The sequence below is a fragment of the Zonotrichia leucophrys genome, chromosome 4A, assembly GCF_028769735.1.
Source record: "Zonotrichia leucophrys gambelii isolate GWCS_2022_RI chromosome 4A, RI_Zleu_2.0, whole genome shotgun sequence".
In the NCBI taxonomy this organism is placed as follows: domain Eukaryota; kingdom Metazoa; phylum Chordata; class Aves; order Passeriformes; family Passerellidae; genus Zonotrichia; species Zonotrichia leucophrys.
The window spans coordinates 11,936,060-12,007,948 of NC_088174.1; the positions used below are offsets into that span (position 1 = coordinate 11,936,060).

At 44.4% G+C, this 71,889-nt stretch overlaps 1 protein-coding gene and 1 long non-coding RNA gene across 3 annotated transcripts; both read right to left on the minus strand.

Annotated features, from left to right (window-relative positions):
• Positions 1–6,620: 6,620 nt before the first annotated feature.
• LOC135447752 (uncharacterized) lies at positions 6,621–54,023 on the minus strand. Its single transcript, XR_010440291.1, has 3 exons — positions 53,927–54,023; positions 9,196–9,482; positions 6,621–7,473 (listed from the first exon to the last, which is right to left on the minus strand). It is a non-coding gene; the product is annotated as an uncharacterized LOC135447752 (long non-coding RNA).
• A 2,261-nt stretch (positions 54,024–56,284) lies between these two features.
• Positions 56,285–60,588, minus strand: LOC135447743 (protein FAM162B-like). Of its 2 annotated transcripts, none has more exons than XM_064712822.1 (4): positions 60,341–60,588; positions 58,411–58,516; positions 57,074–57,182; positions 56,285–56,421 (listed from the first exon to the last, which is right to left on the minus strand). In XM_064712822.1, exons 1-4 carry the CDS (start codon positions 60,459–60,461, stop codon positions 56,314–56,316), a joined length of 444 nt encoding a protein of 147 aa, XP_064568892.1. In that variant the 5' UTR covers positions 60,462–60,588; the 3' UTR covers positions 56,285–56,313. The 2 variants fall into 2 exon arrangements, with proteins under 2 accessions (XP_064568892.1, XP_064568893.1); XM_064712823.1 differs by having other exon boundaries at positions 56,292–56,421; positions 57,146–57,182; positions 60,341–60,572.
• Positions 60,589–71,889: the final 11,301 nt, after the last annotated feature.

The following is a 71,889-nucleotide window of genomic DNA, read 5'->3' on the forward strand; positions in this document are numbered from 1 at the left end:
AAAATTTAGCTCTTGCTTGGAGAGAATGGATTCTTCTAAGCACTAGCATGATTCCCACTGTATTAAAGCAAACAAGTTCAATAAAGCATAATGGAGAAAAAGCTGGGGAAAAGTGATTTTTGGCCACAAAAATGCTGGGGAATAAATGTTGCTGCCAAGCAGCATTTCTCTAGTAAAAAAGATGCAAATGGAGATGCAGACTCAATTTGTTACCTCTGAATTTTCTCCCCTTGGGTCATAAAGTTAAATTAATTGGAGGAGAAAAGGGTTAGAGAAGAGTTCTGAGGAAGAAGACATGATTCAGGTTTTCTGTGGCGGGTTATCTCAGCAGCTGTCACAGAGAACAGGGAGGAAGTTGTGGGTCCCCTCCATCCCCAGCACACAGGCATCACCATGTGTGTGCAAAAAATACGTGTATTTACTTCATTATTGTTCAGGGGGGGTGTGTGGATGAAAGAATCCACAAAGGTTTATCAAAAAAGAGCATAAAATCAAATTATATTTAGGGAGCTGTTAGAACTCGTTTGTGTGATTTAATCTGCTTCAAACTCTATCTGCAGCAGTGACTCATGAAACAGCATGTCAAACTATAGTAAATTCAAGGAATAGATACTGCATTAAAAGACTGAAGGAAAGCTAAAATTAATGTGAAAGTGGGCAGTCAAAAGGAAAAAGAACAAACAGGGAGGCTGGTGGGAGGATGGAGGGGGAACAAAGGGAATCTGAGGCAAAGAGGTGAACTGGGAACATGAGATTATGATGGACTCCACAGAAATATTCCTATATGTCATTATATATTCTCTACTTCCTTATTTAGAGGCATTGTTTCTTGAAAGAAATTTGAAAAGGTGATTGAAAAGAGGAATGAGAGCCTTCGGTGAGTGAAGGGAGAAATCTGTTTGGACTCAGTTTGGACTATAAGCCAAGGAGAATAATACTTGGGAAGTGTGGTCCTATGAAGTTTGCCACATGATTAAATATCCAGTTCCTGTGAAATAGAGAAACACAATATCTCACATCAGATTCCAGGCACTGGTGGCACATTTTCCAGAGGAGAGGTGGCCCATGGCCCTGCAGATGGCCTCTGGCGGCCCTGGGAGCACCTGGGTGTCTGTGCAGCCTCTGCCCTGGTGCTTCCCTGGGATGAACCCACATGAGCTGGAAAAGGGAGCTGAGCAGCCATAACTGCCTCAAAGGAGGAGATGATGACTGAGAACTAAAAGGAAATCCCTGGAAATCCCCAGGACTCAGGCTGGGCTGCTGCTGAGGAAGGAGAGGCTCTGGATCCCTGCAGCTCTCAGTTCTGCTCCCATTGGGCTCAGCAGGCTCTGTTCTCCTCCCACACACCCAGAGCTGCTCACACCCAGCCTGTGTGTGCTGGGGACATTTCTGTCTGATTTCTCAAGGAAATGAGGCATTCACACCCAGCCTAACTTCTCCCCATGCCTGTCCATGGCCATCCTCTAATGCAGAGTGGCAGCAGGGATTTCCATCAGCTGAATTCCATGGAGCTCTGGGACTGCCTGGCCCCCAAGGCACAGCTGGCTTGCTCAGGATAACAAACCAGCTCAGCTCTGCAGATATTTCTGGAGATCCCTCACATGAAGATGCTCCAGCTGTCACTCTGCAGTCACAGATCTTTGTTGCTATTCCTCATATCCTGGCAACCTGTGTGTCATCAGCAGAGTAAGAGAGATTTCTGAGTTGCTCAGGGTGATGAGAGTGGCTTCTCCTGGTTTTAAACATAAGCCAGACCTGCACAGAACCAGCACTGATTTCTCTGCCCTCATCCCCCAGTATGCTCTGCTCCAGGCCAATGGTAATGGCTCTTCCCACAGCTGAGTCCAATTTATAGCACCAAAAAGGAGAAACACATAAAAACACAGTTTCAGTGCTACAGACCTGCTCAGCTCTGTGCCCTTCTAGCAGCTTGTGGATACTGAAGAACTGTGTGTATGTACTTATGATTCCAGCACATGATAAGTTAGGTGTCTGTATTTATAAGATATAGGGCTCTTTTTATTGCACAACATACTAAAATGTTTACTGTATATGTCTCTCTCTTGATCTAGAATGACTGTATTTCCTTTCTTGGGAGTTTAAATCTCTCATTCGGTTGAGGCAAAAATAATACATTTTTCCTGTGCAAAAGGGCATTAAAATGGCAGTAAATTTGTGTGCTAGAGACTCCAGGAATGGTCTGTATGTGCCTGGAGCCAGCACTCCCAACCCTGCTAAAGAAGCAGTGACAGTATTTAGCTGTGTAGTATTTCTGAAATGAGGGTGAGCTCCAGCCTCTCACATGAAGTGCCATCTGTCAGTTTGAGACTCATTAGCCACTAGAGAAAACTTACCATCCTGGACAGAAAATTTTGGCAGAAGAGTTGGTTAAGTATCACTCCATGCACAAGCTGAATGCTGGACTCTGACATGCTGGGAATCTCCCTTCCAGGAAAACCGTCGGATTCAACCAAGAGAGGTGACAGATGTCTTTTGGTTTAAGGAGGATATGAGGGAGATGCAAATTGGAGAACCCTTTCAGATGAGCATCACATAGATGATGGTGCTCTTCAAGTCCTGCCTTGCATCCTAAATGTAGCTTAAAGGTTAACAGAATCCACAGACAGGCACACTGGGAGTGCTGAATCGTTACATTTTACACAGTCCTTCACACTGAGAAACCTGGATGGGTCCCAAGAGCAAGCAATCTGGAAATAAAAATGTGTCTGATCAATAAAATTAAATGGCTTGAAGAAATTTGAGTTTAGTGCTCTGTAAGCCCTAATTGGCTTTGTGTGTACCAGAGGTGGCCTTGCCCTTCACAGCTCTTACAGTGTGTGCAGGGTTATTGCAAGGTAACAGCAGTGCAGTGGTAAGCTCAGGGCTCTTGACAGCCCAAAAAACACCAACCACAACCTGTATGTGTGCATCCTTGTCCACTTAAAAATTCTAATAATACAAATCTGAAATGAGTTTTGCATATTTAAACACAGGAAAAATCAGCAGTGGGAAGGGCAGCAAGAATGGAAAAGTGCCCCAGCGGCACCTGAGATCTTTATGCCCTGCTTGGGCTAGCAGGCTGTAACATCAACTCTCTCTACATCAGACATAGATTAATTCCTATTTGCATCCCTACATGCCCCTTTCTTATTTTATGTCAAAGATACAAAATATAGATGTACCACTAACATGGGTGGGATAATAAAAAAGACAAGTATAAGTATTCAAACAGCATGAGCTATTTAAATAGGGAAGTTAAACAAAATCCATCCCAACTGGCTTTCAAGTTTCAGCCTCATGATGTAAAAATCATTCTATTTTACTTACAGAATGCTAAAATCTCCAGAGGAATTGCTCCTCTCTTCTCAGCAACATATGCAGGCAGAATCAGCTTCAGAGGCTTTACAAGGGTGAGCCAAGGGAGACAGCTGAGCAGAGCCTGGGCACCTCCACGAGTGCTCCATCCCCTCTGGCACACACCTGCCCTTTCATCAGCAGCATAAGAAAATCAGGGAAATTTACAGCGCAAAACATATTGAAAGGTCTCACAGGGGGAACTGGAAATTCAGTAGGTTTTAACACATTGCTTGGCTTCAAAGGGTCAGGTCTGAATGGGATTTCCAGCAATGCCCAGAGGTATCCCCAAAGATGTGTTTTAAACCTCTCTGCCACAGGATGAGCCAAAGCTCCCAGAGGTTTCCTTTCCCTTGCCACATGTATTTGAGCTGACAAAGAGATTTGCTTCTCTGAGAACATGCAGCACTGCCAGGCTTCCTTTCACTGCCCTTTTTAAAAGTCTGCATATTTCATCACCTATGTTTTGTAACCTGGCATTGACAACACTCTTTGAGCTAAAATGTGACATTTCTCCCTTGTAATGAGAATATTGCATCCTTGTCCACTTAAAAATTCTAATAATACAAATCTGAAATGAGTTTTGCAAATTTAAACACTTTTAAATAAAACACTTGATGTCAGTGAGGAGCAGATGATGACTCATCAGAGGGGAGCAGGAGAGAACAGTTCTGTTCCTGCTTCCACTGCTGCAGGAAAAGTGTTTGGGATGTTGAGTGCTGATGACCCATTCCATGGCCACACACAGCCCTATAACCTGGGGGACACAAAAAATTGATATTATTTTTCCACCTATATGTATTTTATGTTTGAGCTATGGCTCTTATTTGCCACAAAAGACATTGCATGGTCGGGTATCTGCCAAAATCCACCCCAACACAGACACTGGGCTGTGCCATGGGCTGATCCTGGGGTTTCCAGAGCTGGAAGTGCAAACCAGAGTCCAGATGGATCCATTAAAATGTTGCACCTGGGGGGGAGCTAGCAGGATTTCTCAAAAGGCATGGAAATATGGAGTTTTATTACCACAGGCAGGCTCCCCAGAGCCACTGCAAAGCACAACCAACCTCAAGGCCAGGTCTTATTCCCACTGAGAGAGCTGTGGAACCAGAGCTTTCAATCAAGCAGTTTTCACAGGGACTCCACAACTTCTGCAGGAAGGCAATCCGTGCCAGCCTGGAGGCTTTTATCCAATTTGACAACACAGTGGTCATAGCTATGAGATTTGCTAAGCCTTGGGAACATGGAATTGTCAACAAAGGGATGGAGATATCTTTTATTTGAAACCTTCTCTTCCACCTCCTCCAAAAAGTATTCTATAACTCTAGCAACATTTCTACAACTCCAGCAACATTTTTAATAACTCTGGCAATAAATTCTTAACCCTCCAAGGGCAAAAATGGAAACTAGTGACAAGCCATGGTGCCTGGGGTGATGATCTGCTACTGAGTAATCTCACCATGTCATGGTAAATAACTACTGTCATTTTCTTGTAATGTTCTTATTGCTTTATCAGAATAAACATTAGAGAATACATCACATTCCTTTGTGTTCCTCAATTCCTATTAAACTCCTGGCTGCTTCAATGTGGCCTCTGTATGCAGCTTGGCTGCAGACTGGTGAGCTGTGACTTTCTGCGGCACAATATTATCATTTCTCAACTCCTGTTCAACTCCAACTGCAACTTTTCATGGGCAAAGATGGATGCCATGAGCAAAATCCAGGCTCAGGCAAAATTTATCTCAATTTATCCTGGACAGAAAAAGTAACTGAGGGTACCTTACTGGAAGCAAAATATACTGCTTGAATGAATTTACAGTAAATAATAAAATACACCAGGGACAGAGTATTTACTGTAGGGGAAGAATGTAATATATGATATTGGTAATTCCCCTTAAAACTATGCTATTAAGCAAGTATAAAGGTGATAATCACTTTTTTAAGGCATTAATATCATATTTCTAAGCCAGTCGGTGTGTGACATCTACCAATATAAAACAGCCATTTTTAATTTCTTCCAGAAATAGCTGCACATGTTTTATGCCCCTTCCAGGACTCTCACAGCAATGTGAAGGGTGAATTTGGGCCTGAGGCTCTCATCAAGGCAAGGTGCACAATCCTGAGGGCCAGGGTGATGCCTTGGGGGTCACCTGGAACAGAGGCCAGACAGTGTTAGAGGAATGAAGGGGGGATTTATTGAAAGGTCTTTAAAGGATAAACCTTGGGCAGTGCAAGAGCCTGGCCATGGCTCTACCCAAGGTGGGCCCAAGATGAACCCCAGGTGACAAGTTTTCACACTTTTATAGGTTTTGGTCCATTTACATATTGGTGTTAATTGTCCAATTACAGCTCCAGGTTATGAAGTTCCACTCTCCCAGATTGCTCTCCTCAATTCTCTGTTTACACTTCTTGGGCCTGAAACTGCAATGCTGCCCTTAGTTCTCAGGCTGAAAAAGGAGGGTTTATGTCTAACTAAACTATGAAGAGAACTTGCTAACACTTTATATTAAGCTCAGAGTTATAGACTAATGCAGGACAAAATCTGGAAAATGTGAAAGCTAAGACTTAAGGGTATAAACACTGGAAAGATAAATGTCTGACTTAATCTATGGAGGAACTGCTGAGGTCAGACCAGGAATAAAATCAGCCAACACACAGACCCATCTTAGTCCCAGCCCTGCAGAAACCCAACAAGAGCCCATCACAGATATTGAAGCCAGCCCTGGCCAGCCAGCAGAATCTTATTGCAGAACCAGGCTGTGTTTCCACAGATTAAGAGCATAATTTCACTCAATGAGGCATCTGTACATGTTTCACACATTGATTATTTGCAATTTAAAGCTGGTTTTAGAGCCTTGGATCAACTTTTGGCTCCAATACCCAAAAAATCACAGCCCAGTTCCTTCTTCACTCCATTTAAAGTGAAGTCCTTCCTACTCCTGGAGATCACCTGGATCCTTGCTCCCCACATTTCTGTCATGGATTTATGGCTTCTTTTTTTGAATACAGGCACTGGGAATTACACAGAATATTCTTGCACAGCACCAGTAGCATTTCCCTGTCACACAGGGAACACTTTGCCTGCTGCAGAGGGATAAGCCAGCTCTGAACCTCTGTGGTTTTAAAGCTCTGCTGATACCTGGATACCTCATTTATGGAGCTGCAGATCCCAGAGGCAGGTGATTACAGAGAGAATCTCAGCATCTCCTTTGCTTCTCCAAAAGGCTCAGAATAAAGCCTAAGCGCGTGCACTTTGAACACTTAAATCCTAAAAGGAAAAAAAATAAAACCCAAAACCCAAACAAACCACTGGTTATATTACTTTCTACACAGCTCATGATTTGTAAGTCAGTATCATGATACCATCACTGCATTTTGGCTTGGCAAGCAGACTTAGAGCAGAATTATCCCCTACAAACCTTGGGCAGGGAGCTTTTCCAGCACAGGTTTGATGCTTCTGTCTCTGCACAAGCAAATGCTGATGTGTTTCAGAGACCTGGTGGCTTTAATGCATTTAAAGCAGTAGCTCCTTTGCCCATCTAGAAGTTGGGCTTTAACTGCACAGGGCAGAGAGAACCTTCAGTCTCCAGGCAAGGCATTCCTGTTGATCCCAGTTCCTGTGAGCACATTATAAATCTTGCTTTTACAGTTAAACTCTCCTCATCAAAGCAGAAGCATCCTTATTAGATTATTTAGAAAAGCCCATAATTACCAAGGTCTAATTTATTAATGAGATGGGCAATTTAAACACCATCTTTGGAGATAATGAAACTGTGCTAACTCTGAGGCTGAGGGAACACCAACACCATGGAAACTGTCACCAACAAAAGCCATGATACTGCAGAGACGTGGTTTGCCCGCCTGCTGGAAACACCCAACACACTCAATCTCTTAAAATGGAAACAGCACAAATATTACTCAGGCTGCATGTGATGCTGGCAGAGAACAAAAGTGCAGTTTGTGGGTTTCCACAGCAGTTTCCCTTGGCAGCTGTACATGGCATTGACATCCCAGAGTGTCCCAGAGGTGCAGCAGAGTGGATTCACTGGAAGCTCCACACCTGTTGAAGAAACTGCTCTCTCCAGGCACTTTCCAGAAGTATGTTCATTCTTCAGAGGCCTGTTAGAAAAATGGTGAAAAAGGAAAAAACAATGTTAGAAAAATGGGGAAAAAGGAAAAAACACTCCTGTGTTCTTGAGCTGGTACTGAGCTGGTCTGTTTTGCCTGTCCTGCTGGTATAAGGCCGTTCACTGGTAATGGCGCACACTTAGCAAGATTTGATGTTGGGCTGTTTTTGTAGAGCCCCAGGAACAGCAAGCAACCCATCTCTGCTCCCCATAAAGAGTTTCTTTTCCAACAAGAGACAAACCTCAGAGGCTGCCTGCAAGGGCAGGGGTCAGTGTGCAGGAACTGTCTGCAGTGCCCCTGTTCTGCAGCACCTCAGCTGCCAGCTGCCATCTGCACAGACTCTTCCCTGGACAAAAAAGGTGCTGCTAGTGTAAGCAGAGCATTAAAGAAAGTGTATTTAACTCTAGGGCCCTCACAGCAAGATTTCAAGGGATGCTGCAAGACAAGCAGAGGTTTCAGAGGATGCAGGAGCATCCCAGCACTGCTGTAAGGGCAGCCTCTCCTTGCAGGGCCCAGGGAGATGTGCTGCCCCATAAAACATCCCAACACTTGGAAAAGGCAGCAGGAGACATGAGGAAAGCCTTATTTTCTGGTGACAGAAATACTTCTGCCTGTTAGCTAAGCAAAACACTGGCCTGTAATTATTCCTGATGCAGAGCACCAGGCAGCAGCTCATGCAAACCAGGCTTCTCCATCAGATGCCTTAATGAGGAGGTCAGTGCATCTTGCATTGAGGGATTTGGGATTTGAACACTAACTGGAGTGGCATGTGTTAGAAGGACATGTGAATTAATGACACTATTTATAACCCATCTCATTATCACACACAGCTTGATGCCTCAGCCAGCCACTAATTCTCTTAACAAATTTCTTTAGCTGGAAATAAAACTGCTTTGCTTCAGCTGTGATCAGTTAGAAGAATGCTGCTGTTGTTATTGTTTGGTTTTTTAAATGTAAACAGCCCTTTTCAAATGAAGGCTCCATGACTGCATGGTGTAACTCAGCCCCAAGTCTAGGTCTCAGATACAAAAATATTCATGTTGAAGCTGATAAATGGACAATGAACAAATTACATGCTTGAATCCCCTCCTTTGTTGTATTTTTGATCTCTAATATTGGAATGCTATAATTGTTTTGAAGTTCCTTGTGTGCACATTACCAAAGCATATGTTAATACAGAAATATAAAATTCAACATCTTGTCCTTTACATTTTAAAAGAAATGTGCCTTTCCTTTTATTTGTGTCTATTCTTTGAAACAAAGGAGAAAAGAAAACATCATCTGATAAATATTAAACACTTGCATATGATTCCAGCCTTTTTCCCTCTGAGGCTGTGGCATGGCACTGGCTTTTTGACTCTTTCAGCTGAAAGAGGACACTGAATCCTAATCCTGTTTTTATAGAAAACAAGTTGAAAGGCACTTTTTTGTTATTATTCTAGATATCTATTCTTTTTTAAGTGTTTTTAAAGTCCAGACACATAAGGGAGAGATATAAGGAAATCAAACCCTCTTCTTAAACACAGACATCCAAGAGTAAAATCCATTCTTCCTTCTTTTTCCTGCTAAAATAAATCACTATTTGCAAGGTTGGTTGCCTGGGGGCAACCTCTCTGACCTGTCTTCAGTTTCCTCCTGCATTTGGAAATGATGACTTTTGAAGCAAGGGACAGAAAGTGACAGTGCATCTGCTATGGGCTAATTAATGCTTACCCACAAACCAGGGTGGATTTCTGCTCCTCCTGTGTTCTTTGAGCTGGTACTGACAGCCCTTGGAGGACCCTGGTGTCAGAACAGAAAGAATGTCACCTCCCCATGTCTCTTCTTGCAGCCCCTCAGGGGTGTGCAGAGGACAGGGTTTCATCACTCTTGAGATGGATGTCTTCATCTGCCCCTGAGTGATGAGGAAAAGAGAGGAGAGACCACATCCAGGTGGAGCAAGAGCAGGGCTGAGGGTGGAGGCAGCTGCTGCTCAGCAATGAGTGATGCTCTTTCTGTGCCTGAGAAAATAAACACAGGGAATCAATTAGCTCTAAATGTAAGTGGCGATAATGTGACTGATCAGGCACCAGAATTGTTTTAGTGATGGGGGTGAGAAGGAATCCATTATAGCTGACAATAGTGTTAATAAAGATCCATTTCCAGAGGTCTGGAGAAGTGGACAGGGCTGCAATCACAGCAGTGCTCTCCACCCTCCTCTTTTGCACTGGGATGAAGGCAGAGCTCCTCACTTGCTGTAGCTGTTAAGACAGAGCAGAAAAAGACACCAGGAGGATGAATCCCAGCACTGCCCCATGCAAGGAGGGTGTGAAGTCACCAGTGCTGGGGCCTCTGCTCCCTCAGTCCCTCTGTGCTCACCTCTGCTCAGAGCCAGCCTCAGTCTAAAGGGAAGTACAGAAGATGATTCCTGCCTCATTGGTGCAAAAACCTTTGCTGGAGGGTATTTTCAGAAGTCTTTCCCAGCAGCCTCTACATGCAGGTGCTGTGCTTAATCACAGCTTCCATCAGGTGCTAAATCTACTGCAGATAATTCTCCATGGCTGCTGCACCACTGGGAATCATCTCTGAGCACAGCCCTGCCCTGAAACCAGCACAGCCACATCTCAGAAGTGTCCTTTCCTTCACAAACAGCATTTCCAGACTACTCAGGGCTTAGCAAGAAGAGGGATAAGCATGTGATGCATTGCAGGGAAGGTAGGAGTTGATTTGCATCTCTTCTGTCACCATGAGACTTCCAGGATGGAGCATGGAGGAGGAGGATTTAACAATGGATGATGTCTTTAGGTTAAAATGTCACAGACAAAGAGGACCCCATAAAAGCCAGCCAAAGATGGCCTTTGGCAGGACTTTCAAAGAACTTTGCTCCCAGTGAGCTGTTCCAGACATCTTCCCCCACAATGAGCCATAGCTGTGAGCTAATCTGTCATATTAACTCAATGCAGCAGAATGTGAATAGACTGCAATCCATTCTTGAAAAAAAAATCCCAACTGTTTGCTGGTGACTATTTGCATGGAGGGAAGTCTTTTAGGCACATTTACAGCCCTCCTTCTCTCCATGCAGACTGGCCAGGCAGTGTTCTTGCAGATGGCTCAGTGTGCAGCAGGACTGTGGCTGTGACCAAGTGTGTGATGATTCTGTGGTTTTGCTGCCTCTGGCTTCAGAAGAGCTGTTGGTGCTTTTCCTGGGCCTGGTAAGGCACAGCCTGACACCTTTCACAGGGTGATTTATCTCACTCAGCTGGGGCAAGCCAGGGTCCTGCTGTTTCTCCTTGGTGGAGGAGCTCCCTCTCCATCCTGCCATTCTGGGAGCATCACCTCACTGATTTACCTGACAATGGGTTTGCAGAGCAAAGTAATGTTCTCTCCATCCCTCCCTACCAGGAGTGGCACAGTGTGTGTGCCACCATCCTCTGCTAACTCCTCTAAGGGCATGGAGCAGCCTGAGAACCATTTGAAAATCCATTTTCCCATTTCTACTTCCACCAGAGCCCAATCTCTGTCTCCATGGCTTTGTCTCCTTGCATTTTCTCTGTGGCACAGTTTCCTGCTGAACACACTGAAAAGATCAAGTCTGGGTACCCCAAAGATTTCCTTTTTGGGCAGCAGTGACCAGTAAAGCACTAACTGGTGCTGCTTCTCCAAGACAGCTGGGATGAACTGAAGAGTGGTACTGTTAAATGGTGTGCAGGGTAATGATCAGCAATAATTAAAGCAAGTACATAACAATATGCTTCACAATCTGATTCTGGTGTATTAGCCAGGCAATCTTGAATACAAAAATTCTCCCCTTTTCCTCTAAATTAGGGGTGAAAATTCTGTTGCTGCAACTAAATGAGATGCCACTGAAACTGGAACATTTGTCACTTGGATCTAATTAAACATTGATTAGCTGCTCTGACCCCCAGTGTCCTCAAACACATGAAGTTGAAATTTCACTCCACAGACTGTCCCTAAACAAAGGGCTGGCTTCTGGAAAGCTGCACTTTCCCCCTGAGCTCTGTAAAATAACTCTGAGAAGTTACTTTAGAAATGAAGTCCTGAAGCGAGACTGTCTGTCCCAGGTGCTGTGCCTGCTCCAGGCACACACTGCAATCCCAGCTGCCAAACCTGGAGCCTAAAGGGATTTCCCTTGGCTCTGAGGGGCCCAAAAAGAAGGAGCAGGAATCAGTTTGGCCTCGGGGCACTGCCAGATTACACCCAAGCCTCACAAGACAGGGCTCTGAGGCACCCAACATCCATAAGGACAAAGCTGTAATGAAAACCTGTCACTCCAAATAAACCCAGACCAAGAAAGGATCTGCTCTCAGGGACTGCACCACTGCAAAAGAGCATCAGAAAAACACTCTCCTCTTTGTTACAGCTCTTGCCTCTCCTTTAACGTAATTTTTGTCTAAAGAAGGTTCTTCCACAAGTCCTGTAGCTGTGGGATCCAGACCACAGATTTCAGAGAGACAAATCTGGCTATCTTTGGGAAAATTTCCAGTTATAATGACCTGACCATAACTGCTCTGCAAATTGGTCCCAGAGTTAATTTCCTTTTCCCCAGAAAAAGAACTACTTTTTCAGTGTGAAGTAGCTTCAGTTTCCACCAAATTTTATTTTATTTCATCTACTGCCCTGCAGCACTGGCTGCCACCAAGCTGCCCTCCATTACAAAGACAAGTATAGATGGTCTTGTAGTCCAGCCAGAATTAATTATACCCAGGAAAATAACTCATTTTCAGTTCTTAGAAACATATCTGTCCCTATCAGGAGAAGGTCAAATACAGATTTCTCCTGTGCCAAATCCATTGCTTTTTGAGTTAGGAGATTGCCATCTATAATTATCAAATATTTTCAGGGCATTTCAGCACTGCCAGCCTGAGACCTCTGTATGTCAGTCAGGCTGAAATCACTCGTGATAAATCAGCTTTCCTCCCCAGAGATTACCAGAGGGTGCATGAGGATGGCACCACCTGGATTTCTGTGGGACAGAGTGGATGCAGCAGGGGTCAGTGCCCAGGTTCTGGGCCATCTCCAGGCATGTGTGTCCCCAGGTAGCCATGGGCATTTCTACAGTGTCAGACTGTAGAACATCTTGCCATGGCAGGACCTGCTCATCCTTGCTGCTTTCAAGATGAACAGATTATAATCAAAGAAAACACTGACATCTCTACCTTGATGTACTCTTTCTTTAGTTTTATGCAGTTAGAACAATGAAGGCATCACCTGGATTTTGGAAAAATATTCTGTATTATATATATAGAGAGAGAGAGAGAGAGAACATATACAGAGTATATATAGAGGGTATATAGAGATAGAGTATATAGAGTACAGAATTATATATATTATATATATTATATATATTATATATATTATATATTATATATATTATTTTTATATAATATATATTATATATTTACATATTATATATATTTATATTTTTAAATATTCTGTATTATAACATAATAACCTCTCTATTATTAATTACCTCCCTTTATTAATTGCAGATAGAAAAATAATCTCTAGATAATATTTCTATGGATTTAATGATTGTTGTATTGAGATGCTTTGGAAGCACTTTTAAACTGAAACACTTGGCAATTTTTTTCACAAATGCTATCCAGTTTAGCACCTATTTTTTATTAATAATATCTAGTTTCTTATAAATTAAAAACTATAATCTGAGTAACAAAAATTTTTCAAAAGTAAAAAATATCATGAATATTGATTGAGGTGAAAGCTTAAGTCTTCTTGGGAAGCTATCAAGTGTGTTAAAAAAAAGGTAGAATTGGAAGTAGTTGAATTTGCAGGCAAGTTGTCTCAGGTTACCAAAGACAGGGGCAAAACTCACACAGATAAAGATGCCATTTAAAAGCAGTGGCTCCTGATGCTGCTCAGGATTGTCTCCCTTCCATAGTGAGGGCAGCACACAGGTGGGATTCTGCTCTCCTTCACCTGCTCTGCCACCACCCCAGGTAAGTGTGGGGAAATAATTAACAAGATATCAGGTGAAATAATTACACCTGACAGATGCTACACATTCAGGAAAGCCAATAAGCAGTGCTTTGGCTCTCCTTGCCTCTGGCTTTAACTCAGATTTTTCCAGATGATGCATGGGATTGCACTGGAGGGCTGAACAGGTAATTACCTCTCTCTATTTCCTACCCTTCCTCTGCATTCTAAGCATATTTAAAGGGCACTTAGAAAAAGCAGCCACAACCTAAGTTAAAATGTAATACGAAAAGAAAATATTGGTAGGCTGTCTGGGAAGGTGACGCAGCAGGAATCACACACTGGACAAAATGTGGCTTTCTCCTCCCCTGAGCTTTGCCCCTGGGTTTCTGGGCTTGTTCTTATCAGCTTTCCTCAGCTGCTGTGGCAGGAGAGGAGCTGCAGCCACACCTGGGTGGTTTCAGGGAGCTGTGAGCAGGACAAGCTCAGCAGAGACCCCAGAGTGTCCCCCTGCCCTGGGACTGAGCTCCTCAGCATCCACTTCAGAGCATCTCCCTGGCAGGAGGGAAATGCCAGATCTGCTGCTCCTCAGCTGAGAACTTCCCTGTCTCAGTGGCTGATGACAGCACAAGACAGAGGTGCAGAACAGCTTAGGAAGAGAAAACACAAACCCACACAGATATAAACCCACACAGATATAAACCCACACAGGCAACAAGAAAGGGGCAATGTAGGAGCAACCAAAAGCCCTTGACACCAGCACAACTTCGGGTTGGTTATAAATGAAACTGATTTAGCATTGCAGCTATGAAATCCATGCCGAGGGCAGCATGGCCCCAACATTGCTCTGTCAGCAGAAGGCTGCTTTACTGTTCAGGCTGGGGCTATGGTTCAGGTTCAAAAAGCCCCAGGGCTTAGAGCTCCAGGGACATTGCAACTATATAATAACCTAAAAGCCAACCATGGAAGATGGGAAAAATTAAATATTTGGTGGGACCTGGTCCCAGTGAAAAACTGCTGTGTGAATAAATATGTTATTTCCTCAAATGGGACCAAATCTGCCCTGAAACTCCCCAACTAGCATTGGATTTAATAACAATAAGCCTGCAAAAAGTGAAGATTAAAAATTTATTCTGAACTAAATGAAGCTATTAACAGAACAGTTTTCTGCCATTACAAATTTATGATACATAATATACAGCTGCCTCCTTTTGAGAACACTAAACCACATTGGTCACCCTCTGTGAGCACCCAGGAGTTCTGCTGCACCTCACCTTTGCTGCTCACTGCTGGACTCCAACACTGGAGGAACAATGAAAACACACTTTTTTGAACTCTTTAAAGAATAAAATCTCACATTTCCCTAACTGAAACATTGTGAGAAACTGTTGGAAGGGATCATCACTAAGTTCAAGATATTTTATTTCTGCCTTTTCTTCACAGAATTTTCCAAGCATAAAATTCCTTTAAAACATCTGCTATAGAATATTCCATTACAAATTATAGAATATTTAGTACAACCTGGAGTAGTGATAAATAAAAAACCATACAGTAAAAAACCCTGTCAGTCGTTCCTCCTGAAGGAATCCAGAAAGAACTGGAGGTGAGGAGACAACACTGACTTACAGGAACAAGTAAATAGAAGAGAAGCACGGGATTATTCATGTTATAGTTACTCCAGATGCCCTGTGATGTGCTCAGTCAGCATTAACAGGGCCCTGCTGGCTGTATCAGAGACAGGAACACCCTGTCTGCTGTCCCTGCACCCCTGGGAGCCCCTGGTGTCCCCTGTGCAGGGTGCTCATCCCTCTCTGCACACCCAGCTCTGCTTTACTGGGGCATCCTGCTCCCACTGCCCCAGAAACCCCAGCCCCACATCTGAGTCCCTTGGTGCTCAGAACTGCTGAGTAACAATCAGCACCAAAAAGAGCCACCAGGTTTTAAACACAGCAAAATATTGAATTTCTGGCCACACACAAGCCTGTGAACCCTTTGCTGCACCTCCAGCCCCTCTGCTCCCTTCAGAATCTGGGGTGTGATGCTGTGGCCATGTGGACCAGGTAGGTTTTTGTATTTCTTTCTTTTCTGACACCTTGTAACTGCACTCTTGGTTTCATCTAACACTGTGGATAATTGTACTGAAGACAAAAATAGCCTTAAATTAAAAAACATTTTTAAAAAAGAGGAAATTGTTTTCTGGTTGAGGTGCTTGCCAGTACATATAAATTCAGGACAGAGTCTACTTCCCTATAAAATTTTGATGGTGTTCTCTGCTGGAAGGCTGACAAGACATTGAATTCCACATTCAGGAAATGTTTGACTCCATGATGTGTTTATAATTAAATTTATTTCCCTTGAATGCAGCCGAGCATCTCCCTGGCTTATTGCACAAGACAGCTGCATGTTCAGGATTATGCCTGTAGAAGCAAATAGATTGATGACATGATTTAGGAGCTATCTGAAAAGATTAATTGATTTAAATATATCTTACACAATTTGCCTTAATCTCTGAGGACAACCAGACCAACATCACACCTTTGCTTTGCTCGAGAAACCTTGTTGAAAGAGAGGAGGGGGAGAAGGAGTGCTTGTTTCATGTAGTTAATTAAGAGCTCTGAATGTCCAATAAATTACTATTCTTTGGAGGGAAAATGTAAAATACTTATTGTCTCATTCCTTGTTGTCTAGTTCACTATTTATTTTTTTTTTCCTCTTTATGAATCAGCAGGGTGGCTGCAGCCCTCATGGTGGAACTTCCAGGTCCCAACAGTTTACCTGACCACATCTCCATCATAATGCCCACACCACAAAAGGCAAAATAAGTTTTGTATTTCTGGGAATTTTGTGCTGCTCCGCACAGCAAATCCCACAGATTTGTCTGCACAATGAGAGCTCAAGGATTTCCAAGGCGGTGCAGCCCATGTAACACTCACAGCTGACACTCCCATTTCCCACATTACCACTTTGTCTTTGAGCTCAAAATTGCACAGACAATTAATAAATATAATTTAAAATATGACAGTTTTTCCTCACAGTAATACTTAGGAGTCTTTCCCTGCAATGTGCATTTTTCATCACAGAGAGTTTTTTAAGAGGATTTTGGTGTTTGTTGGACAATACAGAAGCTCACAGCCAGCTCTGAGCTTGCACACCTGGTTCACTTTGGCTCCCAGTGACCACAAAAGTTCAGTAATGGCTTGGTGGAGTTACAGACCCTCAGGCCACCAGTCTGCACCTGCCAGGGCTCCCTGGCACAGGCTCTAAGGATGGCAAGACATCACTCATTATATTGCTCAGAAGCAACACCACACCACGTCCCCAGGACAAACCAGCAAGAATACATTCAGCTGGAGCAGCAGAGCCCTGTTGGTATGCAGAAGCTCACTCTTTGGCTTGGATTTGGGCCAGAAAACAGTATCTAACATCCCTACTGGGGTGGGAAATGGGATTTTAAATCTCAGAGTCTTCAGCCAAGTAATTAGATGGACAATAAAATTCACACCCCCTCTCCCAATAGGTAGCCAGAGGCTTTTCAGTGATTTTTTTCCTTGTAATGTTTTTAATGAAAGCAGCATTGAAATGTAATATCACATCACCTACAGTTTGAACAGAACTTTAAACTGCACAGTCTTAAAATTAATTATATATTTAATTGCTGTGTCCTTGTAGATACATTATGGTCATATTTATAACTATCTACAAAAATGACAAGTTGGCCATAAAAACAATGAGGTGCAAAGACTTACAAGGGCAGCATCATTTAGAATCAAAGTGTGTTATGTGGCTGTTCCAGTGCAAATGTCTGAAAGTTTAATGCCACAGTTTCTCTGCTATATAGTCATCATGTAAATATTTGTGTCTGTAGAAAGAGTGATGTTTTTGCAAGGACACAATTTGTACAACATTTATATATAATTTGGCTTCAAAATAAACAGCCCCCTTTTGCTTTCAGTTCAGATCTGGCATCAAGCCACTAAATTTGCTCCAGATTTGTAATGCAAGCAGGAATTTTGCCCACTGCTTCTATAAGGCAGCTAATTTGCCAGTATTGTGTTTTTGTTCTGTGCCAGCTGATTTGGATACAACAGATTGGATTTAAGGGTCAAAATGTCAAGAAAACTGACTGACTGAAGATGATGAAATATTTTTTCAAAACTGATTTAAGATAATTGAAACAGCTCAGAGAAGTCATGGAGCATTTTATGAAATCTGTATTTCATAGAAAGTAAAATTGAATCTAGGTGCCAGCAGCAGCATGACATTGGTCTTAGCGTGCCTACCTCAAATCAATGTTTTCATCAAAAACTATTTTACTTCTGGCAATGCTGATGTCCAGAGGAAAAAAAAGGAAAAAGAAAAAATTACATCTGCAGCCTAAAGTCCACAAAAACAGACACCAGAAAAAAAAGCAAAGAACCAAAGATTTGTGGCTTTCCTGACCCAAGCCACAGATCTGTTTGGAAACTACCTGTACCAGATATCAGATTGCACACCAGCCTTTTCTCCAGCACAGCAGAGATGAACCAAAGCCTGGAATCCAAGCCTAGAGAGAGCAGTTTTCCCTCATTGCAGCCCAACCCTGTGTGCAGCATCTCTCAACAACCCAACTCCACCTCTCCTTCCATCACGGTGAGGGCAGTGAATGTGTGAATTTCTATTGCAATAGAAGTTATGAAGACAAGCAAAAAGCCTTTCTACCCTGGGGTGATACAAGGGGAATTATTAACTCCACATGGCAGGCAACAAGAGCAGAGCTTGCAGGGACTCTCCATTCCTGTGGGGCTGGGCCAGGATGACAAGAGCCCTGACCAGGAGTCCAGGTGATGTGAGGAGGATTTATAAAGCACAAAGAAAAGGGGCCTTGGTGTCAGACTAAAGTCACTGCACATGAACTGGGCTAATTAGTGCTTACTGACACTCTGTGGCACAGAAACTCATACTCCTGTGTGGGAGTAAATCAGCAATTCCATTCATTCACAGGCTGGCAAGCCACTCTGGGGACAAAAGCTGACACCTGAGTGAGTTGTTCACCCTGGTGACAGGACACAGAGAAAAGCAGCCAGTTTGTGGCTCCTGCAGTTTTTCTGAAAAAGGTTCTGCATCTCTTTGTGCTCTTCTTGCCCCACAAGTCTCTCTCTGGGTGTGGGATGAGAAAATGCCATCCCACTGCCATCCTCCAGTGCTGCCTTTCAGTGAGCTGGGAGCCCCCAGAGCTCTGAGCCCCTCACCTCACCCTGCTGCACAAACACTGCAAGGGCAGCTTGTCACCCTGTGCTGAGGGACACAGGGCCACCAGGCTGCTCAGTCCTGGGCATGTTATTGGTATGGAAAATCCCTCCTGGTTAACTCCTGAGAGGCATCTCTGACCCAGGCAGTGCCATGCAGCTCTCAGGTGCTCTGTGCTCAGCAGAGTGAGGGGCCCTGAGGGCTGGGAGCCATCAGAGCACCTGGGAACCCCAGCAGTGCCATGAGAGCCCCAAGGACAGGCCTACAGGATCAGGGGAAGCAGGTCTGGGAGGCACCTCACAGCTCCAGCTCATACATTTTCTTGCCTTGGGCAGGAACAGCTGAACCTCTGCCTGTGAGATGTCTCATCTGTCCTTAACCACCTCCTCAGACTGCTCAAGTATTATATTGCTCACTAGGAAGTTTTTACAGCTGTCTGCTTGTGATTGTCCCTTCACAGCTCACCTCTTGCCTGTCCTTCTTTGCTGATGCTGAAAATCTGCATATTTGCAATTAACATATTTGCCCCTAGGAGGGCTCCCAGGGTTTGGACAGATATCCCAGGGGGAGAAGCAGGGCCCCCTCTGCCAGAGCCCCAAAAGAGCAGAGAGGCTGCTCAGCCAGGGACAGGGGAGGAAGATGAGGGGCTCTGCCATTGAAAAAGCAACACCCAGAGCAAGGCAAACAAAGGGTGACAGCCAGCATCAATTCTGATCCCAGGTCAGGGAAATGAGAAGTACCTGCTGAACACTCTGTGGTTTTTTGTTATCTAACACAGACCCAAGGAAGGCCCATTTCTGTAGAAATTTGTGCTAATATAATGCAGAAATGCTGTTTTCCCAGCACTGCTGTCAGTGCCCTGCAATGCCATGGCTGCTGCACCATTCCTGCATTCCATCACCAGCACAAACACCCACGCTGCAGGGTCTGCAGCCCATAATAATACCAGAGACTGCGCTGACCCTCTGCCATCCTGGTACCTGCACCACAGTTTGTGTTTTGTGCAGATCTCACATAGACAGAAGTGCTGCAGCCAAAGGCTTTTCAGCAATACAGCAGTACAAATGGACCTGCTCCAGTCCAAAAGCCCCCACACAGAAGGAGATTAAAGATGTTACACCTAACAACAAAAAATATCTTCTGTTTCCAGTGACAGCTCAATAAATGTTACCCAGAGAAGATGATCTAGGTTTTTCAGGGTGGTGGAGAGCTGTTCTAGACAATTATCACACCAAGAAGATAAATGCACTTGGAGTCCTTTGCTTTCTACATAGAAACATGAAATAATTTAGATTGAAAAAGTCTCTTAAGATGATCCAGTCCAACCAAGAACATAACACTGCTAAGAACCTCCACCATGTCCCTAAGTGCCACATATCACACACTGGGGAGAAATTAAAAGCTGTTCTATATGGCTGGAAGCAGTGCTGAGTGTATTTGTGCACATAAACACCTACACTGACAGTGTTTGCTTGGAGGGACCCTTTTTTATGGTCTGCCCATAAGAGGCAGGTGGGTTTTGGTAAATCAGAGAGGAGCTTGGATGCAGCCACTGATCAGCACCACAGAAAGCTGCAGGTCCAAGAGGGTTGGATCCACTCACACATCCAGCTGAGGCACTGCACTATGGCTAACTTGCCCCAAAACCCCATCCTGGCAGCACTCAGCATAACATCCCCCAGGAAATTCCTGCCTTCCCTCTTCCAGGAGTCTCCAGCTGCCAAATGGCACCATGGATCTCCATTCAAGGTGGGAATTTCCACTGCATCTCTATCATTGGCATCCTACTGGAAATACTTCAGGCTTTGTCCTGGGGGGGAAGCATGCATTATGCACAGCAAGAACTTCATCCATCTTCCAGAATGCATTATCACTCTTGATAAGGGCTTTCTAAGCTATCAGTCTCATAGGAAGGGAGGGTGAGCTGACCCATGAATGCTGCAGCTCTAAAGGCTCTTTGCTAGGAGCACCATCCAGGGGCATAAGAGGCAGGAATGCTCAGGACAGACCCCTGGGTGACCTGCACTGTCCCTGTCCCTGTCCCTCAGGCCACCTCTCCCATGTCCATTACTGCTGAGAGCATTGAGCACCTGCAGGGAGCTGCAGAAGCAGGGGAATGGAGACCACACCTTTGTGGAGGTGTCAGGGACACAATCAATAAACAGGAGATCTCCAAATGTCTCTTGGGGCTTCCCAAATCCAACACAGTGAGATTAAATTTAGCATATTACAGTTTCCTTAGCAGGATAAGAGGGTGTTTAGGGGCCAGTAGAACAGACACAGAGACAAAGCCACTGATCATTTTGCAGGGCATGCTCTAGAAGTGGGTACACATACACTAAAGCAAAATGCATTACCCTGTTTTACCTTCTGTACTGTAATAGCAAATTTCTTATTTCGCTAATGGAATGTGCAAATGTGGCAGGAAGTCTGAACCCAGACTCACAGGGGCTATTTTACAGCTTGTAGAATCAGAGAAAAATACCTCCCAGAGACACAAGGCAATGCAATCAGCCAGGGCCAGCAGTTGGCTGCTCCTTTAATGAGCAGGCATCTTATCCATGTGTCCAAAAAGGCCACTCCAAGTACAGCTCTGCTCCCATTGTGTTCTAATCCCTCCCACATCAAATGGCAAAAATATTTATGCCTGCTGTATTACATTAAAAATTTATATTTCTGAAAATTAATGAGTTATGACATGACACCAGGCATGATAATTGAACCTCAGGGCCCAGCCCCGTTGAAGCTGTTTCAGAGCTGTCTTACTTTTGGGGGCTAGAATAACCTCCAGATGGCATTGGGAATGTTAAAAATAAAGAGACATCCAAGCCTATAGACTGACTTTCCACCAAGGGATATGTCTAATTATACATCTGCTTTGCTTTCCCCTGCAATGTATTGGAAGCAATTATTTTAAATAGATAAAGGATGTCAGTGAGGCTCAATTTGCCTCTCTGTCTATCAGCTGTGCAATATGAGCATGCACAGAGTAAAGTCTTAGTCATGGATGTGGATATGTCCTGAAGTTCTATTCTGACATTTGTGGGTCTCATTCAATGTGCTCCCTTTGTTGGTTTGTTTCTTGTAATCGCAGCATATGAAGATTTTTGAGATTTTCGATTCCACTCTTGGCATTTTATTTGAACTGATCCTGAGTTTAGTGCCAAGGCACGTATTGGAAATGACCTTCAAGCTTGAGAGAAAATAATTTCATTTCAGAATCTGTCAATAAGCAATAGGCAGAAGCCTTATACATTTAGTAGCATCCATCAAACATTTTCCCTTAAGAACTTGCTGACCTTCCTGGCAGAAGCCATTCAACAACAAACCACTTCTATTCACCTCCTTTATCAAAGAGATGGGATTGCCACTAAGCCATTTCTGCACTCAGAAATTAGGTCAGCTATCAGCAGCAACAGATTACAGAGCTCAAATGATCTGTTCTCTGTGCCTGATGAAAGGGAGGTGTGACAGGGGCCTTTCAGTGCCTTACACACAGGGCATCCTCAGCTCAGCTCTGCTCCTGCATTACATGACTATGCTTTTTAAGGACAACAATTTAAAAAGGAGGCTATTTAGCAGCCAACTGCAGATCCACCCTACAGTTGTTACATTCTGGTTTTGCTAACAGGAGGCTGGCCAGCAGCTGATCAGATAATTTGCAGTGAATATTCAGAGGAGTATCTCAGGCTTTACAGCTGTGACAGCAGGATCAGATCCTGAACAGAGTTGGTCCCAGTGAATTACCCAAGCACATTTGACAGATAATTCATTTTGCACATCACAGGAGAGGAGGAAGTTTTGAGTGACAGCCTCTTCAATAATAAGGTTTTGATTGCACAGAAGGAAAACTACAAATTAAAATTTTTAGAAAGCAGGTGATAAATTAAGAAAAGTAAGTGTTCTCAGATGATTTAAAGCTCTAAAAACACATCCCATGCATACATTAGTTTTAGCAGAATGAAATTACCATGTTTCCAAAATTAATTCAGTAGCAACAAGCTTAACAGAAGGTAAACAGTTGCAAGTGTGTCCCAGTAATTTATTTCATAGCACACATTCATTTTGTGCAAGAATCCCCTTTGCATTCTCACCAGCAGTCGGCTTTGAAATGTTTTAGATAGTTAGGGATGCTGCAGACACCCAGCTCACAGATCCTTGTCACAGAAAGGTAACTTGCAGATGTCCACAAGCCCTGAGCAGATGGTGCACTGAAGAACTTCTGCATACTGAGGGGCTGCTCAGAGCTAAAAGGAATTTTTATGAGACCACCAAGTTGCTGCAAGCACAGCTAATTTCTAATTATCAGATCTCCAGCATGAATAGGACAAGCCCTCTGTGTTCTGCTTCAGCACACTGGGGTACAGAAAAGACTTCAAATAAAGTATCAACAACATCAGAGCAGAATCAAACTGGTGTGGCTTTTCCTGAGCCCAATCCTCACTCCTGTCCTCCCCAAGTCTCCTGGCAAAGGATGGATCTGTCCCCCAAAAACCCCTTGGGATTTATGGGCCCTAAAAATGCATGGAACAACAACAACCACAACAACTCAACCTATTTTTTCCATTTAAAAACCACCAAAATTTTTGAGGAAGTAACGATAGCCGAAACAGATTTTCTCCAGATGTTGAAAATAATAGTTTCCCTTGCACGACAAAATAAGTTTGCTAATTTTCTAGTCTACTATTTTTTATGATTCTCAGCAGGGCTGCTAAGTGGAATTTGAGAAGCTAAAATGACAGGTGGCTGTAAGGAAAGCATTGCAAACTTGCAGATGCACCAAGGAAATTGAGAGTTTTATACAGGATGTATTTTGGGATGGAGATACTTAAATCTGGAAGCATAAACTTCTAGAAGAGCAAACACATATTTTGTGAGCTTATGAAGATTCATTGCTATCATGTTTATGCCATCCCACAGGCTTAAAGGATTTTTAAAGGTTATTCTGTTAAAATATGAAAGTAAAAGCATACAATTACATAAAATATAAATAAGAGATTACTTGTAGTTCTCTATCCTGTGTGTTATCTTTGGCAAATAAACAGAGTATTCACAAATAATAGCCATTAAAATGCTCTTTTTCTTTTGTTGTCTCATTTTTTATACATAATGTTAGACATAATGTTTCACTCAGTGTGAAAACAGGTATTTTCAAATGTTAATTGGTAATAAAGTTTTCAATAAAGCAGGAGAACCTATCAGAAAAATCTTCATTAAAATCTCATTAGTTTCTTACCAGTTTTAGTTTGGGAGATTTTTTTTTTTTTGTGATTTTAACAGCTAAATAAGAAAAGAATAGGCTTTTTGCAAAAAAAGACAAGGTATTCATTTTAACCCTTAGTTAAAATAACATCAGCCTCCCTTGCATCCCCAGCCACTTCCACCCCAGGTCTGTACTCTCCTGCCTGCACCAAACCTCCTCTATGTGCTCCTGCTGAAAGCATCCACCTAAGACGAATTTTTAAAGAGAAAAAATGATGTCCTGATCCCCAGATTAAAAAAAAAAAAAAAAGCCCTTTTCAGTCTGTATCTCCATGAAACATTAAACTGGATGCACATACATTGACCTGGGTGCACAGTAAGAGAACTACAGCAAATCCAGCAGCAAAATAGTTGTGAGTGGGGACCAAACTTTCTCCTTTGGGGTTAATGTAACAGCAGTAAAATCACCACACCTTCCTGGTTTGTCTATTTATTATTAACTGATTTTCCTATGGAAAAAAAAAAAAAAGGACAAATTTTGTTATTTAAACATTCAATTATATTTACAAATAATAAAGCAAAATCCAAACGTGGTCTTTCTCTCTAGTCAGTTCAGGGCCTAATATCAAGTGCAGATATTCCCTGCAAAACTTTCAGATTTTTAACTAATTATGTTGTTAATCAAGAGCATGACTGCACTTTGATTGCACTCAGTTATCTCTCATCTCTTTCTTCTCATAGCAGTAGAAAAAAAATCCAGAACAAAAGGTTCACATCTCTCACAGCTGCTCTTTATGCACATCTAATTAATCTTGGGACTATTAAAATTCAATACAATGAGAAAGTGGCCAATACCATAATCAGATAAACGAGCTCACACAGTAGTGAAACAATCAAATCAAACAGGCTTCATCAAATATTCCTCAAAAGTGACAGAACAAATATGCTTCAATGCCTGTTCTCAAATTCCTCGATGATGTTCTGATAGCCTTGTCTGATCCTTCAGGGAACAACTCTGGTGTCTCCTATTGCATGTGATGCATTACCTACCCTTTGAAACACAGAGAATTATCTCCAGTACCTTTGGATCAAATACTTCTTGAAACTCTAAAGTAACTAGAAATGGCTGTTCCTGCTTGGAGACAACTCAGCATCTGCAGATCAAAAGAGCAAAACAAACATTTCCTCTCCCAAACCCAACAAGAAAATCTTTCCAGTAGCAAAGAGATTCACTACCTAGTTGCCACATGTTCCTTATCTCTCAGCAGCTTTAGATTTCGCATTCAGAATTGTAATGGACATTATTTGAAATAGGACATTATTTCTGTCTTGATTATGGAGTTATGTTTAGAGCCTGACATCACAGATTAATGAAATCCTCCTGAAATGCAACAATGAGAGAGTAACTGAGTAGGTTATTTTTGCCAGTTACTTAAGACAATTGGGGACAGCTTCTCTGAGAATAAATGTCTGCTCCTCCACAGGAGAACTGTCTCCTATAGGCCTTTCAATAGTCTAATTGCAGTGTTAAAGACAGAAAAAGAATATATCCACTGTCTTGAAGAGGCAGGCTGTGTGTTCCTGTGGAACGATGGCTGGTTCAGAGGCTGTTGTTCTTCCTGTGCCATGTCTGGTGACATGAAAGGCTCTGTGGTTAATGCCACGTGAGCTCATGAACTGAAATTGTGTGAGATCCTCATAGGATGTTGGAATTAATTTATAAGCAGTGGAGGGAAATGAGTCCACCCTTAGCTGCTTCTTGTGCTTTATTTACCTCATCTGCTCCCTACCTCCAGAGCTGAATCTGTTTGTACAGACAGCCACCAATAAATTCATACCTCTAAAAAGCACCTCTGAACACCCACAGAAGGAGACACAGCAAAACCACTTTTGGGTGACCATATTCAGACTAAATTCTGGCCAGCATCACATACATTGATTGACATGATAATCCAAAAAGCCCTGGGAGAAAATCCCTGCCTGTGAGCAGACATTGAGCAATGTGGTCCCAGAGCAGCAGTCCTTCTACCTGCCCAATGCTCTTCCCACCCAGATCAGGAATATTTTTTTCAGCCTTTCCAGCAGATGAGATTTAGATCCCACGTTTGTGTAGGTGGCTACTTTTATGAACCCATTCAATAACAACTTGGGACAATTTGTCAGCATGACTGAAAATATAAAAGTGCTCAAAATGAGTGTCCTTTCCAGTGTTTCATAATGCACCTGGGAGTTATCAGTAGAAATCTGAAAAGCACATTTTAATTAAAATTAAACTTAAGTATAAACTGGATTTTTTTTAAACTTAGATCTCATTACAACCCAGTGCTTCCCTCCAGGTGAAGAACTGGAGCTGTTTAAGGTTTCATCATGCAAATCCCTTTTCTTGCTGGGAGGTTTTTACTGCTGTTAAGCACAGTAAAAAAGGGAGATGGCCCGGGCTGCTGCTCCTTTGAGCTTCACACTGGTTATACTGGGGGTGTAGGAACCCTTCATGCTATGAAGCCCAGTGCATAAAAAGATGGATAATTTCAATTTACTTGAAAATCTCTGTGTCCTTTTCCCCCCCACACTCCTTGCTGTTGGGAGTAGTGCTGGCATTGAGGGGACCACAGCTTTATCCTGGTTTCTGCTGCAGTGTCCCTGTGTGACCTTGCATATTCTCCGCTCACATTCTATGCTTTAGTCCAGAGAAATTCACTCTCCTCTTCATATAACACAAACCCTCAATCCCAGCCTGAAGCAAACCAACAACAGCCTTGATTAGGAGGCAAAAGTACAGCAAAGCACCTACAGACACCAGCACATGTAGCCCAGCACACTTTGCATTTCTCCTGCTTTCCCTGCCCTGGGCACCTTCAGCACCCTGATCCACTTCTTCCTCAGATGTCAGTGTAGCATCAAAATGGCAATTTCTTCCTCTACTGAACTGCTGTCAATAGCCAGGCACACACAGCCCTTCCAAGAAGGGGAGAGTGACAGCATAATTGCAGTTCTCAAGGGTGGTTCCAACTTGTATACGTTTTAGCAGTGCTCATAAATTTCAGGGTTTGGCAAATTTGATCTGTCAGTTCATATTAGTCCCAAGTTAGAAATATGCTGGTTTTTACAGTTTGCTGTCTAAAAACCCTCTATTGAAAAATATTACCATCTTACCTCCAAATATCACTAATATTTAGAGCAGTTGAAAATTACAATCAAGAATCACAAAACTTTGGGAAAGGCAGAGTGTTTTCCCCTGCCCTCATGTCATTAGTGAATTAGGCAGTTTCCAGAAAATCAAAGAACTGGAAAGTTTTTGCACCTGGTTATGATCACTTTGCATGCCCTCAGCTCTGCTTCTTCAGCAGGAATTCAGCACCAGGAAATGACAGACTCTTTTACCTGTTTTCCCTCTTTCCTTAAGCCATATTCCCCATTGCTTCCCACTGAGCAAGGGCTTTGCTTTCTCACCCCATGGTCCAATTTCCTGAGTTCACACAGTGCTGTGTGAATAACAGCATCCCAAATTGCCTTTTTCTGGTTGTGTGCTCACACACACATAACAAGCAATTGAGGTTGTGGCTGTCCTGACAGGGGGAGAGGAGGGACAAACTGCATAACTCAGACACAGCAGCCCACTGAGAAACTGGGCTTGCACCAGCAAAATCTTCTCCATGATTATGGATCCTCCTGAGGATGTGGAGAGACTTTTCTAACAGACCCCAGGGTTTGGGAACAGCCCTGCCACCCTGGCTGGTAAAGGCAACACTCACTAACTTCATACAGCAGCTGTAAATGTGCCCTTTGTGCCCTTTGCCTGGAAATGTGGAGGAGTCTGGAGTGACAGAGTCAGCAGAGAGACGGAGGCACAGGGGCAGCATTACCTCCTCTGCACTGGGGTTATTCTCCAAAATTAGAATTTTGTCCCACAGGATTTCTGCCAAAGTCGTGGGTTGCAAAGGTGAGCCCAGAGGCAATGCAGGATCTTTGCTGTTCCTCCATCCCTCCAAAATCTTTACAGATGCCTGACTTCTCATTGCATGGGCTGTAAGCACAAAACCACCTGCTAACTCAACCAGAGCTGGAGGTCCCCAGTCCCCAGACATCAGAGAAATGCAGGGCTGGACTCTGACCATGATGAAAGAAACTGGAGAAACCTCACTGTGCCTGCAGACTGAGCCCCTGACACTACAGCAAATAAACCCCACTGACTAACCTATTAATGTCTCACATTGTGCATTTCCCAGCATTTTCCCTTTAACTACAAAGCTAAATTAATATTAAAAAGAAAAAGGGGCCAGATATGCCACCTTGGTTGCCAGGGAACCTTCAAACACAGAGCTTCCTTTCAGCAGGGAGCAGCCTGGCTGCCATCCTGGGGGCAGCAGGGCTGCTCTGGTGAGGAGCTGGGGTTTCACTGCATGATGGAGTAGCACAGAGTATTTCTCACAAAATCATGAGTGTTGATCTGGGATATTTGGTGTGGTTTTTTCAGCAGTGGGGAAGAGCCACAAAGGTGGCTTCTGTGAGGAGCTGCTGGAAGCTTCCACCACATCTGACAGAGCAAATCTCTGATGGCTATGGAGATGGACACACTGCTGGCCCAATTAGAGAGGTTGGTAACCCCTCTGTGATTACATATTTAAGAAAAAAAATCAAAACAGAACACATGCATTTTTTTCCAGGGGTGGCGAGGCACCCCTGGGAACAGGGAGGGGCTGAGAGTGGGGGGAAGGTGTTTTAAAGGCTTATTTATCTCATTGTCCTCCTCTGACTCTGTTAATAATAAATTTACCCTACACCTTTAAATTTGAACCTGTTTTGCCCTAAGAGTGTTTTCTCCCAGTCCTTATCTCAATTCATGAGCCCTTGTTTAATTTTTCCCCCTCTATTCTGTAGCAGGAGAAGGTAAGCAAACAGTTTTCAGGGGATCCTGGTTCCAGTGTCAAACTGCAGCATCATGGGAGGCCAACATCACAAATACTTGGTTCCTTCAGCATTTTAATGGCACCTTTAAGCATTTCGCTTCTCCATGGAGAGTTACACAGCACCCACAGTGCCTTTGCTGAGAGATTGCAGCACTTGTGCCCTCCCCTGCAGTCCTGGAACCCCCTGCAAAACCCAAATGCACCAACCCAGACTGTCAGAAAGACAACATGTCCCACGTGCACCCTCCTCCTCCTCCTCACAGGCCTCTTTCAGCCTTCTGCAGAGCCAGCAACAGGGCTTGGAGACAGCAGCCATTGCCAGCAGCTGATTGTTCTGAGAGCGGCAAAGGAGCCTGCAGCAGTTCCTGCAATGGAGAAAATCAGTGAGGGAGAAACTTATTTAGTAGATCTGCATAAGCAGTGTCACCCTGGAGCCTCCCAAAACTGTTTCTGTAGGAACCAACACTCCTGGTCCTTGGAAGCACCAGAACAGATCTCAGCATCTGAATTTTCTTGTTCTGGTGTTGTTTCTTTCTGAAAATAGGATTTCCAAGTAGCTTAAGCTCCCAGCAACAGCCTAGGGAGTTGAGTTTATTCATGTATATACGCATATAATTGGTTCTGCAGAATCACATGGAAATTCAAAGTGACACAGTTGAGGTGAAATCATAATATATTGATTTAAGGCATCTGCAGACCCCTGCTGAGGCAGCAGGCATCCACACAAGATACACAGCGAGTATCCCTGGCAGCAATGTAAAATGCCCTGCACTCTGAAGTGGCACAGCTCTGGCTCCCCAGCACACCCTCAGGTCCAGGATCAGCCCCAGCCCTGCAGACAAGCAGCATCACCTCTTACAAACATCAAGGAAAAGGTCAAAGTCACCTGGGCAGGGAGCAGAGAGCCAGCCTGCTGCAGAGCCAGCATCTGCCTCCGTGTTCCTGCCTCTGCCCCAGACCCTGAGGGAGATCTGTGCTTTCTGACAGCACACTCTGAGATGGGATGTCAAGGAATCCATATTAATCCTAATTATCCACTGTCTCTAGCACATAACCAAAATCCAAAAGGAGGAGAGACTTCGTCTTTCCCCCCTGCTTTCTCTCCAGCTAGGCAACACTCACTAACTCCATCCAGCAATTGCATCTCATTTGTTTAATAATGATAGAGAATATTTGTGGGTGGTAACAACATACAGGGCTTTGATGTATATTTGATACAAAAGTTAATGTATGCTCAAAGAGAGAAGGGAGCAAATCAGCCAAAGGAGAGTTCTGGGAGCAAATACAGTTTGTGGTGTCTTCCAATGTCCAGCTCCATATACATTAACTCCTAATTCCCAGAGAAACCCCTGGTAAATCAGTGCCAGGGCAGTGGGAAGTGGAGTCGTGCTCACCCAGCTGCACTGGCAAAGCCCATTGCATTTCTGAGCTGTCAGTGCCTGGTGCTCACCCAGGAGAGATGATGCTCTGACAAAGCTGTTCCCTCATTGCAATGGCCTAAAGAGGACAGCTTGGCTCACCAGAGAGCTGACAATTAAGTTGCTTGGGCAAGGAGACTGCAGCTGCTCAGAGTTTTAAAGAAGGATGTTTTAAAGAGAAGAAGCAAAAAATACTTCAGTTTCCAGAAGTTTGGAGGATGTTTCCTTTGGGAAAGCAATATAATCTGAATGGATGCACAAGGGGTTTATAATCTGAATGGATGCACAAGCCATGAAAGCAGGACTCCCATGAAGTCCAGGTCCTGCAGGAGCTCCTGCAGGCTGGGGTGAAGCTCACAGACCACAATGCCCTGTCCCCACCCAGCCTGGCTGTGAACACAGCACAGCCTCCTTCCCATGCCTTTGGCTCAGGGACAATCTGTCGTTCCTGATGCTCTGTAGGTCACACTAGAAGGACATTTGGAGTCACTGCACAGCACACAAATACCTGCTCAATTCATAGAACCACAAAATAAATGAGGTGAGAAGGTCTCACAACCCTTCAGTTTGTATCTTGAGATGAACCTTGCTCCTCTTTCCTTATGCCCCACACTTCAGGTAGGTAAAGATGGAAAATAATTTCTGCTCCATCTCTTTATCTCCAGGCTGAACCATCCACATGCATCCCACACTCCAACCCTGCCAGCTTCTGATATGTGTTTCAATTAAAGCAAAAAGCAAGCAAAACCACAGTCTGCAACAAAATTTAATAAACCTAAACAACTTCTCCCACCAACAACCCCAAACCCAACCTTTTAGGAAAATAAGAATAAAAAATGCCAGTAAATTGTCACATCTCTGACTTATATAATGAAAATTTCAACTTCTAAATTATATTTCATGCTCTTGGCCTTTGACTGCATTTATATGCTTGGCTATAACTTAGGAAAAACCCCTTTAAGGATGAACAAGCCAAAGCAAAATTTTAACACTTAGTCTGATTCAGATTTCCAGCACTTAGAGAAATTGCAAATTTTGCCATGCTAATCCTGCTCATTCATATTAATGCATGGGAGATCAGTATTAGTACCATCAAAATGCATACTCAGTGCTGTGAGCTTATTTATTTAAAATAGGGATTCTCATCAGAATGCAACATTGAGAGAACATTAATACTGTGAAGGCAGCAAGGCTTGCTAAATTGCTTTGAGGACTTAAAACAACGTTATACAGAATACCTCAGAAGTTAATCAAGTACTTTGTGGGAATTATAGAGCAGGGAATTAGAAGTCATACTGGACACAAGGTACAAGTGATAATCTTTGAGTGATTTGGTACAGTAGAACTAATCCCAGAAGGGACAAAATTATGTCCACAATGCTCAGTGAGAAAGCACAAATGTCACAAGATCTGTCAGAGTGAAGCCTGAAGTTTCTTAATGTCAGTTTGTCTGAAGAAAGGGAACAAAGCCAGTTAGCTCATGACATGCTTCAAAGTCTTTCATGAAAGATGACTTACAAGAACTCATTTAAAGATACATCTAAATTCATTTCTGCTAAGAAAAAATGTATTTTTTGAAAACTGATGCCGATATTTTGGCTCAGAGGAGATGTGGGAGATAAGGGCAAACTGAATCTTTCTGTACACAATAGCTCACTTGAACAAAACCTGGCAGCCTGGCAGCCTTGTGCAGTGGAAATGGATATTGCTCTTGTTCTTGTGCATTACATGCTGCTCAAAAATCAATGTTAAGAAGCTAAGAGAGCTGAGAATAGTTGATGGCCACTACCATTTCACCCGTCCAGAAAGGATTTTAAAGCTTGCAAAGTTGATTACATTCTTTACATTTTTTGCTGCTAGAATGACAGCTATTTCTGTTCCCACTGCTCATGGAGACATCTCCCACATAAAGCCAAAGCTGGCTGCTTGGAAATGGGAGCTGTGAAATGCTGACTGCCAGGAAGGGCAGCCAAGACAGACACAGTTCAGAGAGTATTAGTGGGAATCACACAGGCTCTTTTTATGTCTGACATCTCAGCTGATTTAGCTGTAATTTTCAGAACCATCCTAGAAGATATACATTTCTTAAATAAGGATGTTTCTGTATTTTTTGTCATTAATAAACCTAGTCTTTTGCAGCTCTGAGGAGCTCAGCTTCTCTCTGAATGAAGCTTTGCACTCATTATTCCAGCTCGTTGCTGCAATGTTCTTGGGTAACGAAGCACAGCGCATAATATGGCTGATCATTTAGCTCCAGAGGACACAAAGGCAGAAATTGCACTCCTGTTAGAAGATATTTTTATGAGCCATTCTAAAGAATGGATTTTTTTTTTCCACAGAGTTTCATTTACTTTCCCTCAGGAATCTAGACAACCTCCAAATCTAGACAATCATGAGAACAAAAGCTACTGAATTCAATGAGCCAAGGAATTTGGTTTTTTTTTTTTTTTTAATTCTCCCTCTTCTGCAGGACAGGTGGTTCTTTGTCCTCCACCTGGAGCTCATTTCAGCTGGGCTGCATAGGCAGTCACAGCAAGGCAATCACAGCAAGGCTTCCTCTCCTTGCTCCAGAGAGAGGGACATGGTCCCTGCCTAAATTGAGCTCATGCTTCATTGAAGTCTGGTTACAGCAGCCCTGCACAGGCCAAGCCAAGAGAGATGCAGTGAGGGGGGAACCCAAGAGTTCTCTGGAGCAGCAGGAGCCAGACAGTCAGCAGAAAGACCCCCAGTGCACAGGTACCCAGGAGCATGCTGTGGGCACAAGGATGGATTTGGAGCAGCCTCTGGAATGGCTCAAACTGCTCCAGAGCAATCCTGCAAAGCCAGGGAGCAGGAACAGCAGTGGAGAGATGAGTGTCACACCCTACCTTGTGTCTGGAAAAGCACTTGATATACATAAAAACTTTGCAAAATACAACAAAATTATGTGCACAATTGTGATCAACAACAGGGCAACATCTTTGTCCTCAGTTGCCCTTTGTGAAATTGCACAGCTCCTTTCGTAACAGTAGTGAGGGAGCTCAAATTCCACCTCCTGTCTCCTGCCAAAATAGCAAAGCTGAGCCCAGGTGCTCAAACCCAGGCTGTCCCACAGTGGGGTTCAGCCTCTCTGTCCAGGGACAGTCAGCTCCACAGCAAACCTCTCAAGGGTGTCACCATCTGAGCCCTCCCTCCCTTCTGGCTACACTAAATCTGTTTGGGAGCAGGGAGATGGGACAGGCAGCTGTTCTGCATTGCCACAGCAAATCCCATGGGGAATCAGCCACAGGGCCAAGGCTCACCAGGGGGATGGGGGAGCTGCAAGGACCCAGGGAGCTGTGCCAGCAGGGACACAGCGTCACCTGTGCTCCCCTGCATCACCACACAACACTCCAGAAGGCAGGAGGGGAAATGCCCAGGGAAAAGCTTGTTTAGCAAACTTCTATTTATGTACAATGTCTCACTAAATAAGGAGCTCCTTGCCTTTGACTCTGTAGACATTCCCATTCCACCTTATGCCTAGGAAATGCTGTCTCTACCACATTCACTTGGGTTTTCAGTTGCTGAGAATTTTAAGCCAGGTTGCAAAAATCTCAGAACAGCTTTCCACAGCGCAGGAAAGCTGTTGTGTTGGGCTTTATTTAGCTGCAAGTGTTCAAAAGCAAATGCTATGATTTATAAATCCAGGGAAAAGAGGTAAGAAAGAGCTGTAAAAATAAATCTGACTACTATCCTATGGCTGTTTAGCTCCAAGAGGAACGGTGTAGTTTTCTGTGTGCAGCCTGAGCCATTCTGCACACCATCATTTCATGCCAAATGATAAGGAAATGTTTGACCAAAACAACCCCTAAAAAACTGAAGAACGGTTTCAGAGCCATTACCATCACTCAGAACAGAATGATTGCTAACCCTGACACGTGTTCATAAACGCAACCTTTGTGAAGCCACTGGAGAGGGGACTGAAACAGCAGATCATTAGGAGACTAATTACGGCCAACTCAGAGACATTTTTATGACCTAGTTAACATTTGATGGCCAATATCAGCAGATGCAGCCGCCTGTGTCAGAGAACCTCAGTGGTGCCCATCTCTGTGCTCTGCTGAGCCTTGCTGATCCTGTCCCTGCTAAAAACATAGCCCTGAGCCACAGAGAGAAACTCTGCTGCTCTTCAGAGGTGGTTTTTTTTTAATAAAGAGAGCAGCTGAAAGACACAGACAGAAGAGCTCCAGGGATCATAAAAAAGATCATGAAACTGCCATCTTCTAAAATTAACCACACACCCTATGAGTTCTCCCACTTCTTGTAGGAGTAGTGGGGCTTTTTGGAGTGGATTTTTTTTTTCATTTATTCTATTTAATCTTTTTTGTTAGCTTTGCATGACTTAATAAATCTAAACAGCCTTTACTGAACAGAAATGCCAAGGCTGTCTTCTAACCAGAGGGCATTTAACTCTGTAGTAACACAAACAAAGGGGTTTTTTTGAGTCTGTAATTAACAGAAGTGATATTGCACCAAATAGATTTTTGTGGTGATCCAGAACAAAAGGGTCATGATACAAAATAAAACAAAAAAGCCTTTATAATTAAATACCAAACTACTGATGTAGTGTTGAACAATAAGTGATAGAGAGAGCAAAGGCAGCCTGTGGCTGCAGGAACTTTCAGTGAAACTGACACTCTCATAGGAAAATGTTCAAAATTTATACTCTCAATAGCATGGCAGCATTATCACAGGAGCAGCTGTGGCTTTGCCTTACCTTTAATGATCTCAGGTATAAAAGTAATAATGATGGACTAGTTAATTGCAGCTTTCCTATTCAGTAGTATAAAAGATCCTACTCTGCTTTAATTTTAATGTCAAAGGGGGGAGATAGAGAATGAAAAGACACCTAGGTAAGGAGCATACAATTTTGCTAAATATAATCCATGGTTTTACCAGCCCCCAACTGGCACACATAGAAAAGAGGATATTTCATGCAAATGGGAAGCCCATTTCCTTCCAGCAGGGCCATTTCCTGCCTTTCCACATGCCAATGTGGGAGTTCTGCATTTCATCTCCTCCCACACAGGCTCCAGCCCCCAGTCTGCTCCCTTTGGTGCCAAAAGGGTTTTTGCTCTGAGCTGTGCAGGCCCCTCTGTGCAGGTGCTGTGTCTGCAGTTGCAGACCGACCTGAGCACAAGTTCAGGAGATGCGGGAGATCAAGCAGAATCCCTCCAGCAGTGATTTCAGTTTTGCCTACCCCATCTTCATCACAGAGGAGCCTCAGGAAAAGGCTCACAGCGTTTCCCCAAAATTTCTGTGTGTAGATATTGATGAGGGCAAGGTAACAGCAGCAGGGAGCCCAGCTCAGCCCAAACTAATGCAAAAGTGAGCCTCCCTTTTGGTTTCAGAGTTTCAGAGTAGCCTACCTTTGTTGTGTATTTCAGCTGAACTAACCCAGCAGTTTTCAGATCCTGCCCATGCTGTAATTGCTCAGGGCCCCATTATCTGGGGATATGGGACATGCTGCCCTCAGCCCCCTAGGAGCTTACAAAAACATTAATGCCAAATGTTTTATTTGCCTTTGCTTCATTTGGCTTTCACCTTTCAGCCTTGCTCCAACGAGCTGAAGGCAGAAGGGAGCAGCCCTGAATTTCCCCTGGGCTCAGCAGCACAGGAGCTGGCTCTGCACAGAGCTGCAGACACAGGGTGACCCTGCTGCTGTCCAGCCCGGCCCCAGAGGGGCTCAGCCCCGCCTGATCCCAGCTCTGCTCACACCCCAGAGCCCTGGGGATCCCTGTGCCTGCTCAGCCTGGCAGGGAGGGAGCAGCCCTGTGCCCCTGGTTCCTTGGCTGGGGTGAAGGAGCTCGTTCCAAGAAGGAATTGGGATGGTCACAATTTGTGCTGTCCCAGGGGAGCATGCAGTGCTCTTTCTAGCTGAATGCAGATTCTTCATGGCTCAGAAATCATGAAGAATTGTGGCATGAAATACCCTGGGAAAAATTCTGCATCCTATTTACACCTGCCACCATTAGCTGAAAATTATTTTCCATAGGTGAGAACATTGAAGTTTCATTTTCTGTCAAAAATATCAGCAACACTGCTAAACTCCTACAGATGAGCATTTTGCCAAACTCTACGAAAAGGAAAGCACATTTTGAGAGGTGAGGATGCTCTGGGAAAGGCAGGAATGTTGGCAGGTTACTGCTCAATGTCAAACCCCCTGCTGCTTATAAGGGGCAATTAACTAATTGCTTTCTAACTAATTGGTAATAGTAATTAGTATTAGTAAGTACTAATAGTTCCTAATTACATGCTAACTTATATGCCTTATGGACTTCTAATAAGAAATAAATAATAATCATCTCTTCAGAATCTTTTTTGAAAGTCTGAGTTTTATCCTTAGCTTTAAACACTCTTGAAGCTTTAGCACAGCTTCTAGCAAGAACTTCAGAAAGGGGAGCACAGTCCACGGGTAGCTGTGCCTTTCAAAGGAGAAGGGGAGTTCTAAACAGCACAAAAACATAAAATAGAGCATTCAGGAGCATCTTAAAATAGAGGGACTAGGATACCCTGGATGGCAAGTCAGGTACAGACAAAACAAGCCAGCCTTCTGCAGACAATGTGCTCTGTGTCTCCCACTCTCACGTCATCAAAAACACAATAAAATTAACATTTTGCAAAATCATCTTTGCAATAAAGCCTCTAGAACAGGGTCTTCTCCCTTGACCTTGGTGGTGCCATCAGACAGGATGGGCAGCAGCAGAAGAGGAGGGGGAGGAAGAGAGAAGCACCACATCCCACCTTACTCCAAGCAGAAACATCCTTCTTTAGAGGAGTCAATAGATGTTGCTCATTGTGGGTTCACACCCCGTTCTGGAGTTGGCCAGCTCCTCTCCCTAGCTCTCAGAAATGTCTGTGTATTTCTCATTTTGTTGCAGCATAGGACAGAAGTGGCTTCTAAAGCCCCAGCTGTGCCCACAAAGCAGAGCCAGGCAGCTCCATGCACAGCTCCACTCCTGCCTCCCTGCACCACGAGGAGAGAGATGGCACAGAGAAATCATAACCAACTCCTAGGCAGTCTCCCCCAAATGGGCTTTGCAATGACAGTAGGGTAGCTTGGAAGAAAAACATAGTGTAGCAAGAATTTTGTACGTTTTGCAAAACACCCAGTGGCCTTCAGCAGCACAAGGCTGGGGAACAGACTGGCAGGGGGTGTATGGAGTGAGATATTCACTTGGCTTCACGTGCTGTCTGTGCAACAGCGATTTTTAACAATTCAGAGCTGCCCACTCTCCTGTCATATGAAAGCTGTTTTCCCCAGCTCAGGATGAATCACAGGGTGATGAATTTGCCTGCTAGCTAAGGGCACAATCCAGCACTGGGCTGGCTGGCCCCTGGCTCTGCCCTAAACCCCACCAGCTTTGTTAAGACCCTCTGAACTGAGTCAACATGCAGGGCTGGGCTTTTGTGCTGGCTCCCACAAAGCAGACTTATTTCCTTTCGAAATTCTCCAGCTGTGCATTAGAGAAAGATTAACCTGTGTTTACTGGGTGGAGGAAATGAGACAGACAATGGATGTCTCTGCCTGATGCCAGGAGATCTCAGGTGGCCTGTACCAACAGAGGCTGCAAATCCACAGCCAGACAAAATGTCATCTGTATTACTCAGCCTCTGACTATGGGAGCATTTAGCATGTAAATGTGCTACAGTCAGAGCAAAGGGTTTCCTGATTGATCCAGCTTCACACAGAATTAAAAGAGCAAAGAATTAAAAAGTGGTAAATTGCCAGTCTGTAATTCTGGGCAGTTCCCAGAAGCAGCAGAAGGGAGGGAACATGTCAGAGCAGACTGGTGATGTGGTAGATCACCTTCATGTGGTACCGAAACTGCTCTGTGGTTTTGGATGCAGACCTGGTTCACTGGCATCACACATGTTCTTGGTTCCATGCCCAGCCAGAACATGACTTGCAGTGGGGGGAATCCCGCTGATCCGTAACAAAGGAGCAAACCTGTTGAAATCCCATGGAATCAGGACACTCACTGCCAAAAACCTTCTAGTTCTTGTGAAGGAACTGAGCTAGTTTCTCCTAGCTGTGTCTTCCTTTCTCTTGCAAATGCATCATGAACTTTCCTGTCATTTCCTCATAAAATTGTTCAGTCAAGATTTCCATACAGCTGGCTTGAGTGCATCCTTCCTATCACATTTATATATGCAAATGGATGGCATTACTGATGCAAGCAAGGGGATAAAAGGTCACTGAAGCAAGTTTAATTAAAGAGAAAGTCTGAAGTTGAGCAAGACTTAGCTAAACTGAGACATATTGATTAGCTGAGCTAACAGTTTTAATTATTACAAGACAACCACAAGTTTGCTTTGATATTGAACAGAGACAATCCTTCAGATCACACTATCCCATCTCTCTGACATTTCCAATCACTTGGGAAATTGCTGAGGCTAAAACCAACAAAAGACAACAGCAAGTGAGCAGAGGTCTCCAGCCCAGTGTGGGCAGAGTTCCTGTTCTAGATGGAATTCAAACAGATGTTCCTGCAGAGTCCCCTTCTGTGGGGTAAATAAGTCAGAGCCATCTGAGTGAAAACTGGCCCCTTGGAGCAAGACAGCAATAGCAGAATGGCTTAATTCCTGTAATTATACAGGATTTTAAAATATTAAAATATTTTTAAATATTAAAAATATTTTTAAATGACATCTTCAAATATCACCCTAGAATTTTAAATAAATTTTAAAAAGGGAGACAAAGGGGGGTATACACTTATCCTAGATTCAAAAATGGTATAGAGAAGGGAAACAAAATATAGTGGGATTTTGTTTTTTCTTTTAACCTTTGCACAAGCCAGGGTTTGGGCAGTCAGCAGCACCATTCCTGAACAGAGAATTCATCCACAAGGCCCTTCTGCCACTACCAGTTTCTCAAGCAAAGGATATTTCTCCCATCACTTGCACCATGAGACAACCCTGAATGCAAGTTAATATTTTTGGGTAAAGTTTTAAAATTATCTTATCACAGAAGAACAGGTCAGTTTCACCAAAGCTCACAATAATTTTCTTTACTAAATCTCCCTCATTTTCAAAGCACTCTTTCCCCCAAATGAAGAGACATTGCCTGCACATTTTCTCCATGTCACACTTGTGACACTGCAGATATGGAGTGATAAAGGAGCACCAAGGGGAAAGGGACCAGGAGGACTCTGAGAAAGTTTGATCATCTGAGAGGATATATCCAACTGAGAGTTGATGCTGGTTGAGAGAAGAGAGGCAGAGAAATGAGTCCAACCTCTGCACCACAGATGCAATTTAATCAAAAGGAAACTGCTTCCCATAAGTTGTTTCAATGTCCTGAACAACCTGGTAAACAGTGAGACTCAGAGTATAAATACAAGAACTGGTGAGACTTTTAGTCATGGCAAACTCCAGCACAAGAGCAAAAATATTCAGGGCAAATGCTGCCTAAGCAGAACAGGAGAGATAGCATCGGATGTGAAGAGCTAATTGAAATTATCCCAGTGTAGCTGAAATAATTAAGTTGAAGCTTAGTTCTAATAGGAGCTAATTCTCCTCTGGGGGAGGCTGCCCTCCAGTGCCAGCTGGGCCGCGTCCCCTTGACCCTGCCAGCCCCCACTGCCACCCAAACCCACCCACCTCACCCACCCTGCATTGCCACAGACAAGCACTGCCTTCCCCAGCCTCAGCCCTGCTCACCTCTGGAATCTCAGGGCTCTGGAGTTCAGGGCACAGAGCTGGAGAGAAGGGGAACAGAAGCACAGGCTGCTCCTCATCATCCCCATGGATGCCAGAAGGTGGCAAAGACCTTCAGGCATCCACATCTGCTTTTGGAGCTGGGGAGTTCAGCTACTGCCTCTAGAAAAGGTTCTCCTACCTAAAGCAGGGGTGCTTCAGTAAGAGCAAACCCAGCAGGACCTCTGTTAACTGGTGATTAATAACAAATAACATTACAAGGAGCTGGATCCCTCCACCTCCCTCTGAGGGAAGAGGCTCCTGTTCCATCCCTCTCTTTTCACCCTTGTTTCTCACCTGCCATTTCAGCCCCAGCCCCTGGCAATAACAAAGCCATCATTTCTCCTCACACCTGAGGCTCATATTAATTCCTCACAACTCTTCCCTCAGCCCCTCAGCTCCTGCTTGTGTTTTCCCAGTAATCTGCTGGAGCCAGAGGGACAAAGGCACCTGGTGCTCATCTCCACGAGGCTGCTCCATCCTGCCCTGTGGTCAGCTTTGGGTCTTGGCTTGCAGAAGCCCAGAATTGAATGGCCGGCAGGTTGCATGATGAGGAGTGATTGCACTTCAATCAGCAGCCAGCCCTGTGAAGATCAGCAGCTTTGATTTTGCTTGGTAGGAGGAAGGGAGGTTAGAAATATTCTAGCCTTGATCCCAGCTGGTCAGGTAAATTTTCAAAAGATGAAATAGAGCAAAGATTGTGTTAGGAAGCAGACTTTTTTGGTTTTTTCCCCCCAGACTGAACAGAGTGCTCAGTGATATTGTAAATAATATGTTGAAGACACCTGAACTGCAGTTCACAATCACAACTGAAATGATGCTCTGAGCTGGTACAGAGAACAAGGATCCCACCAGACAAGGAGGTTTTGCAGTGAGAAATTGCACTTTAAGGGACATCATTATAGTCACTGCATGACAATGAGAGGCTGGATCCATATTTAGTTACATCCCTGAAAAACAGCTCACAAAGTGCTTCCAGAGATGGAGAGAGGGTACAATCATGTCCTCAGCATGAGAGGGGAGAGCTGCTCTGCACAGGGCAGTGAGGAAGCAGCCCTGGACAGAATTCCAGCCTCATCTCCTCTGAAACCCCTGTGTGCTGCTGCACACTCTCCATGAAATGGCAATTCAAATGCAGGCTGAGTCCTTGTTGGCTTCCCCTGGCTAAGTCAAGAGAGCTAAAACCCATTCACAAGTACTCTTACAGTTCAGTCACTGCTGTTTGTACAGCAGAGCCAGGAATAAAACATCTCAGAGTCAGGAATTCAAGGAGCCTCAAATCCCCCATGGTGGCAATCAGGCTGATCTCAAGCTTATCTTTTTCTAACTGAAAGTTAAATTTAAAAAGTTTACAACTAATCTGTCCTCTCTCTTCAAAACAACACATTTAGAAATAAAAATTCTTTCCTGCATATGACTTTTTACCTCCATAACTACAAGGCAGAACTGAGCTTTCTGCAAGGCTGAACTTCCCCTGATTTCCAGGCACCCAGGCTGCTCTCTCCTAGGAAAAGCTTGCTGTGCTGTTCTGTTTGCTAAAATCCAGGCAGTAAGGGCATCCCAACATAAAACATTACAGCAGAACAATTCTGGTATTCAGTTATTGCAGAGAAACAGATCTTCAGTCTCAATGTGAGCTGTGTGGTTGCAGGAGAGCAAACAGCTGCTGAAATTAATTATATCCACACTCTTTGTTTCTAGGTTTTGGGCTTTCCACAAATAAAAGATCTTCCACTAAAAATTTTTAGTCACTTGAAATTGCATCTTTTCATTTTATGTATAATTTTTCTTATTGTGACTGTGTCCTGAGTTTTTCTGACTAGGGATTCTTTCCACCACACCATGCTCCATGTCAAATCCTGCTTTGAAGACATGATACACCAAATGTCATAGTACCACACAGGATATCTGTCTAATAGACTTTCACTCCTTTCATCTTCTTTCACATCAAAACACAAAGTATTTCCAGGCACTTTAGAAAGCCAGCATGGTCTCTGCAGCACACCAAGATCAATCTACAATTTTAATGTAGTTTTGTCAAAAAATATTAATGCACCTAATGGCAACATAATGAGGCAAGGCTTAACCCAGCTGCATGAAAATTAAAGCAGATTAATATTATTTCACAGGATCCAGTCCTTCAGCAAAGCAGTTACTTGCCTGTCTGCATGCCAAATTTGAAGCTGTGGTTCTCTCTGATGTGAAATTCTACTTTCTGATAAAAAAATCCACATCTGACATGAAGAATTTGAGCCAACTTGATTTGCACTGATAATCTGTGGTTTTCAAGAAGTTGCCATGTGGACCATCTATTTAGAATCATCAGAAAATCCTGGGATGGGGTAAAGGACATAAAAGCCTCTCTGGACTATGTTTTCAGGTGAAGAGTGCTGTACAGAGGCAATGCCCCTGCATTTCATTCTTTGCCATTTTCAAAGGTGGGATAAATCCTTCTCACACCGTGCTTGTGTTATTTCACATCACCTCACTTCCATTCCCTTCCCTTTTATTTCTGCCTTTGTACGTTTTGGAGGCTTCTCAAGTCCTTGATAACCATACCCTGCAGCCTTCCCCACTTTATCCCATGAGCTCCCCAAAAAGAAAGGTGGGGTGGTCTTTGCTGTCTTTGCTCTCCTGGGGAGCTTGACTCTCTCCATGTCCAGCACACAGTGAATGAAAAGCCCAAGTGATGCTGCAAGCCAGGCAAATGCTCTGAGACTCCTGGATCTGTTTGTTTTCCCACTGCTTCATTTAATTCATGAAATCTGCAGGATTTCACAACAGTCCTTTCAAGCACAATAATGCTCCAGATAGAAAGGCAAACACAAACAATCAGAGGGAATTTTGTGCACCAGAGAAAAGAAATAGCAATAACAAAGCAACGCCATGGAAAAAAAAGGACAAATTATAAGCAGCTGAAAAAGCAGGAAAGAAAGTGAAAAGTGCTGGTGATGGAAGTGAGAGTGCAGCAGAGCAAAGCCTTGGCAGCTGGGGGATGCCACAGGGCAGGGAGGGCAGCACACAGGAGCTGGCTGCTCTGTGCTCCGCAGGTTCTGCCCTGGCTGTGAACAAACCTCTTCTTGCCAGGACAGCAAAACTGGCCCAAGAATCCACCCCTGATGGTGAGTCTGCCCAGCTCCTCCAGGAGGCACAGGCAGGTCTGCTCAGTCTGCCACAGCCACTCTGCAAAGGGACCAGAGCCCTCTAGTGCTTCCAGCCATTACTTCCGACAGACTTCCCTGGCTCTCCAGCCAGCCATGAGAATGTCATTTATAAATAACCCATCAATTATCCATTTGCTAAAATGGCAGAGTCAGTCAGACACCTCCTGGGCTGTCTGGGTCACTGAAACATTTCCAAGTGGGTGGGTGCAGCCATGGATAGTTCTTCACATTTTCCATCTTTGTGCCTGTGGGAGTGGGAGCCCCATTCTAGAACTGGTTTTATTCTCTTCTGTTTGCTTTTCATATTTAATTTCAGATTCAGGACAAATTTAGCCTAAGTCCTTATGTGCACTAAAGGCATTTTTTCTGCTGCTAAATTATTAGTTGTCTTTCATCCCATGCTGCCTGGTAAACCCAGAGTGAGCTACTTGCTGTTCTCCATCCTGAATCCAAGAGCATTTTATTGATAGTTCTACACCTAAATGTGTTCAGCAAAGCACAGAGACAGTGTCATTGTCTGGGAGAATGCCCTTGATCCAGGTCTGCTGCCTAAACTGCATGGGCTGCTCTTTGGAAAAATCTGATTTAATGAATGGAAGGCAGTCTCACACAGGAGCCACAGTGCCACCAGCCAGCCCCACCTGCCACCTCCCCCTGAGCATTACCCACACCAGGTACCAGCAGGATGGGCTGGCACCTGGTCTTTTTCTTATGGAAAACTGGCAATAAACTGACCAGGACATGAACTTTCAGCTGGATTAACTCTTAGCTATTTCACATTTCCAAGATTGTTCCTTTCCTTGCAAAAGCTAGAAGCAGGCTACAAATTCACCTCCTCATGTCCCTGCTGACTTCCTTGCTTAGGCAACTCTGGAGGTGGGTTGAACTTCTGTGCTGTTCATTCTTGGTTCCTTTTGTTCTTCATTAGGAACCTATTCTTCTTTGAAATTTCTTATTTTAAAAACAACAAAAAGCTGAAGTTGTGTAAGACTGGGAAAATTTTCATCTGTTCAAGACAGCACAAAATGGAAGTTCTGTCCAAGTCAAAACAATAACTCTTATGTTCATCTTTTAGGAGCTGATGAGAGACCCCACACTCTCATCCCCTCAAAACTGAGATATAAAATCTGGAAAGTGCTGCCTCTAAAACAGTTGCATTATTAACTTCTGCACTATGACTATTTGCTAAACTACAGCTTAATTCCAACAACAAGCATCTTTTATTAAGGAACTCAACTTTGATAATCAAGAACCACCCACTGCAAAATGAATGAAGTGTGTTCTCCAAAGACACAATTACTTTCTCTACCAGTGTTGTGCCTCAACATAATAATACATCCCTGACTTGGCAAATATGGCTCTGGAAAAGAAATATTGTATCCTATTTATTTATTGCCGACAGATGAAATTGTTTGTTAAATTAAAGCAAAGTCCTACAGAGTATTAAATAGTGAACAAACAGACCTAATGGACCAACACTAAAAGCAGAGTCCTCCTTCCAAACTGTCAGCACCAGCTGCAAACTTCATTTCATTCAGAAGAAACTGAGTTAGCAAAAATATGAAAAAGGCTACACTCTTCCCTGTTTCCAAACAAGTTAACTCCTAGTAAATAAAAGGTAGAAGAAGTGACCAGATTGCTGATAGCATCTCTTCCTCACCATTGATGAGAAAAGATAGTCTGGTTTACTGTCATTTCTTTAAGAGGCTCTTGAATTCTGGCAGAAGGATCTGCAGGATGAATTTGCTCTTTTCTACAGAATTCACCAGTGTAGTGTTGGCCAGATTAGGTGGCACGAGGTGAGCCCAGCTGGGCACAGCTAAACCTCACCCCAGGTTTTGTTCCAGGCTTGGGAACACCTCCACACAAGCCATGGGTAATGAATGTTTCCTGCCACCCCTCCAGGCCAGGATGTCCTGTCCTGGGGACCCTGCACTTGGCACCAACTGAGAGACTTTGGTGGGGGGATTTGATGAGAAAAATTCAGTGCAAGGCAGCAAACACTGTATGAGCCAAAAAACCTCATCTTTATGCATGGGGAGAGATTTGAGGAGATGCCCAGGTGCTCCTGTAGTTGCTAGGGGGATGAATATCTGGAGCAGACAGTTGTGTGAAAAGTTGTGAAAAAAATTCAGGAAAAGGAACTTTTCTTTTCTTGTTTGACCTGGAATGAATGAATGCACTTACCCACACTTTGCTGTCCAGACTCTGGGTGCAACTTGCACAAGGCAGCAATATCAAAGATCTGCACATTTGTCAATTCTAAACAGGTATAGGACTCCCAGCAGAGCCTAATTTCACCCTATTTGGCCCAAGTTTACATCTGCCAAGCTTTGCTCACAGAACTGCAGAAACATGGATAAAATTTGTAGATGCTGTATGACACAGAGGTTTCAAATCAGGTACTGAAAAACTCCCCCAGAAATATTTTATTTGTCATCCATAAAAGCTAGGCTCTTATTTCCCCTTTCTGTGAGCCCTGCCCACCTCCTGTGCTAGCAGGGCACCCTCTGGCAGGAGATCTTGGCCAGAGCTGGGAGCTGTGCTGGGGCAACACCACCCCGAGCTTTGTGAGCCACAGCAGCGGGCTGGGAGATTTGCATTTGGACTCACAACACAGAGAAGTATCTTTGAAAAGTTCCTTGACTGAACTATGAAACTTCCTTTTCTTCTTTTTAAGCCTGTGATAGTCTTACAGAGAATAGTCAAACCCCATAAAATTTACTTTGTGTATCTAAGTGATGCACTGGGACATAGCACCCTCTATTAACAATGCAGTGATCAGATCCAGAGAACATCAGCCAGGAAACAAAAGATACTGTCCCCAACTTACATAGTTTAGTCTTTTCTCTGCTTCCATGGAGGTTAGGGATGGAGCTGTACCTTTTTTTTTTTTTTTTTAATACGACTGGATGTGATGAAGATCTATTTTTTAGTGATTGAACCGCTGCATTTTTGAAAGGCAGATTTTTTCCTCTATTTTTGCCACTGATAAAACATTATTATGTTGTTTGTAGGAATTATGGTTTTTATCTTCCTGTCAACAAAATATGCATGCAAATAGACTTAGATTATTTATGGAGCAACATCAAATTAAACTGCTTGTATAATGACTTAAAACTGGTTATCACCATCCTGCATAATATCTGTTTAAACACACCACTTGCAACAAGCTTTGCTAATCAAAGGAGGAAACAAAAACACAGTGTCACTAATTTTATGCATGCCATAGAGTGCTGCTCCCCTCTGAGCAGTGCAGTGCAGGAGAGGGATGCTGTTTTACCAATATGTTCTCTTCAGCCCTTTGAAGAGTCCTATATTGGCCAAATTTCACAATATAGGGCTCAGACACATCTGAAAACCTTATGCAGACTTCCAGGCTCATTCTCTTGCTCCTGCCATGAGGTACAGAAACCTTGTGTGGAGGCTGGGAGCTGCAGGAGCAGGGTCTATACAGAACTATCCTTTCTACAAGCTTTATCCAGCTTTGGGATGGGAGATCCAGGACGGCTGGGGTTATTCAGTCACACCATGGAGCTTTTCAAACACCCACAATCCATGTGGAGCATGGGATGGTAGATGGCAAGGGCCACCTGCCAGACCCTGGGACAGCCACCCCATGGCCCACCTGAGCTGGCCAAGGAGCAGCTACAGGTCTGTGTGCTGGGATATCGTGGAGGTGGATCCCTCTTCACACCCATTATCTCTTGTTGCCTGTACCACCTCTCCCACCAGCCAGTGAGGTTCCTCAGCATCACATTTGGGCTGGTTTGCAGCACCTCAGCTGCCCTCCAGAGCTTGGCATTATTCTGCTTTCCCAAACCTCACATTTTGGGCTGTTCTTCCTGGCTCAGCCTCACCTGCTCGCATCAACTGAAAGCCATTAACATCACCAAGTGCTTCAGAAATTGCTTTTGTCAGTAATAAAGCTGCATTCTGGCTGCCTTTCCTCTGGCCAGAGCTACAATGCAAGATGCAAGGAGCCTCACCCTGACACCATGAAAGCCACCACCTCTATTCCTACCTGAATTTTCCTCTGCAAACACAGCAGTCACTTAAAAAGCACAGCAACAAAACAAAACAAGGACTGCACCCACTGCCTGAGCAGGTGGGAGCTGCATGTGAGGGCACCAGGGACACAGACTGAGCAAGGAGAGGCTGCTCAGCACCTGTAGGGCAGCCCTCATCACACTGGCGCATATGAGAATCTGACAGGAAATAAATTGGAGCTTCACTCAACCATTTAGAAGTGTTAGAAACTCCCCGGTGCAGGTCATTTAATTTGGTAAGGCAAGAAAAATAGAGGTGGATTTTTTTCCTGCCTCCCTATTTCGTCCTCTTAGACTCACTCTGGTGGTGATGGAGTTGCTAATGCTATAGAGCAATTGTGGTGTCTCCAGTACTCAAAGGAGGAAATTACCTCTTTTTCTGAACAGTTTAATGATACTGGGTCTAGAATGTTGCCATTTACTCATAGAAGAAAGTGGCAAATTCTTCCCAGTTCTATCTGTTCTTCATCACTAGAGTTCTGGTTTGTGTCACTCCTGCACTCAAACATTGCTCCAGTTGAAGGGCAGGTGATCCCTTGTGAAACTGGTGCCATGGCCAGTGGGGATTAGGCAGGGCAGGCAGGTGAGGAGGTGCAGAGCCCTCCTGTCCTCCTCAGGTCTTCTTCTGTCTTCACCTCATGCATGTTACTACTGAGAAGAGGAGGAAGAAACCATCCCTCATTTCCAAAACTCTCACTGAACAGGAAGAGCAGTGAGAAACTGAAAAGACCGAGGGAAGGAAAAATGGAGGTGCTTGGTGGATCCTACACAAACTCAGTTTTGCACCAGCAAACACCTATTTGGAATGGGAACAAGTCCTGCCCTCAGAGACTGCCTTCTGTTCAGAGCAAATTTGCTTTCTCAACACTTCCCAACAAGATTATGGATTCGCTGAACTTTAAAAGTGATTAATCAGCACAGTGCTGGCCATCAGCAGAGGCAGGAGTGGTTCTGAGGGCATTTCCTACTGGCAGCCTCCCCTGAAACCCACCTGGGTGCACTGCTGCCTCTCACCATCCTCATGGATAGGTGAGAGCATTTCTAACAATACCTGCCTGCTCCTTGGGTGTGTAACAGATGATCTGTCTCTAACAGCTATAAAATTTCACCTGCAGGTGTAAAATGAACCAATGTCAAACTCCTCCATTTCAGACAAGAGGTATTGACTGTCAGCCCCCTTGCTAAACAGGCTGGAAAAAAAAAGAGATTATAACACAAAACCCACAGCAGTGGGAAAAATCTTTGAGCTCTGAGGGTAGGTCTTACACATCCTGCAGAAACCTGTGGGCAGAATGTTGGCACAGCAAGGCTTCCTTAAATCAAATTATCCCATTTCTCTGAAGGCTGACCTGGTCTGTACCCACGTGTGGCACACACGGGGTGGGTGTGATCTTGGAAAAATCCCAATATCCAAGGGAGCCTGTGGTGTCTGAGCCTTGGGCCAGCTCCCTGCAGCTGAGGTGGCCCAGGTGACAACGCTGGCCTGGAGACAAATCAGCCCCATGACAGCAAAGTGAGACCTGTGCTTCCTGAAACCATGGCAACCACAGAGGCACTTTTGAAATAAAGAAATGCTGGGTTTGTGGCAGAGGATACAGCAGCTTCTGCAAGGTGTGAGCGTGCTGTCTTCCCAATCAAACCTGGGCCAGACTCAGCCTCTGCCCTGCTGCACAGTGAATACCCAGTACTGACAAGGAAGAAGCAATATCTGCTGGTGCCCAAAGGTAAATAAACATCCATTCGGCTGAATCCTGAGCTTCCTACTTAGAAAGGTGAAAGATGGAAAAAATATGGTCAAACGGGGACTGTAAAACCTGACAGGATAGAAATTCAGGCCCCACTTGCTCCTCCCTATTTGACAGCTTTCACCTTTTTACTGGACCATAATATTAATAAATTGTGTATTGTGTATTCTCATTTTCATGGGCTTTTCACTGATATGTTGACGTGCAGTTTCTCATCTTTAATATAAAGTCTGAGCACAGCATTGGGACTCTCCCTAGAGTTAGAGCTGACAGCTTGGAGCTCTCACTCATCACAGCTGAAGGCATTAATAAAAGCTATTTTGCTCATGCACATGAAGTTGAATCTGGGCTTAATGGCTTTTTTTCCTGCCACAAGAAGGAAAAAAATTAAACAGTATATTCTGAAATTACTTAAACAAACAGCTGAATATAGAAAGCCAAAGGAGAAAGTTTTTACTAAAATGCACTCAAGCCTCTGAGCAGGACTTCAGACATACAGAAATGCTATGAAGGAGTTTTCTCTGGAGCAGACTATTGTGGAACATGCAAATTGTACTGAAACACTGAATTGCTGCATTGTTAGAAGCACTTAAAACACAAAACGGAGAAGAAACAGGTTTCTTTGGTCTCTTTGGGGTGGTAGAGAGCTTTTAGATCAATTGTTATGTAAATGTACCTCTAGATTCCTCCTAGGTTAAAAACTAGTCTCCAGTCACTTAAAATCAGAGTCTCTAAAGTGGTTATTGCATGAAACTTAATTTTCCATAGATGTCAAGATGTGGTTTTGCATTTTAAGGTGTAGCTGGGAGCCCCATTCCCTTTTCACAAGACATGTGGGGGACAAATGCATAAATCAAGTGCACTAGAGAACTGAGCTCGCCCTGAGCTGGCCACCCCAGCCAGGCCCACCAGAAAATCCCATCTGAAATAAGGGCTGGTGTTCTCCAGGGATGTCACCTGTCTGAGAAACACAGGTGGACTGAGATGTGTCAGAGCAATGGGCCAGACACAAAACTGGAACCTGATTCTGGCTTTATGGCAAGGCAGAGCAGTACCCCAAACCAGAGGCCAGGAACAGCTGGCTGCTACAGTGGGGACTGCCATGACTTCTGAAATTACCCAATTCTGTCTGCCACTCCCTCAGGATGCATGCATCTCCTCGTGTCCCGTGGACTTGTGCACCTTTAGTTTTCCTCAGATGTTCTTGAACCTGATCTGCAGTGGGTAATTCTTCCTTCTCCCAGTCCCTCATTTGCCTTCTGTGCCTTGTGCAGTGTGGCTGAGCACTTGCTCATGAGGCAGAAAGTCATTGAGTACCTCAGCCTTTTGCACATCCCATATACCACACAGTCCTCCCCTTTGTTATGGCACTTGGTCTAAAATGAAACATCAAACACTTCATAGCAAACATCAAACACATCACAGCTCAAAACTGCAGAGGTTTGTACTTCTTAGCAGAGGAGTTTACATGAACCTGTGCTTCCAGCTCCCCTGTCTCAGACCACAAGCTGTCAGCTGCTCCTTCACCTCTCCAGAACAAAGCCAATGTTTCTGTAAGACCAGCACTGTGAAACTGCTCCTGGGTTTATGGAACCAGACAAGCAGCACACAGCTGATCTAAACACACCATTTTACATCAGGCAGACAGGTTTCCCTGTCAGCAGCACACCTTCCCAGCCAGCATGCAGTACATAGGTAAAATGTGTAAGGATGTTGTTAGTCAGGACACACAATGTGTGTGACAAACAGCACATACAGTGAGGGATCTGTGGCACTGTCATAATTTCTGGAAGAATCCCCTTGCCCAGGATTCTTCTCCTGGGAAGCTGAGAAGCCTCAGAGAAAAAGGAAAACAATATTATCTCATTTGCTTCTCCTGTGTTTTGCTACTTTGGAATGTGGTCTGGAGATTGGTCATTAAGTTAAAACAATTCACATGAAACCAATCAAACAACCACCTGTTGGATAAACAATCACAGTCCAGCTGTGTCAGGGCTCTGGCGTGAGTCACCAGTTTTTAACTGGTATTTCATTAAGCCTTCTGTAAGTATCCTTTCTCTATTCTTGAGTATAGTTTTAGTAGAATAGAATAGAATAGAATAGAATAGAATAGAATAGAATAGAATAGAATAGAATAGAATAGAATAGAATAGAATAGAATAGAATAGAATAGAATAGAATAGAATAGAATAGAATAGCCTTCTAAGAGCATGGAGTCAGATTCATCATTTCCTTCCTGCCACGGGGGACCCTGAAAACTCCACAGATCTGGGTTTGCCTGGCTGCCAACACAGCCATCCTGTGCTCACTGAAACCTGCAGCAGCACTCAGCAAACACCACAAGCTGGCAAGCATCAATACTACCCCAGCCCCATAATGTGCAGGGGATCAGTGCTGGGGACTCAGGGACAGCAGTCACAGCCTGGGAGCTGTGTATGACACAGCACACACTACAGAGAGCAGTGGGATGGAGGCAGGATAATGGAGGATAATAGCTGTGGAGTGAGAAATCATAATAGCTCAGCCTACGCAGAGGTTAGGCTCCAGGAGAGTCATTATCTCAGCTCTGATGTCTGGGTGTCAGAGCTCCTAGGCCTGGTTTATTGGTTAAGTACATGGCTTTATTGCTGTTTATAGAAGTGTTCCTGCATTCTGAGCAGCGAGGGAGCACATTAGCAGGGAAGCACTGAGCCTGCACCAGCTGCTGTGGGAGAGTATCCAGACCCCAACCCAGCCTCAGTGAGAAGATTGGTGAATGCATAAGGGAGGCTGCCTCAGATCTCAGCTCCCTGGCTGATGTGTAAAAGCAACTCAAAACACATTTCCTTCTTGATGAAAACATTCCTAACAGGGAAGAGGGAGTCAAATGAAGAGAGGGCAAAGCCATCCCTCTTCTATGCCACATTTGGAATGTTTTCTCTACCTCACTTCCAGGTTTGTGAGTATTTCTGCACACAGCCACTTTCTACAGTATCACCACTCATTAGTGATACCCTTTCTAGTGCACTCCCAGGGGATCCCTACAGGGGCTGGCCATTGCAGCAGGCTCTTAGGCAGAGTTCAGCAGCATCTCCAGGTGTCTGGGATGATGGGGAACCCCTTCCCAGCATCCCAAACCACAGCCCTTAAACCTCATTATCCTAAGTCCTCAGCTCTTTTTAGAGCACATAAAGGGCTGATGCCTGTGCCAGTGCACACTTGCCCTGATGCCCTCTCAGAGCAGTGCTGCTCTCAAGGGTGCAATTTCCCCACCTTGAAAAGGGATGGTATGGCACTGACTGCCTTTGTGGTGCATGTTGGAAGCTGCTGAGCATTGTTATTAGTTATCCTTTCCATCTCATGGTAGCTCTGCCCTTCCCAAGAGAATGCCCCTCAGCCAGCTGCACTTCTCCCCCTTCTCCTTGGCTACATCTTTTGTCGCTCTTAAGTACCAGTCATTATTGTCTCAGCAACAAATAGGAGAAAATTCCTTGAGAGAAAGAAACAAAAGGAAAAATCCCAGCACTGTGGGAGTTAATACATAGGATGCTTTGCCCATTTTTGCAGGGTATCACTGTGCATCCCACTGGATCTGCATGTGCTCACACCACAGCAGTGGGTGCCCAGCAGTCCCCAGCCCACAGCATCCCCTGTGCCACCTGCACAAGGGCTCCCAGGAGAAGAAAAACACAAATGAGCGGGAAAGAACAACATACAATAGCTGTATTTTAGCTTTGTATTAATGCTTGTTTGTCAAGTAAAATTGCCTTCTCCTGGGGCTCAGAGTCCTGAAATATTGGGATATTTAAGTGCCCGCCTTTCACGGTTTTCTTCTGCCTCTTAAAACAACTTGGGATCATTCTGGAGATTGTTCTGTTCTCCCTGCAGCACCATTGCTTTAATGATGTCTTTACAACCTTAGTGGATGTCCTTGATACAGATTATAGCCCTGCTGGTAGAAATTTGTTGCAGGACAATGTTTAGACTGATAAAATTGCTTGTGGGGGATGAGAAGTTGAGTGCAAGGGGGTGCAATTCATAGAGCACTGTGTGAGCTGTGCTTGCATTCACACATTCTGCATACAGAGAAAAATGAACCATTAGGAACAATTGTAATTCACTCGGCTATTTTGGTTCCCATTTCATTTAGAAAAAGTCACAGGGCCATACATCATCTGTGGAATGTGGATTACAGACCAGCATGAAAATCCCTCCACGTTCTGGTGAAGTTTCCAATAACTCTGCTCATGCAGAACATACCTAAGCTGTGAATGAGCCCAACTTTTCTCTAGGAAGCCCTGCTCCAGACTTAGCTCAAGGTTTGGGTCCTTCACTGAGGAACACTGCTGCAGAGGAAGAGTCAAGTGTGAGGTTTAGGTTTCCATGTAGAAAAGCTCTTGCCTGCACAGAGAAGGTGTGGAGCCAGATTGACTAATGCAGTGCTGGAAGTTGTGTCTGGATCCCTTACAGAGCAGAGAAATTAAATGCTCAGGTCCTTTCAGTGCCCTTCAGGAGCTACTTACTCATGATATGACTGTCACAGAGGTTTTGCAATACATCACACAGCACTGGAAATCATCAAGCTACTTAACCATGGAAAATTGCTTTAATGTTATCTCAATGCGTTAATGAATGATTCATTAATTAATTCCAATTATTGAACACTGGCCTTGCTTTCCTGCTGGACTGGAATGACTCCATGCCAAATCCAAGCAGGAGAGTTGTGTTTAAGCCAGCTCTGAAATCATGGTGGCCATGAGGATCTCACCACATTGGAGGAAGAAAGCTCAGTGCACCCAGCTCTGCCCTGCAGCAGCCTGACTCCCTGGGGAAGCTGTCTCTGGAAATCATAGAAACTTCAAAAAGTCATGGATGATAACTTTAATCCCAGGAGGAACTGTAGCACTGGTTTTAATGGAAGCAGAATTAGATAACCCCAGCTACTACAGCAGAGCTTCCCCAGTCATTGTTACTGTAATGCAAATCTCTGTGGCACCAACCAACAGCGCATTGTTAACCACTGCCATACAAGAATTCATTAAAACAGAAAAAAAAAATCCTGCAAGGAAGAGGAACCCTTTCCCCCCAGCACAGAGGACTCACCCTTGGTCTCTCAAAGCAGCACAGCAAACCAGCACATCCTCAGCTCTATCCCCTGCCTCAGAAAGGAGCCAGCCCCTCTCCTCAGGGCCAAGCTGGCAAACACAGGGCACCTTATTGAAAAGGAAAGAATAGCTCCTAGCCAATAACACCTCCCATCCCCTTTTTAAATGCCTGGAGGGTCAGGTGTGACACTGAAGCAATTCAGATGGGAGGGGAAATAAAGAAACTCACAGCTATAAGGTGCTGAGGATCAGCCAATTATACATTCAGGACTCTGTGTTAATTAGAGGCTTTTCAAGAGGAGAGTCAAAGGACTTTGCAGACACAGATGGAAACAGGTTTTAACAAGCAGTGATAAGTCCCAGTGTTGGAGAGGGACATGTCCAGCTCACACAGGGGAGACTCCAGCTGAGGCTGTGCTACACCAGCAGCCACCCACCACCTACCCAGTGCAAGCCACAGGTCAGTCCAATTGGTTTCTTTGGAGAGTAATATGACATCAAAATGAATGATCATGTAGGCACTGGTAAAGGATCTTTCCCTACATAATAGTCATAGCTCTTTATAAGAGCCCAGAAGCACCTGGGTCACCTGGTCACTCAGATGCTTTACCAGTGGCTCAGGGAGGAAGAATTGATTTTTTCTTAATGACTGTGTGTAATGTGGCAGCTTTATGCACTGTAGGCAGAGAGCATGGCTGTTTAAGAGGATCTGATAATAGCTCACAACTGAAGCAGGTTTCTCTCCTAGGCAGAGGAGAGTGCAGAGCAGAGACTGGAACAAGTCACAATTAATTTTCTTGTTCTTTCGATATTGCTATGGTCATGTCCTTTCCTGCTTAAGTCAGGGAAGCTCAGAACATGGATGTGCATTTGTTTACAAGCATCAAAATGGTTCCTTTAATTGTTACATACACCTTCTGAAAAAGGGCATATTAAAGTAATTTAAGAATTTAAAAAAAAAAATAAAAACTAAGAGACTGAGCAAGCTCTTTAAGTTTATCCCCAAATGAGCACTAACTTTGAGGTAATTCTTGCAGTTTATTGCACTAACCAAGAAAACCAGGTCATATAAAATGAAAGAGCCCATATTACCTGTGAAGCAAAAGTGCCTTCTCAGCAGAGACTTACTCACTCTCTACTTGTCCTAGACCGTTATTTCACTTCCCTGAGATGTGCTTTGTGAGGAATACTACAGGGAGCAGACATCACTTTTGGTGAACTGTACTGCATGGGGCGGTGAGTCAGAAACAAGGCCTGCAAGCCTGGAGATGTGACAGAGGTAACATCCCCTCACCCTAAACCGGTGTGCAGCATGGGCAGAAGTGCTCCTGAGAAGCACCAGAGGGAAAAAACTGCCCAAAAGCCACAGGCACAGGAGATGGAGTCCCAGAGCCCAACAACTGCTGCCCACCTGCCAATGCCTCAGCCCAGCTTTGCCAGCAGCCTGTTTGTGCAGTGACGCTTCAGCAATAAATGGATTTGATTTCTGACACAATCAACCACAGAGACCTAAGGAGGAGCTTCCAAACTCCCCTGGAGTGCAAGTGTGGCTGCTCCAAGTAGCAACCTTGGGAAGGCCAGCCCCAGTGTGATGCTCAGGACATTGCTGAGCATGGCAACAGCAGCTGGGTCAGACTGGCTGGGTTTGCCATGCTGTGTCCCTGGGGACTCCGTGCAGCACATCCAGCTCCACCAGCAGCCTTACAGGTCCTGAGGGGTTACAGGTGACACCTGGGGGATCAGAGCATCAGCACCCACAGGCATGAACTGGGGCCTGTCTTGAAGTTAAGTCACTTTGTGAAAATGTAATTTTCAATATCTCATTAGGACTTCTCCCATCTGTTAAGCATAATCCCAGAGAGTTTGGTGACACTCTAAATGAAGCTGTGAAGAGATGTGTTTGTTTTAGATGTAATTGGACAGCTGTTTTATTATGAGTTAATGAACTATGATGATTAAAAAGAATTCAGTTTTAGCAAACCGTGTATTAACAATTACTCTGGACTAAAATCACTGCTAAGCAAGAGCTAGACAACTTTCATGACAATCACTGGGAGCAATGATTGCATTGGAGGAGACCTGAGCACCAGCAGCACCATGAAAAGCTGATCCTGAGCTGGGGAGTCCTGCATTTGTCCTTTCCACACTTTGCAGTTTAAAAGAGATCTTTGTATATGAGCTGGGCCTGGTGCCAAAGACCAGAAGCCACAAAAAGCAGTTTATTTCCATAGGAGGTTCCCAGTTTGCATGGAGCAGTTTTTAAGCAGTGAAGTCTTTGCTCTGAGAATTTCAGTGAAAAAGCTCTTAAGAGTTAAACGAAGACAGGTCCATATGCCACATGTGGAAATCACTTATCTTCTTATGTTAAAATAAATCTGTTCCAAATCATTGTGACTTCCCGACAGCTGCCTCCTGACCTTTCTCCACTTCAGCCCTCCATTTGGCCTTCTTCTCTGCATTCACCCTCAGCAGAGTCTGATCCTTCTTGGCAGCCTGGAAACAATTTGGTGGAAATCATTGCCTGCACACAATTGCCACCACTAAATTTCCCCACATCTGCACCACTTCCTTTGACACCTCACTGTCCATTTTGATATTTTCCAGTGATAGAAGTTAATCTGTTTCCTTGTTATACCACATTTTCAGCATTTGCAGCTCTGATTAGCAGGAGAATTACACTGTAAATTGATTACAGGTGCACCGGGACTTGCAAGTCTAATTGGAGACCCAGCAGTGGTGTGGGACAGGGAGAAGAGTCACAGCTCTTGGTGCCCATGGTGGCATCCAGGCTGGGCAGGCAGGAGCACAGGAGCCTCGTGGCTGGCAGATGTCAGGCAGAACCAGGTTCCAGTGACACTGTCTGAGCTATTCCATTGCCTTTGGCCCAGCCTCCTGTTGAGACACCATCATAGAGAGCATTGCACTGTCCAGGTTCATGGCAGAGTGGGTCAGGAGCAGCACATTAATCAGCAGATTGTGCTTTCCAATGCCAGTGTCTCCTCTGGAGAAGGGGTGATACAGAGCTAGGCATACATTGCTCATGTGTACCTATTCTCAAACCTATCTGTCACCCAGGTGCTTATTTCCAAAGAACACAGACAGACCATGCATTAAGTGAACCAGTTCCCCCAGAAACAATACTCACTTCTTTGCCTGAGATGATCATGGTGACACAGCCCAGCACAGTCAGTGCAATCATGATGTAGCAAACCTTTACCCTGGCAATGCTCCTTGCAGTGTCCAGGACCTCAGACCTGTGGAGGACAGAGCAGATTTTCCATTCTGCAGCAGCCTGTGTGAAATGGGATCAGGGGGAGAGGGGTAATGAATGCTCAAGTCTTGCAGCTACTTCCTGTCAATGTGCAATAATGGGGTTCAGCCTTCTCTTTCTGCAGCTGCTTAAAGGAGGACTCTAAAAATCAGGCTTGGGGAAAAGATTTAGGTCAAAAGCCATCAGCAATAACAGGATTAAAAACTCTTGCTCTCCTGTGTTCTTTTATTGTGTGAGAGAGTGAAAGCCTGTAAAATGACAGGGACAGGAAAATCTTTCCACTGTAATAACGAAGGGCCAACCTTTGGGTGCTGCAGGGCAGGCCCTGGGGTGCTGTGCAGCACCAGGAGGCATTGGGGCCATGCCACCAGGGCCAGGCAATGCCACCCTCAGGGAATGGAAAGCCCAGCACAGCACAGCTCTGCCAGGCAGTTGGCACCAGCCCCATGAGCATCTGCCTGTGGTGGGAGGCTGGTGAGGGCACACAGCTGGGTCAGAGCACACAGCTGCACCATCCAGGAGTTTTCTTCCCAAGCAGCTGAACAGCCCCATCCATCACTGGAAATCTCCACCACCTTCCACGAGTAACTCCTGGCATATACCCAACAATTCATGTTTGCAAGGAACTGCAGCATGGCAATGAGCCATCCCTGAAATTATATCCAGGATTTACTCACACCTGCAAGGGGAAGGACAGCTGGAGGTGACCCCAGGATGTCACAAGTCAGAAGCATTAGGATTCCAAAATTGAGTGATAATCCTTTAACAAAACATCTCAGCAAGGAGGTGAAACCACAGCCCATACAGGGGGAACTCATTGCACAGGTCTGTCAACAAAGCCATATGTAGCCTCAGCTTCTAATTAAAATTGATGCAGCATTATTAATCACTGATCAATAAAACTCAGAAAAGCATGTAAAAACTCAGATTGAATGATGTCTTATTATGGTGGCTTCTGAGTTTTAAAGCCACTTGTCTTGCAAAAGATACTTCAGCTTAGTCTGAAATTTGTGATAACTAAAATAAGCAAATCCAGTTTACCTCACAGGGAATGACAAAAAGTTACAAGAGTTACAATTATTTACAGCTATTTTTGGACACCAGCATGGGGGAGGCACTAACTCCACAAGAGCACAGCTCTGGGAAATGCAGGCTGGGGTCTCAATCTGTATGTTCACAGCCAAAAGAATCATTCTGACATGTCCACTTACGAAATGTGCCTGGGAATGTCCTCCTCCTTTTTAAAGCGTCCCGACCATACCAGCACCTTTTTATCAAAATTTGTAGGCTTTCTTTCATTCCTGAAAGGTTCTTTACCTGTAAGAGATTTTTTACAAAGCAATGAGCTGAGCTTCAAGAAGGGAAAAGAGTTGTTGGTACAGAGGGAAAAGGATTGAAAATTTAAAATTACACTTTTCTATTCTGTAGAAGCTAAATGTGCTTTCTAACATCAAAAAGACTCAGCAGGTGGTGTGAGAACCTTTGTTACATTTGCAGCTTATTTAATTTGACTTTCTTCCGTTTAATTTTGGTAGGTTTTAAAGTAAAAAATCTCTTCTAAACTTCCCGATTAAGAGGGCAAATTATGTGGGGCTGAAGTCCCTGAGCCCGCAGCCACATCTCACCCTGTGAGCATCTTGCTTTTAAACGGCCCAACCAGTGAGTTAAACAAACTGCCAGCAGCACAAGCAGCTCACTCCTCCACAGCTTCTTCTGAAATCACTGATGGAGAGATGATGTCTGCTGAAATGCAGCCTGGTGGGAGACTGGCAGTTGTTCTCATGCAAGCTGGGTACCACATTACTGAGCTCTAATGATGATACATTACACCCCATCAGGCTACCACGGTGATGCCATTTGCATGCTGTCACCCACAGCACGGTGAGAAAAGGACTCTGGCTCCTCTTGATGGAAACAAGCCCAATAACAGCCAACAACAAGGACAGTGGCAGAGAGATCCTGAAAACACGGTAAGCAATGGCTGGCTCAAACCCTGGCTTTTGCAGTGTACAAGTGGTCTTTGCAGGGCAGCTGAGACTGCTCACCCAGTACTTACATCCAGGTAGGTGCACCCACACTACAATGCCCTGTGCAAACGTGGGGCTTGGGTTGGGAGCTGGCATTAGTGACCAGGATGGGCAGGATGAGATGGACATGAAGATGTCTCCAGCCTCAGCATCCTCACTCCCTGCCTGTTGCTGGATTGCTGGTACTTAGCTGAAAGGAAATCACTGCTGCTGCAGAACAGGCATGGAGAGAATTTCTTCCTGCCTGTGTTGAGCTGGTGAAACTATAGTAAGTGCCTTGGCCCCAGAGCTGCTCATGCATGCCAGGACTTGTAAGTGGCTGAAAAATCCCAATTGTAAATCTTGGTCCAGGTAAACTGTCTCCATTCTTCTCCTATTTCTCTCACAAGGTACAGTGAGACCAGGAGAGCTACATCAGCAAGCGTCAGAATCAAATCTGCAGCAAGTAGTACACTTGCTCAAAGCAGATGCTCCATCCCAAGGAAGACAAGGACAAAGCCCCAGAAGGTTAGGGAAGCTGGAGACCCCCAGCCATCCCACAGGAGCACATGCAGCCCAGCTTTCCTAGGGTGAGGGGTTCTGCAAAGGCACAGCCAAGAAAGGGATGGTGCAAAGTGAAATTCTGTCCATAGCAGAAAGCTTGTTCATGTGGGAGCAGCCCATGCCTGTTCTCTGTCTCATAATCCAGGGCAGTGCCTGGCACAAGCACACACAGCTGTGGCTGTAACCTGGCAAGGAGCAGAGCAGGAAGCAGAGGGGAGCAAATCCTCCACTTGCACCAGCCCTGCACGCCCAGGGACAAGCACTGATCTTCCTCTGGAGACCTGGCAGCTGGGTAAGAGAAGGAACATTTATTTGTTTTAATTGACAGATTTCCTGGCATGAAGCATCAATTGGTATTTGCTGCCATAGGAGAACAGCTATATAATAGAAAAAGCTTTACCCCTGTGCACTGTGCTGGTCAGAGCTCTGGGTGTGCTCCCTGCCCCAGGACTCAGAGCCCTGCAGTACCTCAGCCATGCCTGAGAATGAGCTCATTTTCTCACCCTTTCCTGCAAATACCCTTTCCCTCCATGCTGCAGCACCCAACAGTGACCAAGGGCTTTCCACCCACCTGGATCAGCCGTCTGCCAAGCCGTGTCCTGGGCGTTCTTTGCTCTGCTGCCAGCGGCTCTGGCAGGGCACAGCACCAGCCCAGCCACCCTCTGGCTGTGCCCCAGCAGCCTCCCCAGCATCCTGCCCTGGAGCCCCACCAGCCTGGCCAGGAGTCCACAGGCTGCTGCTGGGACTTAGTAAAGTTAAACCAGCCCTTCCTCTCAGAAGGGAGCAGCACGCACTTCCACCCTACTGACAACAGGCTTTGCTTACATCATGATGACGAGTTGAATTTATCAGCTGTGATTACCAAAATGACACACCCTGGGAGCTGGGCGGGCACAAATCACGGCTGGGGCAGCTCACACCCAGCCCTGACTCTGCCCCAGGCTCCCCATCCCAAGGAGCTGCTCAGGAGAACACTGGTTATTTACATTGTTTTCTCAGTCCCACTATGGAAGAACTAAAATAAGACAGTGTGCTGTATTTCCCCAAAGACAGGCTTAGAGAGTGCTAATTATCACAGCTGGCTAAGCTGTTAGAGTTCTTAATTGTTCTCAGCTCCAAAATAATCTTGCAAATCAGTTGCTTTAAACAGATTTTATGAAAAGGAGCAGTGTTTACCACAACTCAAAATAAATGTGGTTTGGTGGCAGGAAAATAAAGTTGATGTCTGTACCTATAAATGCAGTATAGGGAGTCCATCTCACATGCAGACTGCAAACTTTCCTAGCAAAGAAAAAATACTTCAGATATGCTTCAGGTTTAAAACAGTAAACTAAGAAATTATAACAAAAATCTCAGCAGAGGTAGTATTTGTCAGTCGGTAAAACTGTCATTAAAATGTAGTGATACCTATAAAGTATTTGCCCTCCACAAAGTCTGGATAGTACTGAATGTTTTCCATAACACCAACTATTCTAACCAGAGAAAGAACCACAACCAATGCTGCTTTATCACTCTGACATTTCTCCTGCATTTTGCACAAAATTCTTCCTGATGGTTCAGGAAATGGAAATGCAAAATACTTGTTTCATTTGGAGCTGTGGGGTATTTACTCTCCTTAGACATGCAAGGCCCTAAAGCTGATTTACAGGTAAGGAAAAAAAATCCATTCAAAAGTGAAGAAGCAGTTGCCAAAAGGAAAATTTTCAGAACCACTTAGCAATGCTATCAAATGCAATATCGCAAATAATCAAAACGTGTCCAAGAGCAAGCGGAGGGACTGCAGGGGAAGAGTACTGCAGGTGTGGGCAGGGATATTCTGAAGGGGCTGAAAGGATGAAAGATGTGAAACAGATGCAGCTCTGGCTCCTCAACTTCTGCCCCAAGAAAAAACACTGTCATTTATGGAGATGTTTTTATATTTTTTGGGAACAAGGAGTTAATGATACTGAGGAAAGAAGAAAATCCCAGCAGTGACAAATGTGTTTTTTCCTGTTTCATGAAAGCACCACTATGTATCCGGACACAGCACAATGTGTTCATCTTAATTCACTTGTAATTTGGTAAAGCAAATTAGATCCATTTCCAGATTAGGAACTCATACAGAAAATAAATAGTGTTTTGAGCTTCCAGCTGCAAACAAGACCTGCAAACAAGAAGAAATCAGTGGATGTGATTATGTTGAAAAAAGCAGAAGGGAAAGCTGGTAAAGTCAGAGAGAATATTTGTGTCCTGCTCAGGATTTCCCTGTGGTAAAATGGGTATGAGGGAAGATGCATTTATAGCCTGAAGTTTATGGCCAGCATGCCTGAGCATTCCCACGAGCTCCCTTCTCACCTTGTGCAAGAGCTGCTGAGTGAAAACAGGCATTGTTAACCTGGACATCCTCCTGGTCCCCAAGCCAGGAGGGCAGCAGGGGCTGTGGGCAGCGGGTGGGATGTGCTGCCCTGGTGCTTGGGTCACATTTGGACCTGCCCGGCCCCACAGGGGCTCCAGCTGTGCAGAACATCAGAGCATCCCCACTCAAACAGGCACTCTCCAAAATACTCATTGCAGAAGTGACTGTTCTTTATGTCATGTCTGATTATGGATTTGAAGAGGAAAAAAAGGAACATTTTTATATTGTGTCTTAATTTCTCAAAAGGGGAGAAAATTGTGGGGGTTGCAGGCCTCTTGCTTGCTCACCTAGGAGTTGTCAATTGTTTCCTCTAGCAGACACACCAGCTAACAGCTGTATTAATCATGTCTGCTGTGAGCAAAAAGACACTTCAGGATTTATTATGCCAGCATTTGGAAGTGCAAAGACACAGAGGTCCCCACAAAACGACAAAGGCAGTTACTTGTTCCTGAATTTTATTTGTTTGTCTGGCACCATGAATGCTTAATGACAGGCTGAGTTTTACTGCAGTGCATGAAAGCTACAGGCACCTCTGTGTTAGGAATTCCAGCTTTCCCTACAACCTGTGGGTCTCCCTCTGGCCCAGAGCAACTTGGATCCCTTTCTGAAGAGCAGAGAGATGCAGAATGCTCTTGGACCAAGGCAGACTCGTGAGCAGCCTGATGAACTTTGGTCTCCTTAGAGGTGTGTGGCGCCTGTGTCAGTGCATGCACATCCCCTCTGGCCAGCTTACAGCACATCCACGGGAGGCTCAGCCAGTCACTCTCACACCAAGCCATCACTGACACCCCTCAGTGACTCATTACCAAAGGGCAGCCAGTATTTCATGAGCATTAAGATCACATGTAGGGAGTTGATTGAATAGGAGTAACAACTTGTTCAGAGTTCAGAATTAGCAAAACTGGGTCTAAAGCACCATCTCCTCTGCCTTCAGCATGCTTCTGCCAGGAGGGGAGCAGCACCCCAACTCCTGAGCAAGCCCTGGACAATACAGAAAGCACTGACCAGCTCTACAGGCACTGCCCAGGCTTCCTCTGCCCTCACTGCAAGGGAAGGGCACAGATCTGAAGGGTTTTGAGTCACAAAGGACCAGACTAGCTCAGACAGAGCAGAGGATGCAGCTGTGGTGGTGCAGAATTGTGACATTTCTGGTTTCTATGTGAGAGTGATAGGCAGCTGCCACACTTGCTGCACACTGCTGCCAACACTGAAGATTTAAACTAAACACAAAACCTCACAGGACTCCATCATGGTTCTGCATCCTCTTCACAGCCCTTCTGCCAGCTCAAACTCTGCTACTTCAGCTGCCTCCACAGCAAGGACTAGCAGCCAGCCCCTAAACATACTCAAAAACCTTTGCAGAACTGGAACTGAGAGACCACAATATAAACCCAATTGTGTTTGTGAAACTCCATTGCTCTGGCTTATGGCTAACTTCATATTGTTATTCCCAGTGCCTTAATTCTGATTATTGTTAGAATTATTGCAGCAATGAGAAACTTGGACTCAGGTTCTCTTCACTTGTCCTTCTGCTGCTGCTTTCAACAGCCATAGGAATGAAAGTGTTTATTCCTCCAAGAGCCCCAGGTTCCCACATATCTCTTTATACCTCCTTGTTCATTTTCACAAAAACATGTAACTAATCTTTTTCTTCATACACAGAAAAGAATTCATATGAGTATTTAAAAAAAAAATTAAAAGTATTACTCTGCAAAACTGTTTTCAGTGTCCTCAAAAAAAAGTGGCTTACTATCAGACTCTGGTTTGCATGCCATGAAAACTTCTTACACGAGGGCTGTGATGGGGAACAGAAGATAATCTTATCTTAAAATTCTTTGCCTTCCCCCATCTAATTAAATATGCAGCAGAGCTCTATCTTGGTTCCTAGACAAGATAAACAGCAATCCTGGACGGGCTTGTGGCTTATGAAATTAGAAGTGAGTCAGGAAATATTTTTCCACACAACTGGATGTTCTCCAGCAGCACAATTTGACACAGCAAGAGCAAGGAATTGCTTTGGAAAGTCTCATTCACCTGCAGACTCCCAGCCCAAAGCTGTCCCTGCACTCTCAGGGCTGCAGCTCTCTCCAGATGAGTCCCCTCCTCCCCATATCAGGGATTAGTCTGCCCTAAGGAAACTCAAATGCAAATACCAAGAACTAAAAGCTCCTTAACTGTTCCTCACCATGGCCAGGTCAATCAAAGGAATAGTTACAGCATCTTATAACAAAACCAGAATTTTGTTGATTTGTAAAGCGTTCTTTGCACAAGCACCAACATGAGGCTTTAATCAACTCAGAACACTTGGATTCATATTTTTTATAATTTTAAGTGTTGTCAATGAAACAAAACAATGAAGGAGTCCTTACCCTTTTTGTGTGTAAACTTCAACTTTGCTTTAAAAAAAGAAATCCTCTATCCAGTTACTGAGAGATCCTGTATTTTCTGTCTATACTGTCCCTATTCCTCCAAATTTTATAGTACCTCTACCATTTGAAAAATCTTGCCTAGAAACCATAAATAAGATACTAAACCATAGTATTTAAAGAAACAAACAAGACCAAGCCCAAACTCCACTGTCTCTGGTTAATCTTGCCTAATTCACACCACATGAGCCTTTTGACATCCGTTTCTTTAGAGGGAAAGCAAAGACAGGAGGACCCATAAGCCACATTTGCTGTGCTTCCTTCCATCAGTTCTGTGTTTTTGGAGAAGATGCAATAGAATCTTTGTTGGACACAGGAATGCAGCTAAGAATTGTCCTAATAGGAGCCAAATCCAGTGGAGGTTATGAGTTACAGCTGGAATCTATGCAAGCAAACACAGTAAAAGAACCTGGAATGGCTCTGAAGTGTCCTGGGTACAAGGGGCAGGGTCTGTAACAGCTCATGGCAGAAGGACAAAGCTCATGGCAGCCAAACAAAAGCCAGTCCTTGCTCTGGCAAAGCCCCAGTTTGACTTTCCCAGGGTCTGGGATGATCACACAAAGCTGCTGGTCCAGCACAGGGCCACTTGGCACGTGCAGCATTTGCGTCCACATGGGCTGAAAGGTGGGGTGGCCCCAAGTGCAGCTTCACCAAGCGGGAGCAGCCCAATGCGAGCAGCAAAGATCACAGGACCCACGGAAAATCATCCAAAATATTTGGGGTGTTGGGATGCAATCACAGCTTTTATTACTAGGGAAAATAATGCGCTGATGAGCTTTGCACCAGGTCACTGGTTCCTGGAATGGTGCAACAATTGGACTGTAGGGCAAAAATGTGTGAAACCCCGGAGAAAACAGAACCATCAGAATCTTAACAGTTTACATTTTGACTCAGAGTTTGGAGAACCATTTAATTTAAATGTTTTCCACACCTGTTTCCCCAGCTGAGCCAGAGGAACACATTGACAAGGACAGACTTGCTGTTCCCTTGTCACTTAATTATTTTCTTTCCTAAGAAAAATTGCATTGTCTTCAAAAACAGATGCATTTACAAAAATTTCAGTCCATTAGTCAATAGTTTAGGAGGGAAAAAACCCTCTAATTTAAAAGGATTGAACCATTCTGTGTGGAAATTTCTTTTCCCTGCACTTGTTTTAATACAAGGATGACTCAGGTTTTTTTCAGCTCCTGCTGAGAAGTCATATACCACCAGTCAGGCCAATAAACTGTCAGATATCACTAGGACCCCCTTCATTGTGGGGTTAAATTTCCCTCTCAGTGAGTGGCTGAAAAGGTTTGTAACCAATGCAGGAGCACAGTGGGAGGCACTGCCCTGGGCACAATTTGCACCAGTAACGAACAACACAGCAACCAGAACAGAGCCAAATGCCTCCTCAAATATTTGAATTGTGTCTTGGCAATCCTTCTAAGGAGACCATGCTGGGTGAAACACAACCTACACATAGGATGAGATTTGCTTCCAGCAACTTTTATGTGTCCAAAGGGACCAGAGGGAGACACATCTCCTAAGAGAAGCATGGGCACCCAAGAGAGCATGGGGAGGGCAGGAGAGTGAAAATCTCACACAAGCCTCTGCATAGCAGCCTGGGGGCTTTGGTGGAGGAGTGTTGTGTTGTTGCAGTGTTAAACCACTGGCTGTGTCTGCCTGCACACTCAGGGGTGGCTTCACTCATGCTGTGACTCCTCTGCTCCTTGCTTGTGCAGTGCCTGGCACAAGGGAGTCCCATGTAGTCTGGCAAAGCAATAATGAGGAGGAAAATGAGACACTCATCTTGAGAAGATGAATAAGGACTGCAGAGGGGCAAAGAGCTGCTTCAAAATAAATTACATCCTACATAAACAGGACTTCACTTCTTCAGCAGTGACTCAAAACTGTCCTGCATTTTTTTGGACTATGCACATTGTAGAAACACATGCACAAACCATGGCAAAGAGCTGTCTTACTAAGGAGGGATTTACCCAAGATCTGAGTTTAGCATGGATATATGAGACGTTTCCAGTGTGCTACCCACATTGAATTGGCACCTTTCGTTTGCTTAACCTTCAAAAAAAGTCTCTCACAGGTACAAATACTATCCTTGGAGAACTGGGGGTTCCAGAAACAAAGACAGTTTGGAGAAGGAAGTTAGTAAAGTGGGGGCCTAGGAAGACTGGAAGACCTCTGATGTTGTATCAGAGGGACAAAAAGCACTTGGTGCAAAGTCAGTTCCTCAGGGCTAAGAATGAGGATTTCTGACTGCATTTGGTGAACCCAGGATGACACCAAGCTGCCAAATGGATGCTGGCATGGAAAAAGCAAATGCGATTCTAAGATGTACAAGAAAAGTCATTCTAGTAGAGAGAAAACAGTTTTAGTATTCTCACATAAAACACCTGGAATAGCCTGCAGTATTCTGCTTGTTTAAGAGAGTTACTCAAGAAGAAAAGGAATAAAGGAAGAAATGAGAAGAATATGTCTTTTTCTTGGCTGATTATAAATGGAGAAGCATCATGGTAGATATCTCTCTGAGAAGCTCAGTGCCAAAGAAGGGCAGTCAGGCTGAATCCCAACACTGATACCTGAACAAAGGGAAAAAGCTGCTCCTGGTGAACTCCAAGGGCTGCACCTTTTCTGATGGGGCTCCTTGTACCTTCCAGCCCTGGGGCAGGGGCTGTCCCCACCCTCCCAGCAGCTGAAGCAGCACAAGCAGTAAAGCCAACAGCCAGGCCACAAAGCTCTCCAGGCTCCTGCAGTGCTGGTTTAACTTCAGGCCACAGCTGCACAGTCATTAGTGTTTACAAACCAAGTTTCCAGAGAAGTAAAATTACACACCAAGGAAATAATAAGCAGCGATGTAATCAGATGTGAGAAGGAGATCATTTCATTACCTGAACCAGGCTTCATTATTCACCATTTCCCTGGCAAGAGCTGATAAATGCAGGCTAATGAATCTTCAAACTCAGATGAGCAGTTGGAGCTGCTGGCTCAGTGCTGCCACATGCAGAACAGGACCAGGACATCCCACTGTCAGCTGAAAGCCCAAGAGGTAAAATACAAACTCATCCATTGCAGCACTGCAGCGAGAGGAGGGAGAGGATTCAACCATGCCTGGCTTGGTCTTACAGAGTCACCTTGGCTATGGGAATGCTGTGGCTGCTATCTGGCTCAGAGGAACAAACCCTAAACAGCCCAAGAATAGAGGATATGAGCAAAAACCGGAGCCAGATCTTTGGGAAAAGCCTTTCAGGACCAATAGTATCAGTCCTGACAGTTCCTTCCCCATCTCAACTGTTAAATATCATCCTCAGCCTGGTCATGATACAACATAACTACAAAGACAGAGGCAACAACATAAACACGCAAAAAGCAGGAGATTTGTCCACTTCTGTGGCACTGTCATTTCTTTAACACAATTCCCTGTTGCCTACTGTAGCTATTCGTCCTTCTAAAAAGCAAGGAAACAGGAAATACACCACTCACCGTAGATAATTATTAAAAAACCCCACCCCAATGCCCCAAAAAATCCCACAACACAAACAGAAAACAATGCTAAAGAAAATACCAGATTAGGGGAGCAAACCTCCTTAACACAAATGAGTTCTCAGAGTTGTGAAGACAATCTCTGCTTTTCCTATACTTTCTGCATGTGTCACCAGCAATGTGGATCCCCACTTTTATATGAAGAGGCAGAATATTTGGCAAGGCTCCTCTGGAAAGAGCTTAGACACTTAACAGCCCACATAAGATGAAAACCTTTTCAGAGCGGAACACACATGTCCTGACATTAAAGGGAAATACTGCCCTCATCTGTCTCCCAGTGACAGGTTTTATTTTCCTGCCTAGTCTGCCTAAGCCATTCATCACTTCCAGGATGAAAAGGTGACTCTGTTGTTACAACCAGCTCCAAAGTCCATGCTTGGACTCAAGCTATTAAGCTATGCTGCTGTTGGTAACTGGAATCAATATGACCACGTTGCTGCAACAGAGCTTAAATGTAGGAATTTCTCAATTCTCTGCAGTGGAGACAGTGTCTAGGCTCAAAATAAGAAAGTAGTTTGTAGATTCTTTCTAAAACTAAAACTAAATAATGAAAAACATATTTCTAATGCCAGAAGAGCAGAATACTGAGGTGCAGCACTGGGATTCAGCAAGAGCAGAGCAACCCCTGCTCCTGAAGCCATTTGCACACTCATGCACCAGGCAGGGATTAGGAAGCACAGAGAACGAGGCTGGTTTGCCTCTTCCATCCACACTGGCAAAAATCCATCCATCCATAACACACACACATATACACACAGGAGACACATTTTAAGCGCCATCAGTGGCCCTCAGGAAGGTGAAATGAAGGAGCAAATGAACACACATTCATTCATATTTCATAAAAGTATAAGATTTGAAGTTGGAAAAATACATCTAGTAGACAAAGTGTAGCACTATCTGGTTCTGTAAGGGTTTGGGGTGCAGAAGGAGCCTCTATTAAATGTTCCTCAGTGAGACAATGCCAATGGCCAGCCACATCCTCAGAAAGTGCTGTGGCTGGTGAAAGTGCAGATCCTAGCACATATCTGGTGACATTTCAGAGCTCTAGAGGAACACAGCTTTTAAAGCAGATGGAGGTGCTTCTCCACCCATGCCTGTGCCTCTTAGTTCTATTACTGAAGTTAGCCCTGCTGAAACTCCAGTATGGGAGCTGGACAATGCAACTCTGCTAGTTCCCAGTGTACTGACATCTCTCCTTGCCTGAGCCTTATCCCACTTAATTCCCACTCCTTTTGATTTTATTTTATAAATCCCAGATTTAATCAAAGTCTGCATCTCCAAAGTTGAGCATACAGTTCCAGAACATCTTAATGGCAGGAGCATCATCCCAGATCATCCCAGCACAAGCAGACAGGTCTCATTTGATGACAACAAAGTGACTCTCTGGCAGCTCAGGGCAGGGGTCTGCTATCAACCACAGAGTCTGGATTTCAGGATTCCCCCAGCAGCATGATCAGCTCTCACCTGCACAAAGCCTGGAGGTGGCCACAGGCGTGGCACAGCCACAAGATTTGTCCAGCCTGGAGGGCAGTGATGGAAACAAGGCTGGATGCTGCCTGCCCCATTGCTCCACACTAACATCCAGGCTCTTGTGTCCTCACCTGAGGGAGACAGACTGGCCAAAGCCTGCCAGAAACACTTTGATCTGTACAGAAATACTCATGGGAAGTTTTGGGTTTTTTTAAACAACCCTGGAATTAATTTTGTTTCTAATTGCTATCTAGTTTCCTGGATGAAAATTTTCAAAACAGTCCTTCCAAAGTGATTTCATGGAAACATCAATCCCAGATGATCTTTTCCAAGATCACAGAAGAAGCAGCGCACTCAGGGCTGTGCAGCCTCAGACCCTCCAGCTGCACCAGGGCTCCCTCCAGTGACTCTCCCTCACAGCAGATTTTCCCAGGTCACCATCTCCAGAGTCTGGTTAATATCTCAGCAATCAGTCTTTCACTACAGCCTTTTTCCCTGACACCTTAATTTGATCCGTCATTTCACAGCCCTGGAGCTCTATCTGAACAGGTGGAATATGACAGATTCCTCTCATTATTTTAGTCTTTGCCAAACACTGTTATTAATTCACCATAATCTACACACTTCTGGATTTTCCCATAAGCATTCTCCTTTCTCTCATCAACAGCTGCATTTTAACACTCTGTGATTCCTTCCCACATTGCCATCTGCCTTCCCAGCCTGTCCTGGGTGTACAATGTGGGTTTGCTTTTTGGGGTCTTACCTGGAGGTTCCTCTTCTGCCTTTGAAGTACTTCAATACTCAGCAAAGTAAAACTAAGAACCAAAATTCCTGGTGGTCATCTGCTTGTGTTTAATCATTCTGGCCACAGAACACCTGGGGAAATTCTGTCTGTCTTCATGTTGCTAGTATTTCACTAACATGTATGTGTAGCTACAAGCTGCCTTGCAAGAATCCAGGTTAGGTGGTAGAGGTGAACATGAGCTCTCTGCTTTCTTGAAAATGCCACAATTCATCTTTTAAAGGGAATTTCTTTACCTTACTTTGATTAACACTGGTGGAGGGGGATCTGCCATCATTGGTGTTTGGTGCTGGTTTCACTCTGTGGAACTCAGGCTGCCCATAGCAAAGCCAGTCATGGTTTCCATACTTTTTTAAATTACAGTAAGAAACTCTGCCAAGAAATTCTGCTTTCCTGATTGCTTGAAGGAAAATAATGAAAGTCTAGAACTCAAGAGATTGTGCAATACAGAGAGATGTCCAGATGAAACTGCACCCAAACTGTGTTGAATGTGAATCTGATTGTGTCTGGCAGAGGACACAGCAGAAAATTCAATGCATTTCTCTTGGCAACAATGTTCTTTTTCTTGTAAATGAGTTAAAAGTTTGCAGACATGAATCTTAGAGCTTGAAGTCTACCCAAGTGAGCCCTGTGTGCAGCAGCAGGGGTTTCTTGCAGGGCAGTAGACGGCTGGTACAAGCCTTCAGCATCTCCTTTGCAAAAAATTTCCTGAATTCTTTCTGAAGCTGTTTTGTCCAATGTCCTTCCCCACCACCTCATTGCTCTCACTCACTGCTTCACTAACTTCCCTCTCTTCCCCCAGTCTGTCCCTTCCCAGGTGAGAACTGCTGTCAGCTCCAGCAGCTGGAGCCTGCTCCCAGCCTCTCCAAGCTACTGACAGCCCTCTTTTCTGGCTGAACAATGATCTTAGAGCAGCTGGAGTGCAGGAAAAGGCTCCTCTTCACCAGCTTCTAGTACAGCCTCCAGTCCCACAGTCCTTTATATAAATTCCCATTTAATTACTTTCTGTACTTTCTGAGCCCACTCCAAAACAAGACCATTGCAACCTTCCTGGAGGTTGAATCTTTCCACTTCATGCTCTCAAAGGCTTAGGATCATAGCAGCTTTTGTGGCCACCAACTCCACACACAAAATTAAAAGTTTCTAGGTCCAAACACATTAAAAACAGAAAATGACATTTTATTTGCCAGTTCCAGAATCATTAAAAACAGGGGGGAAATCACATTTGTTCATCATAAAGTGTTGATTTGTCACCAAAAAAAGGAAAAAAAAACCACAAAAAACTCCCCAAGTATAAAACATAAACCAAGGTATGCTGCTTGAGCAAGAAAGCCAGTATCCACACTCCTTCATGTCCAGAAAAAGTGACAAAGCCCTGAGAGGACGTGACAGCTGAACACTGCTGCTTTGTTCCCAAGGAACCATTATCACAGTGAGAGGTCTTCTTCAGCACACCAAATATATTCATTCTCTCCTCAGTCTTTTTT

Excerpts from the sequence above, each read along its gene's own strand:
- LOC135447743 (XM_064712822.1), bottom strand. The coding sequence starts at position 60,461 with ATGCTGGGGAGGCTGCTGGGGCACAGCCAGAGGGTGGCTGGGCTGGTG. Across the intron at positions 57,183-58,410 it reads GACATTCCCAGGCACATTTC|GTCTGAGGTCCTGGACACTG; the intron begins GTAAGTGGACAT and ends TGTCCTCCACAG. Across the intron at positions 56,422-57,073 it reads TGATCATCTCAGGCAAAGAA|GCTGCCAAGAAGGATCAGAC; the intron begins GTGAGTATTGTT and ends AATTGTTTCCAG.